Here is a 72,089-nt window from a genome sequence, read left to right on the forward strand (position 1 = left end):
ATAAATAAGAATTCTTTCTCCAGAGTAGTTATTTTGGAAAGTGGTAGAGGAAAGACACAGGACAGTCTATCTGTTAGAGTGATCCTGCTGGGAGAGCTTGTCCCTTAAATAGACCTTGTTTTTTGGATGTAGGAGAGGAAGGTAGATTTCATAAGAGAGAGACTACCAAAAAATGGGCTTCTGAGCTGAACCCTAACCAGGAGCAGGGTAGAACAGTCCAGGTCCAACCATAAAGCAACACACCAGAGATAGCAGTTCTCACAGGCTGAAGTTCTCCCTGATCCTTGTTTACCTGGAACATCAGTTTCTTGTCCTTCAAACAGTCAGTGTAAAAGCCTTTATTAAACATTTACCATGTGCCAGACATTGTTGAATATATAAATAAAGGTTAAAAAAGCAGTCCCTTCCTTACATATAGTATAGATATAGCATATAGTATAGTGTACATACATATGCTACATATATATAACTAAGTATACAAGTATACTTGTTGGAAAGGAATCTGGAAGACAAGGCATTAGCAGCTAGAAGAGGGAAAGGGGTAGCTAGAACTCAGGGTCAAGCATCAGGATCCAGCAAAACCTTTAAGTCCAGTCTCCAAGACTACTGGCCAGAAGTGCTGTCTTTCCAGTTAAAAAAAAAAGGGGGGGCAGTAATAACTGCATTCATTCCTATAGTAATACCAACTTTGGGAAAATGGGAACATTTATTGTGAGAGACATTGGGCCTATTCTTACCTAAACTGACCCAGTTAGCATATTACTCTATCCAGTTGCAGGGTAGATACCATCCACACCCATGTACCTCCCTCTATCTACCTCCCTCTATCTGACCACCTTCATGTGCCTAGAAGAATTTAGCAAGTAACCTTATAATACTGTATAAAATTATGTCAATCTCTTGAACTTTGCTGAACTTGTCTTACAATATAACCTTAAAAAGGTTAAAACACTGCCACCTGGCTGGTCTGGTATAGGGGCTCCTCATCAAAGAGCAATCTCCATATAGCAATGACCAAAGCCACTGTTTCTACACAGAACTGTATCCAGTACTGAGTATGCTACAATCCAACAGAATTTGGAGGATGATTCACCACCACAGCTAACACTGCACACCTATCTTCACTAAAGTTTTTTTTAACCAAATCAGGGGAAAATCATCTTTCAGTTTTCAGCCAGCCATTGACCATGGGCTATCTCAACCCAACAGCACAGAGCTCTGTGTGACATTCCTGACAGCACCAACTGTCAGCAACACAAATTAATAAGGTACTGCCTCCATAGAATGGCTCCAGATGAAGACATGTGTCCCCAAAGGTTAAACTTAGATTGAAATGACTGCTATGATGTTGAAGTCTTCTGACAATTCAAGTCTGATCATTTGGTTAATAGAGAATACAGTTTGCAAATTATGCTATTTTGACCTTTTGATGGTCTGTACATGAGAAGGAGAAGGAGAAGAAGGAGAAAGAGAAGGAGGAGAAGAAGAAGGAGAAGGAGGATGAGGAGAAGGAAAAGGAAGAAGGAAGAAGGAGAGGAGATGGAGGAGAAGGAGAAGGAGATGGAGGAAAAGGAGAAAAAGAAGAAGGAGGAGAAGAAAGAGAAGAAAGAGGAAGAGAGGAGGAAGAAGAGGAGGAAGAGAAGTAGTCTCTGAGCAATTAGATGTTGCATGTGATAGAGGTCCAGGAGAAAAAGTCATCTTTTGAGTTGAAATCTGGTCTCAGACACTAACTATGTAAATCTGGGCAAAACATTTAACCTTGTTTACTTTAGTTTCCTCATCTGTAAAATCATCTGGAGAAGAAAACAGCAAACCATTCCAATATCTTAGCCAAATTGGTGTCAGAAAAGAATCAAACACAACTGAAGTGACTAAATAAGAAAAAGTCTCTTCTTTGAAGGAGTCTGTATTCCAAGGGGGACAACAACATATAAAGGGAAGCTAAAAAGTATTAGCATGAGGTAGAAGAAGAAAGCGTCTCCCCCCAACTTTACAGATGAGGAAATTGGAGATGACATGATTGCTAAAAATAACTTTCCACCCATACTTTCATCACATTCTATATAGACCATAAAAGGTATCATGTCTTCATGCTCTCTCCTAAAATAAGAGATAACATGTATATAAATGGCAGCAAAAGATAATAACATGTGATAGGTAAATACTCTTTAAGCACTATGAACAAAAGCTATAAGAGTTCAGTTAGCTCTGGCTGTAGTGAGAAAGCACTTCTGGATAGGATGATCATGGAGTGTTTTGAGAAGCAAAGATTAGAGCTAGGCCTTGAAAAACAGAAAGGTTTTCCCTAGACAGGAGGGGAAACAAGAGAGCATTTCAGATGGGAAAAACATTATGATCAAAACCTTAAAAATGGGGAAACACACAAGGTATGTTGTGGGAAGTGAACATATGAGTTTGGCAAGATCAAACTAAGGAAAATACAGAAATTAAAGGTGGAAAGTTAGTTGATTCCCTGACTGTGGAGGGCCTTATATATTAGAAGTTTGGATTTCATTTTATAGGCAAAGTGAGGGGGGGAGAGACTGAAAGCTTTAGAAGAAAGTATTAACATCACTCTCCATTATTTTCAGAACTATTTTCACATCCCTTTGATATGGAGGCTACTTATATATGGCTGCTGATGATTGGAATTCTGGCAGTTGTCCACTGTCAGGCTCTTCCTGACTGGGAGGAAAATAATGAGACAGAAATCTATTTACAGGATGAAACACACTCAGAAACATCCCTGCCATGCCATAAAATCTCCACTAGCAATACCATTTTTGCCCTACGTTTATACAAGGAATTAACTTTGGCATCTCCCAATGAGAACATTTTCTTCTCCCCAGTAAGCATCTCCATTGCCTTAGCCATGTTGTCCCTTGGGACCCAAGCTACAGTTCAGACCCAAATCCTAGAGGGATTGGGCTTTAACCTCACAGAGCTACCAGAATCTGAGATCTACAAGAGTTTCCAGCATCTCATCTATAAGCTAAACCTGAGCAGCAAAAAACATGAACTGAAGATAGGAAGTTTCATGATCCTGGATAAGCAACTTAAATCACTTCATGAATGGCATACCACCAAGGAGTGGTATGAAGCCACAACTTTTACCTTCAACTTCACTAACTTTTTCTCATCTAGGAGACAGATTAACAAATACATAGAGAATGAAACCTATGGGAAAATTAGAGAATTTCTTCAAGACTTCAATCAGGACACTGTAATGGTGCTTGTGAATTATATATTTTTTAAAGGTGAGTACACTTATTTATATAAATCTCTGTTCTGTAGATTCGGGGAACTCAGCTTTGGAAAAAACTAAAAAATCATTCATTGAAATCACGGTGTGATAAGTGAATATGTTTCTGTTTCCTCCCATGTGATGCCCATTTTGTCTTGTTACTCATGCATCTCATTTTCATCAAGTGAGGCAGGTAAAATAGCTTATATAAATAGGCAGTTGTGATGTTGGGAGAGAAAGAGTGCTAGATTTGGAGTTGTGAAAACTGGGTGTCAATCTCATTTCCAGTATTTCCTCATATTTCAGTTTTTCATGTTCTCTAAAGGAAGCAATGATGCTCCTTTGGGCCAAAATTAATCCAACAGGAATTTGGAGCCACATACAAGGTTTTAGACTTTTCTCTAGGATTTAAAGACAATATCTCTTTCAAAACTTGCAAATGTCTTGAGCTCATTTCAGTTCACATAAAATAATGATGTTCCAAGTTGTTTAGGACCTCAGAGATTTAGGTCAACAAGATCAACCACGAGCGAACAAATCTGAAAAAGATTTCCCTTCATCCCTAATGGTTCCAGTACTAGGATTGCTTGAAAGGATTTATGCAGATAGGCAAAAATCTTAGCCATTCCTCCTATGTAACTCTGTAGAAGTATACTTGAAACAAGGATACTTACAACAAGGTGTTAACTCAGTGGAATTGATGATGGTTCTTTAGTTCACATATATACTTAGTACTTAGTATGGTGATGTAATGGTTCTCTAGTTTACACATACACAGTATGCTGTAATGATGTAATTGTAACAGAGTATTTAAGGGCTGAGAAGGACTGGAAATGAGACATTCCATTTTTGGCCATCCTGCTGGTGGCTGTCCTGCCTCCTGTACTCCTGCACTAAGATCAAGGCTGATCCTGAGGTCCTCCAGAAAGCTAGCCTGAACATAACACTCCTATAAGAAATAAACTGGGGGGGGGGGGGCAGAGTAGACACATGCTTCATTCTGAACTCCCCTTCTACCCTCACTACTGAGTACAAAATTCAGCCTTTGAAATAGTGATTGACTAGTAAAATCCATGAATATTGGGAGTACAACAAATTACCAGCAGAAGGTGATCTCGAAGATCGTCTGTCTTGATCGGGTGGGAGGAGGCCAGCACAGGCAGGGAGGTAGAACATGGAGGCCAGCACATGCTGAGTGGACTGGGGTCAGGGTGCAGTCTCCAAGGGTGGAGAATTTGCAGGGAGGATTTTATCATAGGTTGGCTGTTCTTCTTTGATTACAAAGCAGTAGATCAGCAGAGAAATTACACAAATGCAAAATGTAGAGTGTACCCCCAAATGCCAGAGTTTCACAAGACCTGGCCACACCCACACAACACCAGGAGTGACTCAGCATGATCACAGCTCAGTTGCATGATCACAGCACAGTTGCACAATTACAGCGCAGTCACACAACCACAGCACAGCCACACAACCACAGCATAGCCACATTCTGTAGCCTGGCCACTCTTCACAGGGCAATCATACTTCCACAGCCTTCACAGACTGTTTCACAGGACAGCCACTGTCCATCTGTCCCTATTCTGTAGAGTAAGCTGTGAACCTCCTTACCCTAAAGGCAGATCCAAAGGTTTTTTTTTTTTTCTAAATAAGTAAAAAAGCAAAGCAAGCTCTAACTATAGATAGCTTCTATACTGAAAGAGAACAGATTTCCAACCCTGAGGAGATTAATAGCAGACAGTCTCCAGACAAAACCCCAAAAGGAGATATAACCTGGTCCCCACCACACGAGGCTCTCCTAGAAGATATTAGAAAAGATCTTAAAAGAGAGCTAGAAGAAAAATGGGGAAAGGAAATAGAAGCTCTATAAGAGAGTATGGAAAAGGCCTATAACTCATTAAAAGAAAGATTTAATAAAGTGGAAAAAGAAAACAACTTCCTGAAATGTGAAATGGAATAGGTAAAGAACTCCCAGGAAAGTAGGATTTATGAATTGGAAAAAGAAAATAACTCATTAAAAAAAATTAGAGAAATGGAAAAAAAAATTCCATAGAGCAAAACAACTCATTTAAAAACTCAATTGGACATATACAAAAAGAAGTTAAAAATAAATAAATGAAGAAAATAACTCATAAAAATCTGAACTGAACAAAAGGAATTGAATGATTTGTTGAGACATCAAGAATCAGTCAAGCAAAACCAAAAGAAATGAAAAAATAGAAAAATGTCAAATATCTGCTTGGAAAAACAACAGACCTGGAAAATAGATCAAGGAGAGATAATCTAAGGATTATAGGGCTCTCTGAAAACTATGATGACAAAAAGAGCCAAGACACTATTTTTCAGGAAATCATCAAAGAGAACTGCCCAGATGTAATGGAAGCAGATGGTAAAATAAGCATTGAAAGAATTTATTGAACACCTTCTGAAAGAAACCCTAAAATAAAAATTCCAAGGAATATTGTGGCTACATTTCAGAACTATCAGACTAAGGAAAAAAATAGTACAAGAAGCCAGAAAAAAACAATAATTCAAATACCAAGGAGCCACAATAAGGATGACTCAGGAACTAGCAGCTTCCACATTAAAGAATCAAAGGGCCTGGAATCTGATATTCCAAAAGCAAAAGAACTTGGAATGCAGCCAAGAATAAGTTACCCAGCTAAGCTGAGCATTTTCTTCCAGGGAAGAAGATGGACATTCAATGAAGCAGGTGAATGCCATTTATTCCTAATGAAATAAACCAGAGCTAAACAAAAAATTTGACCTTCTAATGTAGCATTCAAGAGAAGCATAAAAAGATAAAAAAGAACTCTTGAGAACTGTATTTCTGAGGGAATGAAGGGAGGGGGATGAACATTGTGTGAATTTTACTCTCATCAGATTTGGCTCAAAGAGAAAATATTAGATATATTTGGTTTACAGAGAAACTTTTCTCACCTTATTAAAAAGTGGGAGAGGAAAAGGGAAGAGGAAAAGAGTAGGCTAAATAGAAGGGAATACAGAAATAATAAGGTAAAGATTTAAGAAAGAAGGAGGGACTCAAATGGGGTGGTAGGGATTCTAAAGAGGGAGAGCTCTGTGAGGCAAGTGGTGCCCATAAGTTTAATACTGTGGAGGGGAGTAAGGGGGAAAAGAAAGAGAAAAGTATAATCTGGGAATAATAAGATGGCAGAAAATACAGAATTAGTAGTTTTAAACATAAATGTGAATTGGATGAACTCTCCCATAAAGTGGAGGCAGATAGCAGACTGAATCAAAAGCCAGAATCCTACAATATGTTGTTTACAGTAAAGCAGGGTGAAAAATACAGAGTAAAGGTAAAAGGCTGGAACAGAATCTATTATACTTCAGGTGAGGTAGAAAAAAGCAGGTGTAGCCATCCTGATCTTAGATCAGGATCTTAGATCTTGATCTAATTAAAGGAAATAAGGAAGGAAACTATATCTTGCTAAAGGGTAGAATAGATAATGAAGCAATATCAGTACTAAACATATATGCACCAAGTGGTATAGCATCTAAATTCATAAAGGAGACGTTAAGAGAAATGCAAGGAGAAATAGACAGTGAAACTATAATAGTGGGAGATCTCAACCTTGTACTCTCAGAATTAGATAAATCAAACCACAAAACAAATAAGAAAGAAGTGAAAGAGGTAAATAAAATATTTTAAAAGTTAGGTATGGTAGATTTTTGGAGAAAATTGAATGGAGACAGAAAGAAGTACAATTTGTTCTCAGCAGTTCATGGAACCTATACAAAAATTGACCATATATTAGAACATAAAGACCTCAAAATTAAATGCAGCAAGGCAGAAATAGTAAATGCATTCTTTTCAGATCACAATGCAATAAAAACTACATTCAACAAAAAGCTAGGGGTAAATAGACCAAAAAGTAATTGGAAACTAAATAATCTCATTCTTAAGAATGAATGGGTGAAACAGCAAAGCATAATTTTACCTAAGAGAATGACAACAATGAGACAGCATACCAAAATTTGTGGGAATACAGTCAAAGTGATAATAAGGGGAAATGTTATATCTCTAAAGGCTTACTTGAATGAAATAGAGAAAGAGAAGATCAATGAATTGGGCTTGCAACTTAAAAAGCTAAAAAAAAGAGCAAATTAAAAACCCCCAATCAAATACTAAACTTGAAATTCAAAAATTAAAAAGAGAAATTAATAAAGTTGAAAGTAAAAAAACTATTGAATTAATAAATAAAACTAAGAGCTGGTTTTATGAAAAAAAACAAGAAAATAGATAAACCTTTGGTAAATCTGATTAGAAAAATGAAAGAAGAAAATGAAATTGTCTTAAAAATGAAAAGGGAGAACTTTCCACAAATGAAGAGGAAATTAGAGCAATTAAGAGTTACTTTGTCCAACTTTATGCCAATAAATTTGATAACCTAACTGAAATGCTGCCCAGATTAACAAAGGAAGAAGTAAATTGCTTAAATAGTCTCATTTTAGAAAAAGAAATAAAACAAGCTATTAATCGACTCCCTAAGAAAAAATCCCCAGGACCAGATGGATTTACATGTGAATTCTATCAAACATTTAAAGAACAATTAACTTCAATTTATAAGCTTTATAAACTGTTTGAAAAAATAGGGAATGAAGGACTCCTACCAACTTTCTTTTATGACACAGACATGATACTGATACCTAAACCAGGTAGGTTGAAAACAGAGAAAGAAATTTATAGAGCAATCTCCCTAATGAATATAGATGCAAAAATCTTAAATAAAATATTAGCAAAAAGATTACAGAAAATCATTCCCAGGATAATATACCATAACCAAGTTGGATTTATACCAGGAATGCAAGGCTGATTCAATATTAGGAAAACTATTAGCATAATTGACTGTATCAATAACCAAATTAACAAAAACATATGATCCTCTCAATAGATGCAGAAAAGGCATTTGATAAAATCCAATATCCATTCCTATTAAAAATACTTGAGAGTATAGGAATATATGGGCTTTTCTTTAAAATAGTAGCATCCCTTTAAAACCATCAGTAGGCATCATATGTAAAATGGGGATAAACTGGAACTATTCTCAATAAGATCAGGAGCCATTACTATTCAATATGGTATTAGAAATGCTGGCTTCAGCAATGAGTTGAGAAAGAGATTAAAGGAATTAGAGTAAGTAATGAAATCAAATTAGCCCTCTTTGCAGATGATATAATGGTATATTTAGAGAACTCCAGAGATTCTACCACTAAAAAGCTATTCGAAATAATCTGCAACTTCAGCAAAGTTTCAGGATACAAAATAAATCCACATAAATCATCAGCATTTTATATATATCACTAAGAAAATCCAACAGCTAGAGATACAAAGAGAAATTCCATTTAAAATAACTGTCAATAGTATAAAATATTTGGGAATCTATCTGCCAAGGGAAAGTCAAGAACTATATGAACAAAACTACAAAACATTTTCCACACAAATAAAGTCAGATTTAAACAATTGGAAAAATATTAAGTGCTCTTAGATAGGTCGAGCAAATATAATAAAGATGACAATACTCCCTAAAATAATCTATTTATTTAATGCTATACCAGTCAGACTCCCAAAAAACTATTTTAATAACTTAGAAAAAATAACAACAAAATTTATCTGGAAGAACAAAGGGTCAAGACTTTCAAGAAAACTAATGAAAAAAATCAAATGAAGGTGGCCTAGCTGTACCAGATCTAAAATTATATTATAAAGCAGTGGTCACCAAAACCATTTGGTACTAAGAAATAGAGAAGTTGATCAGTGGAATAGGTTAGGTTCACAGGGCAAAATAGTCAATAACTTTAATAATCTAGTGTTTGACAAACCCAAAGACTCCAGCTTTTGGGATAAAAACTCACTGTTTGACAAAAACTGCTGGAAAAATTGGAAATTAGTATGGCAGAAAGTAGACATAGACCCACACCTAACATTGTATACCAAAATAAGGTCAAAATGGGTTCATGATCTAGGCATAAAGAATGAGATTATAAATAAATTAGAAGAACATAGGATAGTTTACCTCTCAGACATGTGATGGAGGAAGGAATTTGTGGCCAAAGAAGAACTAGAGACTATTATTGATCATAAAATAGAAAACTTTGATTATATCAAGTTAAAAAGTTTTTGTACAACAAAACTAATGCAGACAAGATAAGAAGGGAAGCAATAAAGTGGGAAAACATTTTTACAATCAAAGGTTCTGATAAAGGCCTCATTTCCAAAATATATAGAGAATTGACTCTAACTTATAAGAAATCAAGCCATTCTCCAATTGATAAATGGCAAAAGGATATGAATAGACAATTTTCAGATGAAGAAATTGAAACTAGCCATATGAAAAGATGCTCCAAGTCATTATTGATCGGAGAAATGCAAATTAAGACAACTCTGAGATACCACTACACACCTCTCAGATCAGCTAGGATGACAGGAAAAGATAATGATGAATGTTGGAGGGTATGTTGGAAAACTGGGACACTGATATATTGTTGGTGGAATTGTGAGTGCATTCAGCCATTCTGGAGAGCAATTTGGAACTATGCTCAACAAATTATCAAACTGTGCATACCCTTTTATCCAGTAGTGTTACTACTGGGCTTATATCCCAAAGAGATCTTAAAGAAGGGAAACCTAAAGAAGGGCACCTGTATGTGCCAAAATGTTTGTGGCAGCCCTTTTTGTAATGACTAGAAACTGGAAATTGAATGGATGCCCATTAATTGGAGAATGGCTGAATAAGTTGTGGTATATGAATGTTATGGAATATTATTGTTCTGTAAGAAATGACCATCAGAATGATTTGAGAAAGGCCTGGAGAGACTTACATGAATTGATGCTGAGTGAAATGAGCAGAGCCAGGAGATCATTATACACTTCAGCAACAATATTATATGATGATCAACTCTGATGGACGGGGTTCTCTTCAACAATGAGATGAACCAAATCAGTTCCAATCGTTCAATAATGAAGAGAACCAGATACACCCAGTGAAAGAACTATGGGAAATGAGTGTGGACCACAACATAGCATTTCCACTACTGTTTTTGTCCGCTTGCATTTTTGTTTTCATCTCGGGTTATTTTTACTGTATTTCTAAGTCCGATTTTTCTTGTGTAGCAAAATAACTGTATGGCTATGTATACATATATTGTGTTTAACATATACTTTAACATATTTAACATGTATTGGTCTACCTGTCATCTGGGGAGGGGGTGAGGGAAGGAGGAGAAAAATTGGAACAGAAGATTTTGCAAGGATCAATGCTGAAAAATTACCCATGCATATATCTTGTAATAATAATTTTTTAAAAAGAAAGAAAGAAACCATAATTATGGGATTTTTAAAAACCATATGGTTTAGAATTAAAAGGGACTTTAGAAATAATCAAGTACAAGTTTCTTATCATTCATAGGGAGAAACTGTGAGCTGGACCATAGCAGGAAGAAAAGGGCCTGGATTTTGAGCCAGAGGGGTATGGTTTTTAATTCATTCTTTGCTAATTACTGGCTGAGTGACTACAGCCTAATCATTTAACTTCTTTGGACTTAATTTCCTTATCTACAAAATAAGGAGATTGAATGAGTTATTACTAAAGTTTCTAAACTCAATGATCATTATGATGGTTTTCTAATGAGTTCTTGAAAGTAAAGTAGCTACCAATTTGTAAAATGGAATAAATTCAAATTTCTGAAAACCACTGAGAAAGTAGAAAAAGAACAAGTTATAAAAGGCTTTGAAAGCTAAACAAGATTTTATGCTTGATTTTAGAGGAAATAGGAAAGTTTACTGAGGAGAAAAGACTTTTTCTGGTCAGATGGGAACTTTAGGAAAATCACTTTGGCAAGTTGAGTGAAGGTTGGATTGGAGACTTGAGATAAGACAACCAACCAAAGTCTTTGCAATAGAGTAAGTGTGAGGTAAAGAACCAAAGAAGGGTGGCCACTGTGTGAATGGTAATAAAGAGATATATTGAGAGCTGTTATGAAGATAGGGAACTGGAGAGATGCCAGTCCATCCTAGAAAGGTTCCCTGACCTGGCATCATCCCTCTTGCAGAGGTCAGAGATACTCCATTCCATTGGATACCAATCTCTTCCTATTCACCTCCCACTTGCAAGGGACCCCACTTTCTTTTTAATCATTTCTTCCTGCAAACAGATCAAAGAAAGATCATTCTTTCCTTTTTCCTCCTCCTATCTCCAAGCTTGGTCTGTCTGCAGATATAGAAGAGAAACTATCCATCAGCTCTTCCCACTGGTCTCACCTGAGCTGCCCATTGTCTTAGCAGACAGGACAACAATGTTTACGAGACTCTTAGGCCAAACCTCTAGTGATTCTGATAATACTGAACACATTCCTCAATGATTACTTCCACCTTGTCATGCATTGTCCATTCCAGTGACCCTAACCCTTCATCTGTCATTATATAAACTCCATTCTCCATTTTATACTGCTTGCTCTTCAACCCAAACCTCACAATGTCCCACTACAAATCTATCTATCTCTTCCATTGTGCTCTGTGAAATACATGCCCAATAGCCAACATGTTTGTTTCTTCTTAGATCTTTTTTCTTTTCCCAGTCCTTTAATTTTCTGGCTATCCCTAAGACCTAGTTTCTCCTGGATGACACAATTTCCCTGGTCACCTTTCCAACACTGGTTGCATCTTCATTCATTTCCTTGTCTCATTGGTCAAGAAAGGTGAGGTCACTTTACCCCCAGACATTCCTTACTCACCATTTTCACTTCCAGGCTCTCCTTCTAGCCCCTGTAAGAATAACTTAGTAATCACTCCTCTTTTGAAAATGACTCAATTCACCAATTACACCCAGAGAAAGAACTTGGGAGATGACTATGAACCACTACATAGAATTCCCAATCCTTCTATTTTTGTCCTCCTGCATTTTTTTTATTTCCTTCACAGGCTAATTGTACACTATTTCAAAGTCTGATTCTTTTTGTACAAAAAAATAACTGTATGGACATGTATACATATATTGTATTTAAGTTATACTTTAACATATTTAACATGTATTGGTCCACCTGCCATCTGAGGGAAGGGGTGAGGGGAAGGAGGGGAAAAGTTGGAACAAAAGGTTTTACAATTGCCAATGCTGAAAAATTACCCATACGTATATCTCGTAAATAAAAAGCCATAATAAAAAAAAAAGAAAGAAAATGACTCTATTTACATCCCCCATTCAATAAAAAAATCTGGTAGCTGTTTATAGGCTTCCAAAACATTTTGCTTCTTTCTTTAATGAGTTCAGTATCTAGCTCACATTCATATCTTACTCTCCTTCTTAAATTCTAACCTTCTACTAGGGGATTTCAACATACATATTAATGCCCTAAACTCTCACTTCCTCAACTTGATCATTTCTCATGACCTACTCTTATAGCCCACCGCAACTACCCACAAAGATGGTCATAGCCTTGATCTTGCCATCATCCAAAAGTGTTCCACTTCCATGTTGATAAACTCTAAAATTCTTTTGTATAATCACAGTCTTTTGTCACTCCACTTTTCTCTCTGTCATAAAACCACAAGCCATGTTCTTCATCTTCATTGTGACCTCCAATCATTCAACTCCTCAGTTCTCTCCCAGGCAATCACTCCTGCATTAGCTACAGTCTACTCCTTTCCCATTTGTTTCTTTAATAAAAACAATTCTACTGTCTTCTCTCAAATCCCATGCCCCTTTCCCTATCACCAATCTTGCCCTGTCAACTCTCAGCTCTGCATTGCCCCAATCATTAGTAGCCTTCATTACTCTTCCAGTTTCTGACCTCATCAATAAACCCAATTTCTCTCTCCAAAGATACCAATGATCTCTTCATTGTTCAATTTAATGGTCATTTCCCAATCCTCATTTTTCTTGACCTCTTCAGTTTCTGGCATTATCGCCCTCCTCCTTGATAATCTCTCCTGTCTCATTTTTCATGACATTATTCTGGTTCTCCTCCAAATTATCTGAGCCCTTATTCTCAAACTTCTTTGCTGAATTTTTGTCCATCTCATACCTATTAACCATGAGTGCTCCACAATGGGCTCTCTCTCTCTCTCTCTCTCTCTCTCTCTCTCTCTCTCTCTCTCTCTCTCTTTCTCTCTCTTTCCACCCCCCCTTTTTCTCTTGATCTCTCTCTCTGATTCTCAAATCTACTCTTCTGCCTCTAACCTCTCTACTGACTCCCAAACTCACATCTTCAACCACATGATGAATATCTCAAATTGGATAAGTCCTATAAGTATCCTAAGTTCAACATGTTTAAAACTGAATCCATTTTTCACCAGAACTCTTGCTTCTCTTAAACTTTTCTATTACTTCAAAGTTACTACCATCCCCCCTGTCACCCAATCTCATAACCTAGATATCATCCTTGACTCCTCACTATATCTCTCCCCTCTCCATATCTACTTTGTTGCCAAACCCTGTCAAATATATCTCTTATATGTGCTACCTTTTCTCTTCTAAAACTGCGACCTCCCTGGTTCAGACCCTCATAACCTCACAAGTGAAATTTTGCAGTGACTCTCTAATCGGTCCAATTCATCCACCACTCAGCTGTCAAAGGGACCTTTCAAAAGCACAGGTTTAACCATGTCACTCTTCTGCTCAGTAAAGTTAGGTGACTCCATATCATTCCCAATATCAAATATATAATCCTCTGTCTGGCATTCAAAGCCTTTCATAAACTGCCTGCCTCCTACCTTTCCAGTTTTCTTACAGTTCATTCACCTATAGGTACTTTTTGATGCAGTTATACTGACTTCCTTGCGATTCCACAAACAAAACATCCCATCTTGCAACTATGGATATTTTCTCTGTTCCTCTTGCACTTGCATGTTGTATTTTTTCCTATTTTCCTTCTGGATCCTCTTTATAAAGACAAAAGTTGACAAGGGGGTGGGAGAGAAGGAAAGTAATAACAATCTCTATAATCCCTTTATAATCAGTTCCTCTAAAGTTGCTTGTGACTTCGCTTCCAAGTGTTTTCTCTCTTTTATCCCCCTCCCCTTTCCATTTCCTACCTGTTTTTCTATTAATAGATTTCTTTTTTTTTTTTTGGCATCCATTTTTTAATTAAGGCTTTTTTTTTTTTTTACAAAGCATATGCATGGGTAATTTTTTCCAACCTTGACCCTTGAAAAACTTTTTGTTCTAAATTTTCCCCTTCTTCCTCCCATCCCCTCCTCTAGGTGGCAGGTAGTCCAATACATGTTAAATATGCTGAAATACATGTTAAATCCAATATATGTGTACATATTTATACAGTTATCTTGCTGCACAAGAAAAATCAGATCAAAAGGAAGAAAAAGAAAAACTGAGAAAGAAAACAAAAAGCAAGCAAATAACAGAGAGAGTAAGAATGCTATGTTGTGTTCCACACTCTGTTCCCATGGTTCTCTCTCTGGGTGTAGATAGCTCTCTTCATCACTGCATAAGTGGAACTGGTTTGAATCATCTCAATGGTTGAAGAGAGCCACATCCATCAGAATTGATCATTGTATAGTCTTGTTGTTGCCATGTATAATGATCTGGTTCTGCTCATTTCACTTAGCATCAGTTCATGTAGGTCTCTCCAAGCCTCTCTGAAATCATCCTGCTGGTCGTTTCTTATAGAATAATAATATTTCACAACATTCATATGCCATAATTTATTCAGCCATTCACTAATTGATGGGCATTCACTCAGTTTCCAATTTCTTGCCAATACAAAAAGGACTGTCACAAACATTTTTGCTCATGTGGGTCCCTTTCCCTCCTTTAAGATCTCTTTGGAGTATAATCCTAGTAGAAACACTTCTGGATCAAAGGGTATGAAGAGTTTGATAACTTTTTGAGTATAGTTCCAAACTACTCTCCAAAATGGTTGGATTTGTTCACAGTTCCACCAACAATATATTAGTATCCCAATTTTCCCACAACCCCAGCAACATTTGTTGTTATCTTTTCCTGGCATCTTAACCAATCTGACAGATGTGTAATGGTATCTCAGAGTTGTCTTAATTTGCATTTCTCTGATCAATAGTGATTTGGAGCACCTTTTCATGTGACTACAAATAGTTTCAAAGGGTATGGCACAGTTTGATAAATTTTTGAGCATAGTTCCAAATCACTCCCCAGAATGGCTGGATATATTCACAATTCCACCAACAATATATCAGTGTCCCAGTTTTCCCACATCCTCTCCAACATTCCGCATTATCTTTCTCTGTCATTCTAGCCAATCTGACAGGTGTGTAGTAGTATCTCAGAGTTGTCTTTATTTCTCTGGTTAATAATGACTTGGAGCATCTTTTCATATAGCTAGAAATAGTTTCAATTTCTTTGAGAATTGTCTGTTCATATCCTTTGACCATTTATCAATTAAAGAATAGATTGAACTATTATAAATTTGAGTCAATTCTCTATATATTTTAGAAATGAGGCCTTTATCAGATCCTTTGGATACAAAAATATTTTCCCAGTTTATTGCTTCCCTTTTAATCTTGTCTGCATTAGTTTTGTTTGTACAAAAACTTTTTAACTTAATATAATCAAAATTATCTATTTTTTGATGAATAATGATCTCTAGTTCTTCTTTAGTCATAAATTCTTTTTTCCTCCACAAATATGAGAGGTATAATTTGTTCTTTATGTCTAGATCATGAACCCATTTTGACCTTATCTTGATATATGGTGTTAGGTGTGGGTCTATGCCTACTTTCTGCCATTCTAGCTTCGAATTTTCCTAGCAGTTTTTGTCAAATAGTGAATTCTTATCCCAAAAGCTGGGACCTTTGGGTTTGTCAAATACTAGATTGCTATAGTCATTGACTATTTTGTTCTCTGAACCTAACCTATTCCACTGATCAACTTCTCTATTTCTTAGCCAGTACCAAATTGTTTTGATGACCACTGCTTTATAATATAGTTTTAGATCTGGAACAGCTAGGCCACTTTCATTTGTTTTTCTCTTCATTAATTCCTTCGAAATTCTTGACCTTTTGTTCTTCCAGATGAATTTTGTTGTTATTTTTTCTAGGTCAGTAAAATAGTTTCTTGGGAGTTTGATTGGTATAGCATTAAATAAATAGATTAGTTTAGGGAGTATTGTCTTCTTTATTATATTCACTCGACCTATCCATAAGCACTTGATATTTTTCCAATTGCTTAGATCTGACTTTATTTGTGTGAAAAGTGTTTTGTATTTTTGCTTATATAGTTCTTGACTTTCCCTTGGCAGATAGATTCCCAAATATTTTGTACAATTGACAGTTATTTTAAATGGAATTTCTCTTTGTATCTCTTGCTGTTGGATTTTGTTTAGTGATGTATAAAAATGTGGATTATACATGTGGATGTATAAATGTGGGTTAATTCCATTAATAGATTTCTATGCCAAACCTTCCTTGTGTGTGTGTATATATGTGTATGTATATGCCTGTGTGTGTTCATTCCTTTTCTATGTTGTTCAGATAAAAGTAAAAGTCATGTAATGACCACTCCTATGTCTTCCTCTATATTTATATACTCTTTTTCTCTCATCTCATTTATTCATTTAGAATAAGAATACTTTATTCATCATTTTTTCCATAGAATATTCCTTTTACCCCTTTTCCCTCCTTTCTTATAACCAACAATATAGAGTAAATCTACACAAATGTCTAATGTTTAATTTATGTTTCTCCCTGCCCCCCTACTAGAATACAAACACTTTATTTAGTCCCCTTCAATTGCTCAAATTTCTATATTTCTCTTGCATTCTTAGTTGTACTTTCATCAGGAATGCTTAAAATTTTTTGGAAAATCCATTTCCTACTGTTGAATTATACTTAGTTTTTCACAATAAATTGTTCTTGGGTATAAGTTTTTGTTTTTTGGAATATCATATTCCAAGATCTATTCTCCTCCATCTTAATAGCTGAAAGGTCTTGTACAATACCAGCTATGGTTCCTTTTCACTTGAATTAATTCTTTCTCACTTCCTATAATACTTTTTCTTTGATATGGAAATACCATATTTGGGCTATAACATTATTAAGAATTTGCATTTGATAGTGTCTTTCAAGAGCCATGTTATTGAATTATTTCTACTTTCACATTGCCTTTTAGGTTTAATATTCCTGGTCAATTTCTTTTTATGATTTCTTGAAATATGATACTCTTTTTTCCACCATTGTATTTAGGGATTCTAATGATTCTTAAATTATATCTTCTCAATATCTTTTCTAAATCAGTTTTGGCTTTTTGTTTTTTGGATTTTTGCTAATAGATTTTTTTTACAATCTTATGATTTTGTTCTAAAATTTCTTATTGTCTTGTGGAATTACTGAGTTCTGTTTTATTCAGTCTTTAAGGAGTCCACTCTTCTGTCAATGTTATACTTTCAGTTTCATTCTTCTAGGTTGGTTTTTTTCTCTAAAGTTCTAATTTCATGAATAATTTCCTTTTAGTCTCATTTTATTTCTTCATGTCATTTTTGTAGTCTTTTTGGACAAACTTTTTCCTCTGAGCTCCTGCTTATAGTTGTTATGGAGTTATTTTCTTCTTCTGAATTTACATATTGGGTCTCTGTTAGCTCATATGCATTGTTTTTAGATTCTTCTTCTCAAGCACAAATGTTATTCATTTTCAGGGCCATTTAGATTGGGATTTTATATCCTGCCAACCCCCTCTGATACTGTTGGAAAAGTCTGTTTTAATCATATTCTCTCTATGATCTGAATGTAACTGCCAGTTATACTACTAATTTAGATGGTATCAACTCCCATTTTCTACCTCAATCCTTAACTTCTGTCAGAATTTCCTACAGTTAAGACCTCATTTGTTCTCTTTCTTCTCTTTTCATAATCCTCAATCCAAATATGTTAATGTATCTTGCCAAAGCACTGATATGTCCCAGTATGATATTGGAGATTATATTGATCTCGGTCTTCTGCATAATTCTTTTCATAATGGTACCCAGATGCTGATTTGGTCCTGTCTTCTAAAGTAGCTCCTAAGAATTATATGACTGAGTCCTGTTTCAGTTCCCCATGATCTATCCAGAACCAGCATTTAGTTAAGGCATACAATTATTGGAACTGATACTAGCTAAAAACATCACTATTCCAAGCACTGGTAGGGTTCAAGGCTATTTGCTGGAATTCATTCTAGTTCCTTTCTTTGACCTACTTCCATTGAAAGCTAGTATTTTGCTGGCATTTTAATGTCCCAACCTTCCATAAGCATTTGTCATTTCCACTTACTTGAATTAATTTCCCTAGTCCAACCCTTCAATAACTCTCGATTCTCTTCTGGTTATTGTTTTATGCATTTCTCTATTGTATAAAGAAGCTAACTTTTGAGTCATTTTAGATTTTTCTATTATTAGTCTGACTGGAGACATTTTATGATATTTTCTGGGGTTTCTGTAGGAAAGTTAGGTAATCTTTCATGTTGCCATTTTAAGCAAAAATCCTATTGCTTTCTCTTTTATTGTCATCTGAAACTTTTTTACTTTCTATTTTTCAGTCGAGTTTGAATAATGAGTTTCCTACTCATCCCCAAATTTGTTTTTAATAAATGACTCAAATCATTTTTCCTTTTATTTAATGTCCAAATATTTCACTGATGCTTTGTAGTTATCAACCAATCTTTGGGAAGGAAGGGAAGATAGCATGATTCAAATTTTTCTTTGCTTTTAAACAAGTAATTATTCTTTGATATTCTGATTGAAATTACTTGCAAGGTCAAAGAAACTTGGGGTATTTTGTTTTGTTTTGTGCCTGAAAAATATATTTCTTATTGTCATAATTTTAAAAATTAACTATGATGTTTCTTTTTTAATTAAACTTTGAAATTCTTTCTGTTAGTACTCTTTGAATTCTTTTAATAAGTCATCTGTCATATACTTCCAATATTTCTGAACTATGTTCTTTTGTAAATTATTAAAATATGATATTCAGTTTTCATTTTTTTTAAATTTTCTAGAAGACTTATAGATTATCTCTTCATATCTTCTCTTCAAACTTAATGTTGCATAATCTAGGTTTGTCTGGACATGCTTACTTCACCTGACATGGAGGCCTCTGTGTACCCTATCAAACTGATGGATACAGCTTCCTTTGATTGGTTATCTGTATCTTTAAAATTGGCAAAATTAAGCCAGCCACTCTTTTTTTGACTGTTTTCCTTTTCTGCTATGTCTACCCAGTTCACCCATATGGTAGGTGGTAGGAAGGCTTTCTTTCCTGCTTCCTTTTTTACTCCAACTCCAAGAAATGAGTCTGGAGATGTTTGTTTCTCTTTTGTGTTACTTGTTCTTAGTTTCAGGTGCTAGAGGTGATCCTCATGAGATCCAGGACTTTAAGCCATGGTGACCCTTGGATCCTGGCTTCTCAGGGTACCTAGGATTAAAGTTTGAGTAATCTTTTAGGATTTAAAACTGGAAATGGGCTCTTTAGAACTGAGCTAAATTATAAATTTAATCCCTCTCCCTTCCCAGAGACTGAGATGGTACAAAGGGAGAAAGCAAGTTTTATTATACCTTTTGAAATAAATATTTCTATGTAAAAGCTAAGATATCAATGGTGAAATGAAATTGGGATGCAAGAGACCTACACTCCTATATTTGGAAGGAATACCATTAACGAGAAATGAAGCAATTTGTACAGAGCCTTAGACACTCTCTGCTATCTTAAGAATACCAAAAAACCCCATAGGAAAAGTAAAGTCTAATCTGCCTGATCCTCCAAGAAACATAGGCAATGTCACATGTTGGGGCTGGAATCAGTCTTAGTTCCAAGTCCAGATCCCTACTTCAGTTCTACTCCCAAGCACCCTGGCTTCTCAGAGCTTCCATTCTGAGCTGGTTGACTGGCTGTACCATTCTTCCTGCAGTTTTGACTTATTGATTATTTCTTCACATTTTCTTTTCAAACTTAAGGTGTGTATAACATAGGCTTCAAGATTATTTTTTCACAATCTTGGATTCAAGGATACCAACTCCTATAAGGATCACTTCCATCACTTGAAGCCAAGTAAGACAAACAGCATAGAACAGAAATAAGCATCCTCTGAGCCCATTTCTCAGATCTAGGATAAAAGAGGGAACAAGAAAAGAAAGTCATTCCCTTCTTACCTATTCAGTTCATGACACCCAGTTTGTGGGTGAACTGGGATCTTCACCTTCATACACAACAAATAAGACTAGACAAAAAGAGATTCAGTCTCAAGTTTTAAAAATACAAGCCATCAAAATCAAAGGAGTCTACTCATACCATTTTCTGGTAGGAAATCTGTTAGACAATTTAGATATGCTCCAAAAGCCCCTCAAAGAAATCTCCATGTTAAGTCACCTGAGAATCCCCAAACAAGCCTAGGTTACAGTTATTTCACAGAACTCTCATGTCCTTACTGTTTTATTAACTTTTTGTTTTCTTTAATTAATTTTCCTTCTACATCTACATTTTTTGTTCTCCCATTCTGTCTACCTCTGTGTTAGAAAATCTACTAAGTGTTTGTCTTTTACTCTAAATTCTCTATCTTCTTGTTAGATTTACTGATTTCTTCTTAAGAGCCTCTTTTATATTTTCACTTAATTCTTCGTTGTAAATATTCTGGAGTTTTTCCTGTGTCATTTCCAGGTGCTTTGTAGAAGTAATATAGTATCTTTACCTTTCTCAAGTAATGTTAAGTCAATTTCCTTTATTGTGAAATATTTGAGAAGTCTCTTAGAAAGGTTTGTTCATTTCTCTTTGTTACATAAGAGTTATCTGTCTTTAACAGTCATTCTTCTGATTTTTTAATGCTGGGGCTTCTAAAACTTTTTGGTCTCAGAATCCCTTTATACTCTTGAAAAAAATTGCTGAGGACTCTCCTAAAGAGATTTTATTTATATGGGTCATATCTATCATTATTTATTGTATTAGAAATGTAATTAAATATAACAAAATTAAGTTAAATTTCTTAGTAGTATTATTAAAAAAAAGTTTTGACTTCTAGGACCCCTTGAAAGTGTCTCAGGGATTCATAGGAAAGTAGATTATACTTTAAGAAAGACTACTTAATGCTATCTTAAAGGTAAATGTTTTTCTTATCTTCAATCCTTTTATTTCTATAGATCTATTGCTATTACTTTTCTCCCCAAGCTCACACTGTCTGACTGCTAAAGGGATACGAGATGCTACTGTAGTTGTATTTATTCTCTACCTTTCTCATTTCCACCTTACTCTAGCTTTCATTTGGAAGTTGGTGAATAAAAAGTGGGGGATGGCCTGGGACCATCTGGGACTCTTCTAAGAGGAAACTCTGAAAAGTCTTTGCAAACAAGTCTCTTTGTCTTTCTTTCATTCCTCCTGCTGACTACATGCTTCCTTCTATATAGTATTAAATAATTATGATCAGAGCTACATTTCAGATCTGTTTGTCCTTCTGACCCTTCCTACCAGGATCCATATTTCTCTATACAAGACTCTTTACTTTCCTCTTAATCATTAAGGCTGCTGTGAATAAGAGGCTTCAAACAATCTAAGGAGCACAATCTCTAGGAATACTTTGAAGAGATTAGCTGCAAATATCTAACTAAAATCAAAGCTCTCAATGATGACTTTGGGCTATCCTGGATGGGTGCCAACATGAGGCAAGGGGGTAAAGAAGGAAGAGTGCCAAGAGCAATGGTAATTTTCTTTCTGTAAGAATTACCTTGCATAGTGTTCTTTCAATTTTCTCTCATTCTCACTATGAAATTTGCTCCAATTTGGTGCTAGGGTGGTGCCATTATAGTTTCCTTAAGAAAAGGAAAGAACTTCACCTTAAGTTTCTGTTCACCTTTCCATGTTCCCAAAAACCTCTGATACTTCAATTAAAAGAAACTAGCTTACAGTTTTTAAGAATCACATTCTATTGTCTTAAAGTATATTTCATTCATATGGTACTTCCTATCTTCTTTAGGCAAAAGATAAAATTGTCTTCTGCATCTTGAAAGATTAAATTAAAGAAAGGAACAGATGGAAAAAAACTACATGATGCCTAACAGAAATAGAAACTTTCATAGAAGTTGATGATGAAGGGGACCTTGGAGATCATCTAATCCCAACCTTCTCAGTTCACAGATAAGAAAACCAAGGCTGATCAAGAAGGGAATTAGTCTCAGGTTAGAAAGTAATTTTAAAAAGCCAAGATTCAAATTGAGATCCTTCTCCAAATCCAGTGCTCTTCCATTATGCTACCAGGATTTATAATGTAAAACATTACAACAAGTTGCTATAGAAACTATTTATCAGGACCAGATGATACAATTAAGGAAGGTAAGAAAGGAATAAGCATTTACTAATCTACTATATTCCAGGCACTGTGTAAAGTGCTTTTCAAATACTATTCATTTGATCTTCACAGCAATTCTAGGAGGTAGATCTTCTATTGTTTTCTCTATTTTGTAGTTGAGTAAACTGAGCCAAATAGATATGAACTGATTTATCCCATAGCTAGTAAAATATAAACAAAGTGTTTAGAAAGGAAAAATGATTTTCAAGATCCAGATGCTGTCCTAGTTGTCCAAGTGAACAGTCTAGGCATAGAGCATTGTCTTTTCTTGTCTGGAAGCTAAATGGTTCCCCCAGAATCATAGATTTTAGAAATGGAAGGGAAATTATAGTTCATTTATTTGACCTTTATCATTTTTACAGAGAAGGAAATTGAAACTCATTTAAGTTAGATCTCAAAGGTTGTAAATGGTGGAGCTAAGATTCAAGCACAGCTATTTTGACCTTGATGCTTCTAACTATACAGAAGATGAATGGAATACATGAATGGCAGATAAAAAGCTATCTTTGAATATGTCAGCTTTAGTTTTACTCATTTATGATTTCTTTATTTCTGTCTCATAAGCCAAATGGATACACCCTTTCAAACACTATTGGATTAAGAACCATCTAAGTTCTTCTGTGGATAAGAAGATTAGATCTTCAATGATGCACCAAAAGGCACAGCACCGGTTTTTGTATGATAAGGAGCTGGCTTGCATTGTACTCCAGATGGAATACATTGAAAATGTCCTCATCCTTCTCATTCTGCCAGATGAAGGGAAAATGAGACAAGTGGAAGATTCTCTGAAGCCAGAAACCCTGAAGAAATGGAACAAATTACTATTGCCCAGGTAACTGGAGGAATCTGGATTTCTAAGGGCCTAGGGAGGTATCTTAGCTGGTAGAGGATACAAGGTTTGTGGGGAAGAGTAATATATTTTGTTTCCCCATTAATTCTAATTTCCCCCAGATACATAGTTTATTGATAGAGGAAACAGCAAATGTGTTTTGTTCTTGTTCAGTTATGTCTGACTCTTTATGACCCTGTGAACCATCTCATCCATTGGGTTTTCTTGGCAAAGATAATTGCCATTTCCTTCTCCAATGGAATGAGCCAAATAGGTTAAATGACTTACTCAGTAAATGTGTGAGGTCAGATTTGAATTCACATCTTTCTGATTCCTGATCCAGTACTATATCCACTGAATCATCTAGTTATATATCCATTAACCAGTCATTATCTCTAGTAAATCAGTTTCACAAATGGAAACCCAACCACCACTAAGTTCCTTTCCGAAATTATGAAATAAAAGACTAATAATAAATAAATTATGAAATAAAAGCAGAGGACAATATTTTAAATAAAAATACAGTAAGATAAGTACTCTCATCTATTCTCTTCTTTCTTTCTGTCTGGGAACTAAAGAAACAACTTCAGCCTTCCCTTTCAATCTTATGCAAAAACTGGTCAGACCAATTTAGTTCCTCTCCTCTCAGCTTAGTACCTATAATTCACAAAACTACAGAATTTTAAAATGGAAAACTACCTCAGAGATCTGGTATTTTATAGAGCTCTTGGAGGTTTGCAAAATGGTTTCCATAAAGTTATTTCACATGATTCCTCTAAAAGCCTAAAAGAAGGCAGCTGTCTAGAATAGAGCGTGGTAAAGCATAGAGAGACATATAGAAGGAATATGATTAAATATGTTTTTAAAAAAATAAATATGAACGTTGAATTGTCAGGAAAATCTCATTCTATAGTAGTTAGTTGTTATAACCAGCACAATGCAAATGGGCTAGTGGCAGTTGAAAATAAAGAGATGGGATTGCTGATAGTTCATCAGAGTTGTTTATTAAAAGAATTCATGATGCTTATATACCTTAAAACCATAGGCTATCATGAAAAGCATTGTTCTGTGACCAACCCTGGTTCCTGTTTTCTATGATCCGATTCCCTGAAGCATATTATTAGTTTCTGGAGACTTAGCCTTGTGCAAAATTCACAGTACCCCAAGAAATGTGCCAGGATCTTATGTTTTTTCATGATTTCAAACTTAAATGCACTCTTGATTTATCTTAGGAGGAGAGAATCATCCCAGTTAGTGATGTCTTAGCTTCCTGCGAGCTCTCTACATCTCCCCCTTTTTTGTTTATTGAGGTGCTCTGAATCCTGAAGTCTAAGATCCTGCCTGCCAATATTCTCTGCAATTTTTTTAAACAATGGTCATAAAACAATCTACTATAGTAGGTCCACAGATACAGATACAAATAAGTAAATACAGCAAATGCTACAAGTATAATTTCATGCCCAATAACACTGAATGTCCCTTGTGCTCTCTTAATCCAATCAGCAATTGCTTGGGCAGTCTGATCGGGCTCTAAATTTTCATGTGATTCTTTATCTAACATATCAGTAATCTTTTGAAAATCTTCAATGTTCAGTGTAACATTTGAATTTCCCCAAAATCCATTAAGGTTATTTCTAATTTTATTCCAAATTACATTAACATTGTATTTCTTGTTAATCATACAGAAACTAGTAAACCTGTAATCACACATCAATCTTTGTCTAATCCTCAATATTTCTACTTCTTGTTTTATTTCAAGGACATCATCCCTTATTTATAGCTTCATACAACTCCTTAATAATCTTATTCTGTATAGCAAACCCTTTAGAGATACTCAGATTAAGGTCATGCAAATAGCCAGCTTGAACCATTTGATTTTGAACAGTGGTTACAGACATATCAAGAGAGGCACTGGACACTAAAATAGAAATAATTCAATTATACCAAAAACAATACATGAAATACATCATTTCTTTCCACTTTTGCTAAACAAATGTTCAATGTTCTCCAAAGAACGATCTGCTTGTGTGTGATACCAATTATCACTCTTTATAGGTAACATATTTAATGAAGACTTCATAAAAACAAACACAATATTGGCAATAACCTTACTTCCTATGCATTCAGAAACTTTGCATTTCCTGAAAATAACATTATAAACTCTTTCTACCTTTGCTATTATCATCTGGCCAATTTTTCCCCATATGAAAGCATAATCATTCCCCAAATATGCCTGCACTAAAGCATTATATGATACATTCTTATTTCTATTCTGATAATATCCCTCTATAGGGGCAAATAGTAAAGTGATTTTACAAACCTGATCATTCCACTTTTGATTATTTCTCCACCAATTTGGTTTGGAGTATCCTCCAGGCATATGGTTATTATGAGAGTCATTATGCCAGGATACATAAGTCTGATTCTGAATTGTGTGACAAAGTCTCTGCTGGATTCTCCAGTCCAGAAAAGGAGGATCAGCTTCTCTGGATTGCCATAGGTTACAATCCAAACAGGGCTGTATATTAGATTGAAGAAATGTTTGACAAAAAACTGCTGGGATAACTGGAAATTAGTATGGCAGAAATTAGGCATGGACCCACACTTAACACCATATACCAAGATAAGATCAAAATGGGTCTATGATTTAGGCATAAATAATGAGATTATAAATAAATTAGAGGAACATAGGATAGTTTATCTCTTAGACATGTGGAAGAAGAAGAAATTTGTGACCAAAGATGAACCAGAGGTCATTATTGATCACAAAATTGAAAATTTGGATTACATCAAATTAAAAAGCCTTTGTACAAACAAAACTAATGCAAATAAGATTAGAAGGGAAGCAACAAACTGGGAAAACATTTTCACAATTAAAGGTTCTGATAAAGGCCTCATTTCCAAAATATATAAAGAATTGACTCGAATTTATAAGAAATCAAGCCATTCTCCGATTGATAAATGGTCAAAGGTTATGAACAGACAATTTTCAAATGATGAAATTGAAACTATTTCCAGCCATATGAAAAGATGCTCCAAGTCATTATTAATCAGAGAAATGCAAATTAAGACAACTCTGAGATACCACTACACACCTGTCAGTTTGGCTAAGATGACAGGAAAATATAATGATGAATGTTGGAGGGGATACAGGAAAACTGGGACACTGATGCATTGTTGGTGGAGTTGTGAACGAATCCAACCATTCTGGAGAGCAATCTAGAATCATGCCCAAAAAGTTATCAAACTGTGCATACCCTTTGATCCAGCAGTGCTACTACTGGGCTTATACCCCAAAGAGATACTAAAGAAGGGAAAGGGACCTGTATGTGCCAAAATGTTTGTGGCAGCCCTGTTTGTAGTAGCTAGAAACTGGAAAATGAATGGATGCCCATCAATTGGAGAATGGTTGGATAAATTGTGGTGTATGAATGTTATGGAATATTATTGTTCTGTAAGAAATGACCAGCAGGATGACCACAGAGAGGCTTGGAGAGCCTCATTACATGAACTGATGGAGGCTTGGAGAGTTCATTACATGAACTGACGCTAAGTGAAATGAGCAGAACCAGGAGATCATTATATACCTTAACAATGATATTATATGAGGATGTATTCTGATGGAAGTGGATTTCTTTGACAAAGAGAAGATCTAACTCAGTTTCAATTGATCAACGAGGGACAGAAGCAGCAATACCCAAAGAAAGAATACTGGGAAATGAATGTAAACTGTTTGCATTTTGGTTCTTCTTCCCGGGTTATTTTTACCTTCTGAATCCAATTCTTCCTGTGCAACAAGAGAACTGTTCAGTTTTGCACACATATATTGTATCTAGGATATACTGTGACATATTTAACATGTATAGGACCGTTTGCCATCTGGGGGAGAGGATGGAGGGAGGGAGGAGAAAAGTCGGAACAGAAGTGAGTGCAAGGGATAATGTTGTAAAAAATTACCCAGGCATGGGTTCTGTCAATAAAAAGTTATAATTATTAAAAAAAAAAAAGATTGAAGAAATGTATGTTTTATGAGACTATGGACATAAAGCCTTTTTTACACAATTGGAGGATTGCAACATCAATTACTAATTAAATTGGCTAATGAAAAGTTTGTGAAAAGAGTCATATTTATAATGAAAATAAATAGGTTATATCAGGCTACAGCTGTCAAAGTTAGCATTTGTAGTAACACATAAAGGAGGATCTTTAGTAAGTGTTAGGATTCTTATAAGGTACTAAGTCAATGGAATTGATAGAGACAATAATTATCTAATTTAGCATGGTTCAGTATGATTGATCTGATCCTACAAGGAGATGTTATGGGCCAGAACTTGAAACAAGGTACTAAGTAGAATTGAGGAGACAGTGGTTAAATCTAGTTTAGGATTGATTTAATCCTACAACAAATAATGGTATCCTAGTGATATAATATTGGTGTATACTTAGTTTGGGATATATAAGGAAGAGGTCCTCAAGGGAGTTTTAAAAGGAGGGTTTTACTTTGCAAAGGATAAATCCTGACTATCCTGAAGGAAATTCTAAAGGACAACAAGTTACTTCTAAGGGAGAGGCAGTGCAAGGAGGGTATCAGTTGCCTTTCCTTGGACTGGGAGAAGTGAAAGAGTGTGTCCTGGGATAGATAGACCCCTATGGTTTGTTTGGAGCCCAAGGTTAAGCCCCTTGCTCCTTTTCCCTACAGGTTAGATCAATATCTGAGGCCCAATGATAACCTTTCTGACATTTAGGACATTTTTGCTTTGGTCTGGATCTAGCCTGGTCTCCATTTCTATATTCCTTTTTGAAATGTTCTGTATTTCCACATTTAAAACAAGTGACCTTATTGCCCTTATTCTTAACTGCTTGTTAAGTTTCTGCCATGAGATGTGCTTGATATGTCATAGATTTAACTTCCATACTCTTCCTAATCATCTGTACCAAAATAGCATCAGAGCAATAAAAATACTTTCTTATAATTAGTACCACAATTTTCTTTTCCTATTTGTCTAATAATTTCTTGTAAATCCCCTAAGTTACCTAAGGTTCTTTTTTGCTTTCTGCTTTATTCTGGCCACATAATCTGAATTTTTTTTTCCTTCTTACTATTCCACTTTTGTAAAACCTACAGTAGATTGTCTAATGGTCACTATCTCTTTCCAGGCCTGCAATGCACATCTTTGGATAACACATAAACCTCCAAAGCATACCCTATTTGAGTTCCTAGTAACATATTATGACATATTATAACCTATACCTAATAGCATGTCTAAATTAGGTACAGCAGCATCTTGTGTCCTCATCAAATCAAAATATACATTAGCACATTTCTCTGTGTTATTAGCTTTCCACTGAAAAAAAGTGTCCAGGTGACAAACATACTTTAGTGACCTGAAGCCAATCATAAGGGATTAACACATCTCCAGACAAGTTTTCTAATAATGTGACAATATAAGAGCCATGGGATCATAATTCATTACAGTTGATTTTAATTCTTTCAATTGGTTTAACTCCAGCTTTTGCTAAGTCCTGTTTCCTTGTGCATCCTCTATGACAAGGCAAATCATAAGATCCTTTGAATATATAGCTAAGTCTTTCAGGTCCTCTTTATTCTCAATAGCCATTTTGGGGGATGGGGTATGCAGTTCTATCTACTACAAAGGATTGTATGAAGGGCAGCATAAAGGAGTACTAGATAGAGCACCAGATGGGCTGCTCATTGCCTTTTCCCCTATTTCCTCCTCTTTTGAACCCTCATTTTGTTCTCTCATTATGTCTACATTTTCCTTTACCTCTCCTGGTTTTTGATAAGCAAATTTTTATAATGTTATACAAAGAGAGGGTATCAGAAGAAAAGGCTGGGGGGGAGGAGGGGGTCTTTCTCTTGGCATGCTTTGTATAACATTTCTCTGACCACTTCCCATTCACTAGGAGCAATTTGGAGGCTAGTCGAGAACAAGGGCACATTGTTGTAAACATCCTGCAGAAATGCTCTTAACTTAATTTTCTTAGCCCTTACTTCCTTTTTAATTTAACTAACTGTAAAAGTTTAATTCCCTTCATTTTTCAGTCCTTTGACTATCAGTGCTTGACATGATCAGGTTCCCACATTGGGTGCCATTTGTTGTGACCATCACAATACAAATGGACTAGTAGCAATTGAAAATAAGGAGATGGGGTTGCTGATAGTACAATAAAGCCATTTATTAAAAGAATTCATGCTGCTTATATACCTTAAAACCATAGGCTATTAAGAAAAGCATTGTTCTGTGACCAACCCTGGTTCCTGTTTTCTATCATATGATTCCCTGAAACATATTGTTATTTTCTGGAGATTCAATCTTGGGTAAAGTTCACAGGGCCCCAGGAAATGTGCCAGGGCCTTCGGTATTCTCATGATTTCAAGCTTAAATGCACCCTGATTTGTCTTAGGAGGAGGTTAAGTCCCAGTAATTGAAGTCTCTAGCTTCCTGGGAGTTCTCTATATTTTTGTTTTCAAGTGTTAAATCACAACTTTTCCATTGAAGTCCATCCCCTACAGACATTAAGAGAATCATTTTCAAACCTTTTCAATGGATCACAAAAGCATTAATAGAGGTCTATCCTCAGGTTTTTTGTTTTTTTTTTGGGGGGGAGGGGTCCATTTTCACTAGGTAGAGACTATTTAAGCATAAGTATTGGGTTCACATATATACTATGATGAGGCAGGAAAGGAAACTTTTCTGAAGAGAAGGGATAAGGAATAAATCTCTACTGGTTTCATCTGGAGCAGCAAGGTGGCACAATAGATAGAGCTCTGGATCTAGGGTCAGGAAGACTTGAGTTTAAATTTGACTTCAGACACTTATTAGCTGTGAGATCCTGTCTTTTTTTATGTTAAAATATATATAAAGTCCAATGTATTGTATACATATTTATACAATTATCTTGCTATACAAGAAAAATCAGATCAAGAAGAAAGAAAAAAGCTGAGAAAGAAAACAAAATGCAAGCAAACAACAACAGAGAGAGTGAGGATGCTATGTTGTGGTCCACACTCAGTTCCCACGGTTCTCTCTTTGGGTGTAGATGGCTCTCTTCATCACTGAACAAGTGGCACTGGTTTGAATCATCTCATTGTTGAAGAGAGCCACATCCATTAGAATTGATCTTTGTATATTCTTGTTGTTGCCATGAATAATGATCTCTTGGTTCTGCTCATTTCACTTAGTGTCAGTTAATGTAAGTCTCTCCAGGCCTCTCTGAAATCATTCTGGTGGTCATTTCTAAGAGAACAATAATATTCAATAACATTCATTTCATATACCATAATTTATTCAGCCATTCTCCAATTGATGGGCATCCATTCAGTTTCCAGTATCTTGCCACTACAAAAAGGGCTGCCACAAACATTTTGGCACATACACGTCCCTTTCCCTCATTTAAGATCTCTTTGGGATATAAGCCCAATAGAAACAGTGCTGGATCAAAGGGTATGCACAGTTTGATAACTTTTTGAGCATAGTTCCAAATTGCTCTCCAGAATGGTTGGATCCATTCACAATTCCACCAACAATGTATCAGTAACCCAGTTTTCCCCCATCCCCTCCAACATTGGTCATTATTGTTCTGGTCATCTTAGCCAATCTGACAAGTGTGTAGTGGTATCTCAGAGTTCTCTTAATTGCATTTCTCTGATCAATTGTGCAAATCATTTAATTTCTTTTTGCCTCAGTTTCCTGAGCTGTAAAATGGGGATAATAATACCACCTAACTTATAGTGTTGTTGTAAGGATCGAATGAGATAATATTTGTGAAAAGTACTCTAAATACAGTGCCTGACATCTAGTAGAAATCATAGTTACTACCTTCCCTTCCTTATCCTTATTTTAGTGGCTCAATTATAGAACTCTAAGAAAGGCTTATGTTATTTCAAGAAGTGGTATGTAGGTCATAGAAGTTGTCTGGCTAGTTACTTCCTTTTGGCTGTACTCCACCTTCAAGTGGCTGATACCACTCTCTCCCCACTCTTCACTGAAGTGTCATTTTCAAAATCTCATTCCTTACTCAAGTGGGGAAGGAAGAAGGGAGAGAAGAATAGTACTAGAACAATATGACTAATCAAACAGGACTTGTTTCTCTGTCTTTCTCCTTTTTTTACTTATGAAGTCTGCTAAATTTACATTTGCCAAAGTTTTCAATTTCTGGGATATATAACCTAGAAGAAATCCTTCCCAGAATGGGTTTTTCCAGCATATTCACTCCAAAGGTCAATCTATCCAACTTTACTGGACTACCACATCAAGCAGTCTCAAAGGTAAGGTGATAAATGTGAATAGTGTCTTCTTTCCTTTAACCTTTCAAAAGATTAGCTTTCATCTATCATATTTCCCTACTTGGACTCTATGCCCTCATACAACAGTCAACATGATTCCCTACTTCTCTGATTTTCTCAACAGCACTACATAAAATACTATATTCACAGCCATCAGTGCTAGATAACATGAAAACTCTGTCACACGAGCGATATTTGTGTCTTGACTTTTTTTCCTCTTGTGGGATTCCAAAGCCTATTGTTGTTGTAATTGTAATATCCTGGAAAAGGCCATCAGGGATTTCCAATCTACACTTTAGATTCTTGTTCAGCTGTTTTCTGCTCATGTGAATTTAGGAAAATGACTTCTGTTCTTTGACCCTCAGTTTCCCCAACTGTAAAATAAAGGGATAATATTTTTAAGGTCTCTTTCAGCTCTAAATTATATGACCTATTCCATTAATTTAGCTATTCTTTAGTTCCTACTCACTCATAAAATCATAATCCTTTTTGCATGGAAAGTAGCCTTAGAAATCATGATAATCCAACACCTGCATTTTATGGTGAAGAAATTAAGATTAAGAACATTTGCCAATTCACATTGTTATTAAGTGTCAGAAGTGAGATTTGGCCTCATAATTTCAATCTCCAAGTCTAGTCCTTTTTCTGCCATGCCATGGATATCTCATTTATTTTTGTTTTATTTATATATATCTGACCATATATTATCTGACTTTATATCATCACCCAGACCAAGAATTAAATTTTTTTTCCTATATACTATCTCCCCCAACCTGTAGGTACTACACCGAGTTGCTGTGGACATGAATGAGAAAGGCATCAAGGCAGCAGCCACCTCCACCTTTCTATCTCAGCCTGGGACTTTGAGTCAAGACTCTCCATTGACTGTTCATTTTGATAGGCCCTTCCTTCTGCTGATTTGGGAAGTGTCTGCCCAGAGTTTGCTTTTCCTTGGAAAAATTATAACCCCAATTGCAAAATGACTTTGGTAAGAAATAGGAGAATGGGAATCATTTCCAGTAAAGTCATTGGTTTTTTTAATCTCTGATTTTTCTTGCATAAAGTATGTATGGTACTCACAGGTATGAAATATTTCAATGATATCAACAACAGTAATAATAAAAATCATTTAGAAATTTTGTGGACATACAATATAACTTTTTGTGGTCTGATGCCCATGGACACTGTTTGTGGCCCTTTCTCTTCCCCATCCCATTACCACACTTTATAATTTTTCATTCATTCATCCATGCTCCTGGAATAGTGATTGAATTGTAGTAGGAGCTGAATAAATTCTTATTGATTGATTTGGTCATTCATTTATTATAAAATCATAAAAATAAAACTAAAGATATCTTAAAGACCACCTAGTCCCAGAATCACAGAATTTGAGTCAGAAGGAACTTCCATGATCATCTATTCTAATCCATGCCTAAAGTGCCCATTATAAAATATGCCATAAATTGTCATCCTGTTTCTGCTTGAAATTCTCTCACACATCACCTCTCAAGGCAATCATTTTTGATTAGTTATAATTGTTTTAGGAAGCTTTTTCTGATACCAACTTGAAATCTTCCTCTTTGTAACATTGTTTTCTAATTCTGCCCTATGAGGTCAAACAAAACTCACCATGACAATCACTGAATTACCTGGAGACAGTAATCATATCCTTCATCCTAATCTCCTCTTTTACAGACTATACATGGTCCTTTTCTACAACAAGCAACAAACAAAAACAGATTATATACATGCCCAAATCCTTTTACATAATCAGCCAGCCAATCAAAAAATATTTATTAAGCTTTCGTCAGCATTGCTCTGGGGATACAAAGAAAGGCAAAAAAAAACAAAAACAAAAACAAAGGCTTTTGATGGGTTTACATGCAAATAACTATAGATAGATTGGAGATAATCAAGAGAAAAAAGGCATTAATATTAAGGAAGATCAGGAATTGTGTATAATTATGTATAAGATATGGATTTTTTCCTGGAACTGAAAGGAAGCCAGGGAAACCAAAAGGTAGAGATGGAGGAGAAAATTCCAGGAATGGGGAGAGAAGTACTCACATGATACTCACAGGTATGAAATGTGCATGAAAATGCACAGAGTTTAAAGATGTACTGTTTTGTTCAAGGAACAGTAAGGAGAGTAGTGTCCTTGGATTGCAGAGTATATGTATGAGTATATTGCAGGGTAAAAGTCATGTGTAAGATTTAAAAGAGTGGGGGGAGAGGGTAAGTTGTGAATGGTTTTCAGTACCAGATAGAGGATTTTATATTTGATCCTAAGGCCGATAGGAAGCACCTACAATTTATTAATGAGGGAGGGGAGTCACATGGTCACATCTCACACTCAAAAGATAATTGCATTCTATCAGGAGATAGCACATGCATATTTAAGTATATGTAGAATAAATACAAACAATCAGTACAAAATAAATTGTTGTTCAATCATGTCTGGCTCTTTATGACTCTGTTTCAGGTTTTCTTGACAAAGGTACTTGCCATTTCCTCTTCCTACTCATTTTACAGAAGAGGAAACCAAGGCAAATAGGGTTAAATGATTTATCTAGGGTCATACAATTAGTGAGTATGTAAGGCCAGATTTGAAAATCAGACCTTTCTGACTCCAGGCCTGGCACTATCCCCTGAATCACCTATCTTCACAAAGTAAAGACAAATAGTTAAATATGAGATTATTCAGTAAAGAAGGAATCAGAGGCTAGAAGATGATAAAAGGCTTCATGCTGAAGATGATGCTGAAGAGAGACAGGGACTATGAAGTTTAAGTGAAGTAGAATTGTAGAAGTAGGGAATAAGCAATAAAAAGGTGTAGAGGAAAGAGATAGAGAACCCTATAGGAGGACAAGATAAACTTGGCAGGATTATAAAGTGGGGGAAAGTATTTTTTTCTTTTTGGTGATTCCAGAAAAAAATAAGTCAGGGCCAGGTTGTGAAAGGTTTTTAAAGCTAAGCAGAGGAGTTTCTTGTAGTCCAGTAACAAGAGAAGTACATGAAATTGGACTCTATTCATTGTTTTTTAGTCATGTTGGACTCTTATTAAAGTGGTCTGAAGTGATGAAAGAGCCCTGGGGGAAGAGGGTGGAGGGATTGAAAGAGAAGATCTTTATCTACATTGATTCCTGAGAAGTCTTTCCTGGGTCTTTACTCAGCAATTTAAACCATGGAGAAAAGGGGGCAATCAAAGTCTCTCCCTTTGGGGTCAACAAATGGAAGAATTTTTCCAGTGCCTCCCACCAAAACACAATTATTTATGGAGTATATCAGTGCCCACCAGAGTTATGATGCACCCTTGACCAAATTTAATAATTAAACTGATGGCCTTACAATAATAATTGGATATAAGGGCCATGATTCCATTTGGCAGTGAATGAACATACATATGATCTCCTTAAACACAAGTTAGGATACAGTGTTCCTCATACTAGTCAGAGCACTGACCTCCAAAGGACTAGTGAAATACAATTGCATATTATTCCTAACTTATCTCTGAGAAATTTATTATACTGGTCTTTTCCCTTATCTCGAGGCAGTTGATACCTATATGGGAATGACATTTCTGCATTAGTCAAATCTACCTACCACCATGTTAACCACTATTAAAGCTCTTAATCCATCTTTTCTAAGGGATCATTTTTCATTATTGCCCTTGGTCAGATCACCTTGACTACATTATAAGAAAGGTATGAGATTGTATTTACCACCATCCAGTTTTGGGGTTTTTTTTTGCACTACATACACATACTCTGACAGCTAGCCTTGTTAAATACTTTAATAGGGTTCCCAAAACATTAGCTTTGTCATCATGGTTGGTTGTCTCACCTCCTAAAAACTATGTCTTCAACAAATTAATAACTAGTGACAGAAAAGGTTCTCCATTCCAAAGATTTCTCAGTTGCAGCTTACAGAAAGACCTATCTAATGAAGTGTTTGAGATTCATGGTTCATAGATTGAAAGAATTCGAGGAGATTCTCTTATAGTCAGAAAACACTTTATTATGCCAAACCTGACAAACTAATCTCTAAAGGAGTCAAGCAATTAGAAAGAGTTTGGGACAGTTTTTCTATACTGAAATTTGGGTCTTCCACCAATATAGCCGACAAGGGGAGAACAAGGTCCATATAAGGAAGAATCCAGGATGTCTTTTAGCAAGGAATTATCAATCAGACAGGATGAGGTTTTTGTAGGAGATGAATAAGGAGCAACTGGTAAGAGGTTTTATTGTTTCACATTCCTTAGCTAGATATAGTTGTGGGAATCCCTTCTTGTCAGCACAGATCCTTTGTAAAAGAATTTACGAACCTGAAAAGTTAGACTAGCAAAAAGAAGTTTATTGTTGGAACTGAGAAGTCAGCCTTTGCTAGGAAGACTTTGCTAGAAGAACTTCCTCAGTTGCAAGGTGAAGTTCAGAGAAATCCTGACAGAGGTAAAGAGGGGTGTGGTCCTATTAGGGAAACAGGTGAGAGAGATAAAGAGGGGTTAATGCTGAAAAGAGAATATCTTCTTAGCAGGCAGAGGGTCCTTGCAGGCAGCTATGCCAACAAGAGAGAGAGAGAGGTTCTTTGGCATGGCATGTTCCTATTTTGGGGCCTCTGCGAGGAATGAGCCCCAAGTTGCCCATTTTGTAATTTGAAACTTTGTCTAGGACCTGGGGGCAGTTTGAGTTGAAATCAGAAGGAGATCTTCAAATTGAATAGAAGTTTCAGTTAAATGAGATTACTGCCCCCAGGCCTAGATTTCCAGTAGAATGGGGCAGCTTACTGGGATCCAATTTTCAACTCAATAGAGGTAGATAGAAATCTAGATCTCCAGCTTGGGTTAAGTAGGAGTGGCCTGGACTCAACTAGCCCCACCAAGATAACAGAATGAAACCACTTTATCTTGATTCTCTGAGGCTGAGTTTTTCCCCTTCAAGGAGTTTCTCAAGAATTTACCTCATGGTCCCCCCCCAAGTCAGGACAGTGTCGGGGTTCCCCCATCAAAGCCAAACCCTACAATTTCTAGTCTTCATTGTCTTTCATTTTGGGCCACTCCTTCAAGGAGGCATTAAATATTTTGCTTTTCTTTTATTTTTGTTATATCTGTAGTTCATGGTTTTTTTCCTCCAGTATTTGTCTATGCCAGAATCTTGTATCTCCAATATTAGGATTATGCAGTAACAATCCTTTGGCCATTTAAATAATAGAAGGTCTTCAAGAACAAGGGAATCAAACTCAAGTAGAAACAAATCCCTGTGGTTTACTTAAAAAAATCAAATTAACATTATGGTGAATTTGTGTTTGTTTGTTTTTTAAACACTTTCCCCTTAAGAATATAAACTCCCTGAGAGCAGGGACTGGCTATGTCTATTGAGAGGCAGAAATTCTTCTATAACATCCAATTAATAGATAATCAGGGGAGGTGCTTGCGCTTCAGGAAAGGAAATAAAACACTGTCTTTGTTGTTCCAAAAGTGTATTTGCTAACCTATGCATATATTCTTGCAAGAATATAAAACAAATATTTCCTGCATTCATCAGAGAGTCAGTGGACTTCTTGTAAGATGTTTTGTTTTTTACATACCTGAACTCAGATTTTCTGGCTCTAAATATATTCCACTTTCTGCTAGAATAAGCATCATACCTTTAAACTGGCACAATTTTAAGAAACTGATGAGTCATTGGAGGTACCACAGAGAGAATGAAGATAACTCTTACTGGACATAATTGCTTATATCCATATCCATATCCAGGGCACCATAAAGCATGATTGCTTTATTGGATGTTTCACACAAACTTTAAGAGGAAGCTTCATCATTTCAGCTTCAGTCAGCTAACCATTTTTAGATAAGAAAGGGAAATATTGATAAAAGCTAACATTTACAAACAGCATTTTAAGGTTGCAAAGCATTTCACAACTATTATCTCATTTGATCTTCATAACAATCTTGAGAGGTGTATTTGACCTCAGATTTCCTGATTTCAGAAAGATCTCACCTAGATGCATATAGAAAGAAAACTTGCATTTTCTGGCTACTTTCCTGGACTTCATCATCTTCAGAGATTCATCATTCTTTAAGATGAAATTAACTTGGAAACTCAAATCTCCTTGGATTATTTCCAGTTCCACCAAGTAACTTACCCCTACCTTTACCTCCCCACACACACACCCCTTTCTGAACTTTATAATGTATCCTTTTTTCAGATTTTGGGTCTTGAAAATAAGGACCATTTTATGTCTTTCCTCTATATCCCTTAGTATAATGCCCGGCACATAATGCTTAATAAATGTTTGTTGACTTTGACTCTGGCTTTAATACATACTCAAGGATAAAACAATTCATTTCACCAGATTTACTAAAATACTTACTCTGTGCAGAATCACTGCCCTTGTTACTCAACAAATGAATCAGCCAAATTAGAATGATAGTGGTACACAGAATGTCCTCCAAGTACAAGATCAATACTGGCCTTTGGGCAATGGACAGCCCTAATCTTTCTGTTCTGTTTGCAGAAGTTCAAGTTCAAGGGTCTACTTACTCTTCCCACACAAGAGACATCAACTTATGCATAGGGACACATATACCCACTAACAAACAATACCCATTTGTCATTAATTATGCTCAAATCCATACTCTGAGTCTATTGGCTCCTTCACAAGCATTGTCCTTTTTCTTACAATTTTCTAGGGACTCAACACTATATCAAGATATCTTAATCTACATCTTCTGATCGCTCTCCAAATACCAGTATCACTATGGAGCAGGGCACCAGAAACCTATAGTTTCAGAGCCCCAAGAATCAGCAGAATAGGCTCACTAATGCTAGCACAAGTTAGCACTCTGTACTCTTCAAAATCCTAGCAGATCCACAAGCAACTCAAACTCAATGAGTCTAAAATGGTCCTTGTCATCTTTCCCCTAAACTCACCCCTCTTCAAAACTTCATTATTTCTATTGAGGCTCCTGTCATTCAGGTTCAGAATTCCAGCCTCATGGTAGACCCTTCTTTTGCTTTTATACTCCATGTTCACCCAGCAGTCAAATGTTGGTATTCCTATATTTTTCCACATGTGTTTCACATTCATGTCCTTTCTACTCACATGGCTATCACTTTAGTGTGATGTAATTATTCTTGGACTTTTGTCATAACCTTCTAATAACTATCCCTGGCTAAATTTTAAAATAATCTTCATAAATATGACTACTTTATATTTCCTTTAAGTCAAGGGTTCTTAGTCATTATTGTTTTGTGGATCTCTGATAATGTGGGGAAGGCAATAAACCTCCCCTCAGAATGATGATTTTAAATGTATAAAATAAAATATATAAAATTACAAATGAAATGAAATATTTTGAAATGTGTATATGTACACACTCATGTAAAATATATACATATATGTGTGTGTATGTGTGTATATGAGTTCATAGGCTCCATGTTAATAATACCTCCCTAGATATCTCTGACTGCTCCTTTTCACTGATTCATCATTCATATCATACCCCCTAATTGTAAGTGTACCCAAAACTCTATCCTAAAGTCCCTTTATGTTCATTCTTTCCTTTCTTCTCTTCCCTAGGAAGATTCCGAGAGACCCTTACTACTTCTCTGGACTTATCCTATCAAAGTATCCTCAATGTTTGAATGACATTTCAGACGTAAGAGATAGCTAGTACAATAACATGGAGATGGAGGTGAAAATAGAGATGGGATCAAAGCCAGCACTGAGTTTGGGCCAGTTCAAACTCCTTATCCAAGGCCAGAGTTACCAGAGAGGACAAGAGGAGGGACCAGGACCTAGTCACCCCATTCAGAATTGTGTCAGGATCACAGCAGCAATGTACAGCCTGCAAAGGGGAAAGAACCAAGATCTAGTTGTACCATCCAGTATGATGGAATTAGAGAATAAACTAATGCAACAGATTAGATAAACAAAATCCTGAAGCAATCAAATAGTAGTAAAGTACTCAAAAAATTCTAGACTATTGGGATAAAGAGTATTCAACAAAAACTGCTGAAAAATGGAAAAAACTAACAGAAATTATGTTCAGACTAACTTTGCACATTTTATAAGTTCCAAATTAATTCATGACAAAACATCATGTCATAATAACTTAGAGAAGAAATGAGTGAGATACCTTTTACATCTGTAGACACGGAGAGTTCTTGACCAAAAAGGGAATCAAAATGATCAAAATATATAAAATGAGCAATTTTAATAGCATTAAATTAAACAACATTTTCATAAATACATTAGAAACAGAATTAGAAAATAGATAGTTAACTGGGAAACATAATAAGAGAAATAATATGAAATAAAAATAAAAAATACAACAAAATAAATAAAAGTTTAAAAATAAAATAAATATTACAAATAAGAGAAATATAAAAAATATATAATAACTATAAGGTTCTACCTCACACCTCTTAAATTGACAAGTATGACAAAAGATGAAAATTTCAATTGTTAGAGGACAGGCACATAAATATGATGTTGGTAAAACTATGAAGTGGTCTACCAAGCATTCTGGGGAGAAATGGAACCATGACCCAAAACACCAAAGCTTAATCTTCATAAATATGACTACTTTATATTTCCTTTAAGTCAAGGGTTCTTAGTCATTATTGTTTTGTGGATGTCTGATAATGTGGGGAAGGCAATAAACCTCCCCTCAGAATGATGATTTTAAATGTATAAAATAAAATATATAAAATTACAAATGAAATGAAATATTTCATTTCACTAAATGAATTCCCTCAAAAAAAGTTAAGGAAAAGGAGAAAGGATGCATGTATACATAAGATTTCATAGCAGCACTTTTTGTTATAGAAAAAACTGGAACCAAAGTAATGTCCATCATTTGGGGCATAGCTAAACAAATAATGGCATATAAATATAATAAAATAATATTGCACCAAAAGATTGTAAACTCCTTGAGATCAGAGATTATATTTTGCCTATGTTTTAATCTCTACTGTTTAGCTCTGTGCCCAACACATGCCAGAAGCTTAATAAAATCTACTTAATTAATTGAGTAACAAAAGAGCTACATTCAAAGAAATCTAAGAAGACTTATATGAATTTATGCAGAGTGAAATGAATAGAACCCAGAAAAAATTCACATAATATGACTACAGTAATTTAAGTGAAATTACTTTAAAAGATTAAAAAAGTCTGTAAAAGTGAAAATGGTTTCAGAAGACTCAATTGTTGGAGTTCTTGTTCTTCTTTATAAATAATAATATAAGAAGGTTCTCTCTGGGGAAGAAAGGTAGGTTTCTTGGGGAGGTTTTCTGGAGGCAGCCTTAGTTTCAGTTGAAAGTAATAATCACCCAAAATGCAGCTAGGTGATAAAAGTTCAGATCTTTTATTGTCTCTAATATAGCCCGGTTAGCTTAGAGACCTATCTCTCTGCTTGGTTCCAAGAACTCCCTCTGAATGTCTCCAAATCCAAAGGTTTGTCCTTCAGCCTCTGCCTCTGCTTTCTTCAGCCTCCAGCCAGCACAAAGATGGAATGAATCTCTGGTCTCCTTCACTTGGGGCTCGGCTAGCTTTCTGGCGAGTCTTTCAGACCAGCTTGGTCTCAGTGGAGGAAGTGCAGGAGCCCAGCCACCACAAAGAGCCTTCTGAATCTCCCGCTCAACTCCCAACTCGTAGCTTCTTCCTCTGAAAACTCTTCTTCTGTGGAAAATATTCTCCTGAATCACTCTTCACTGGCTTATATATGACTCTTCTGAGAGAATGGGATTATGGGTTTTCTCCCATAGTGCTCTCTGACCCTAAGAGCTTCAAGGGAGATGTGAATTCAGATATCTCATACTAAACCCTGAAATTTCCCAAAGCGTGAACTCCAAAGAGTAAAGGTGCAAACACAAGCATTGTATTAATTAGTTCTACTTAGTACCTTGTTTCAGGTTCTGGTCCAAAACATCTTCTTGTAAGATCAGACGAATAATCTATCAACTCTAATGAGTTAGCAGTTTGTAAAAATTCCAACATTCAATGATCAGTACTTTTTCCAACACCTAATGGATAGTTTTGCAAAGTGTAGTGGCAAAATGAGACATATATTTTCAGATGCAGTGTTTGCTTTTGCCTGATTATAATTATCTATTACAAGGGAAAGTTCTGTAGGTAAAAGATTGGGGATTGGGGCAAGGAAATTTGATGGATAATGACATTGACACCAAAAAAAAAAAAAAAAGAAGAAAAAAGAAAAAACATCAATGAAACTTTAAAAATTGGTGATACAAACAGAAGAACTTTGTTGTTCTACTAGGTTAAATTATATACAATTTTACTTTTGTTGTAAGAAAAAACTATATGTAATAGGAATTTACAGTTTAATATATAATTATTTTATTCTTTGTATACTGAAATATTTGTGTTTGCTGATATTTGTTATATTCATAATAAAAAGAAAGATATAAAATTTATCTTCATTCACAAAAATAAATTGAAGGAAAATTGTTTCTATATTTATCAGTTCTAGTAAATTCCATAATGACTTAGTGGAAGCTGTTAAAAAACCTCCTCTTTACTTTCTCTAGAAATATTGAGAAAATGGGGCAACTAGGTGGCGCAGTGGATAGAGCACCAGCCCTGAAGTCAGGATGACTAGGGTTTAAATCTGGCCTCAGACACTTAACATTTCCTAGCTGTGAGACCCTGGGCAAGTCACTTAATCTCAATTACCTCAGCAGAAAGAAAGGAAGAATAAGGCAAGAATATTGAGAAAAAAAATACTTTTTTCTCTAATATCTTTTTCATATTTCTTGGGTAAAGCCCTTTGGAAAGGTAGCCTATAGAAATGATTAAAAGGCAATTTCTGAATCCCACCGGAAGAGCCGAGACAATGGGGACCCGTGCTGATCAGTGACTCTGGGATAGATAGAGAAGAGCAATCTCCTTTTGCGATTCACTCGAAACAAATTCAGTTTGGAGAGTAAGAGTGCCATCGATGTGGAATTTGCTACCAGGAGCATCCAGGTGGAGAGGAAGATTATAAAAGCCCAGAATTGGGACACAGCTGGTCAGGAGCGGTATCGGCAATGAGGGACTGGGGGAGCCCCGTTGGTCTATGACATTGCCAAGCACCTGACGTGCTTCCAATGTGGAACACTGGCTGAAAGAACTCCGTGACCATGCTGACAACAACACTGTCATCACGCTGGTGGGGAACAAGAGTGACCTGCACCATCTCCATGCTGTGCCCACGGATGAGGTCTGGGCATTCACAGAGAAAAACAACTTGTTTTTTATTTAGACGTCAGCCTTGGATTCAACCAATGTGGAAGAAGCCTTTAAGAACATTCTCACAGAGATTTACTGCATGGTATCCCAGAAGCAGATTGCTGCCTGCTCTGCACATGATGAATCTCCTGACAACAATGTGGTAGACATCAGTGTCCCCCTTTCCCCCAACTGATGGACAGAAATCCAACAAACCCCAGTGCTGCCAGAATCGGTGACCACCCACGCCCAGAGGGGCCTTCCCTGCCTACCCTTACCTCACTGTGCTTCAGTTAGAAATGTGTGTGCACATCTTGCAGTTATTGCCTATGATTCAGTGACTCTTTGTCATCCTCCATTCTTCCCCCATTCCCACCACCCATTTCTGAACATTAATTGTAGGCCTAACTCCCCTTTCAGGCTCCCAGGGAAGTGGGCTGACTTTGGGCCTGGTCGCGCAGGCTCTGCCCCCAGAGGATCATTTTGTTGTTTAGTGATTAGTGAGAGGAGGAGGAATCAAGACCTCATGTATCAAGGCTAAAGACATACCTACACTGATTTGCTTTTGCATTTAGCCCAACTTTTTCATAAATCCTTAGATCTCTGGGGAACATGGGGAGCAGGGAAGGGAGGAGGTTGCTGAACTTAAAGAGGGAAAAAATCTTTTCTTCAGATGACCTGTTGTGTCCAATTAGGATCCTGTGATGAGCACTGGGGTTCTCATTTGGTGGCTGAAGACTCATGGTGAGGTGGCCATTGACATGCTTCCCAGAGTTTCTACCTCATTTGGGGTTAGTCTTTGGGTCTGGTGCTAGGGAGAGTGATTGTTGGGAATCTCTTGGCTCAAGGAGGAAGTCCAGAAGGCCAAAGGCAGGCTGAAATGATGGAATGGTATGTCAGCTACCAGAGAGAATCCTCTTCCTCAACCTTAGCATCTAGCAAGTGCTGGCCCTTCCTTTGTGGCCCCTCCTATCCCAGAATCCTAACCAGCTTCAGCCTGTGCAGACCCTTGTTAACCTCCTTTTTGCCCACAGCTCCCTCTCCAACTCACCATCTTGAAAACCATTTGCAAGGGAAGCAATATTCTCATATTTTGAATATAACTGCACTTAGAGTTTTGGGGTTTTGTTATTGCAGAAAAACATAGATTCTGCATACATTTCGTAAGATTTATGCCAAATCATAGCATCTCTACCCTTTCCCTCACCCTTTTATTTTTTGACAATTGACTCTCGGCTATAATTTTTCTTGACCTATTTACTAAAATGTATACTATTTCCTGTATGCGACAGTGTTCCTTTGCCCTTGTTTCATTTCCTCAGTGCCAGGATACTATTTGCAACAGTTATACTTTCCTGATGTCCACTAGCCTCAACAAGCAATCTTGACCACTACTCACCCCCGTCTGATACAACAAGAGAAACCTGGTTACACTCCCACTTTCTAGCAGGTCAGATGGTGCAGTCAGGCTGTGAGCTTGCTCCAGCCGCCAACGGAAGAGGGAGGACTGCTTGGCTGTGTCTCTGAGCACATTGGCTGTAGGGTTCTTTCTGGAGTATGGTGCCTTACCCAAGCCCCTTTGCTAGTTAGGATCTTGGTGGGCTTCTGAGTGGTGCACTAGCCACTAGCAGAAGTGGTGCAACTTATACCTTCTGAATGGGTGACCAGGGATAAATAGAGCTAACATTTCAGGCATTGTTTGAAAGCTAGCTAGCTTTTGTAATAAGTTGGAGGATTTTTTCCTCCAATTGTGCATGTAAAAGACAAAGACATTTTCCCACGGTTGTTTGATAACCTGTTGGAGTTGTCCTAGGATCCTTGCCAAATGAAAACTAGCTGTTCTGGAATATTTAGCTTTCAAGGAGTGTGTCCTATAGACTCAGGAAGGTATTCAGAGAACTGGTTTTGTTCCTCTCCTTCAGGGAAGAGTTTCGTTAATGAGTCTCCCAGGCTTGAATTTCAGTTAGCTGCCAGCTTTGGAGCACCAGTTGCTCCATGACTAGAGAGGAAGTCTCTTCCTCTCATGAAGTGCAAGGTACCAGAGGTCACCAGTGTTGCTGCTCTTTGGAAGTGACTGGAATAGAATAGATAAGAGTCCATTGGGGTTTGGGAGTCTGTCCTACAGTGAATCTGTGCTTTCACTGCCCTTAAAGGTGAGATAGAGCCTTAGTCTCTGTCCTGTTGGCTAAGTTGTATTGGCTTAAAAGTAGGCACTGCATTTGCCCTTTAATGTAGTTTCTTTGCTTTGTCATCCCTGGGCTACTTTTAATGTACTGGTCTTGTAAATTTATAGGGAGTTTGCTCTTCATGGAGGAAAGCAAATGATCTCTGCTCAGCTGCCCAAGAATCGTTCATGTTGTTGGAGTCACAAACTGCCCCTCCTTTGAGAAGAAGTCAGGCTCTGAGATGCTGTTTCTTTTCTTTGAAATACCCTGTTCCAGGTCTGCATGAAAGTTCAAGTCGAGGCATTATATTCCATACCCCTTGTTCAATGTCCCTTGACTTGCTTCTCAGCTTTATAACAGGCAATTATTCCAGCTCTCAACAATTTTTCCATCTGGCCCAAGGCTTGAGCTGAGACTGGAGCTTGTTAGTATGGGTTGGTAGAAATTTTAACTTGATGACATTCCAGGACCCCTGCAAGGCTCTAGGAATCAACTTCTTCTGCTGGCCCTGGGTAGGAACAACTGTTGAAACTCAGGCTTAGTTTCAACCTGCCTTTCTGTAATTTCTAAGAAGATGATAGAGATGGAGTTATGGCTATGGCAGGGGTAGAGTTCTGGGAGGAACACAGCAAATTAGTTATTCAGGATTCAGGCCTCTCAAGACACCATCAGGTTCCTGACAGGTTATTTCTTTCAAACCAGGATCAGAGTCAATGAAAGGAACGACAGACTCTGGAACACCCTTCTTGGTTATGACTTCCTTGACTAAATTACTCAAGTTTCACCAGCTTAAGAGGCCTTCATACAAAGCCATTCACCAGGGCAGTGTGAAATAACTTAGCTATGCTGTCCTGGGTAGCTGTCTTTCAGGGCCCTGCTGCTACTATCTGATTTCTTACATAGGGATGAAGATTAAGGTCTTTTATTTTTTTGGCCTCTTCTTTCATTATCCCTTTGGATGATCCAGGTTAGGAGTAGGGCCTTGGCCATGAGACAAGCAGACCTAGGGCCATCTGGTGCCTTTTGCTTAAGGTTTGGGGTTGGCCTTTCCCCACCTCTTCCTTGGCATTATTGATCCCCAATTCCACTTTGGTAGCATACTTCAATCTGCTACCTACTGACTTTCTTTGGCAGCTAACTTGTAAATAGGTATTGGAAAAGTTACTGCCTGGGAAAAGAGACTTTTGACACATGTGTCATAAGGCAGAAAAAGTGAGCCATGTGGCTTGAGAAATACCCCTAAATTATGAGGGATTTAGTATCCTAGCTCATGGACTGTCCTGGAAGAGGCTTTTCTTTGGAGTGACAGTGTGGCAAGCCGTCAGAGGCCTGAGCCAATTAACAACAGCTAAGAGGAAGTATACCTGGTGGGGGGGGGGGGGGGTGAACTGACCAGAACCCCTCACTCCCCACCCCACCAAGACCCATCCTCTAGAAGTACAGGGAGGGTGTCTAAGTTAGCTATAGGGAATTTTCCTGACACAGGCCAAATTTCTGGATGTGGTTAGATTGGTCAATAGTGGACATTGCTGAGTAATTGCTCTGCCACCAACAGGCTTAGTCTGCATGGGAAAGCCAGGGCTAGTGCAGACCTTTCTGCTCGTTCATATATCTGTTTCTTCTGCTTCACACCACTTGTGTTCAGTTCAGTGCAAACCATAAGACTTTGAACATCTCTCTTACAAGCTCAAAATGACTGGGATATAGATCAACATCAAATTAAGTAAAAATGTTTTTGACAGATTAGTACTTTAAAACAAAGTACACTAGTAGCATTCATATTTTTTTCTTCTACAAATTATATCATCTTGCTATAAATCCTTTGTAGTTCTATCATGTGTACATGATGCCAATAAATATATTGAAAGATTCATTTTTGTGCATATCTATTGTTATATCTATAATCTATTATATTAAAGATTTTATAAGGAGATTTGCTATATTTTTAAATAGAAATCAGAAATGCTCTTTTAGAACTGAAACATGGTAATAGAAATATCCATCTTGTAAAATATGACAATTCAAAAATTGAATTTTGAATCTAATTTCAAATTTTAATTAAAGAGCTACATGGACCTTATAAATTTAAATTAAAATCTCCCTAAATAATTTCCCTGCCTATAGCAAGGCTAAGATAGCTGAACCCTCTCCCTCCTCACAAGAATGGACCATTAGTGATTTAGAAACCATCTTGAAAACCACAACTCACAAAAACTAAGAATATTTAGAATATACTTTAAATTGTTTGAAGGTTGCTTATGAATGATACAAGAGATTTGCCTGGTGCTTGCTTCTTAATATCATAATTCTAAATCCTATGTTGATTTTAAAAACCACCCCACTGACAAACTCTTGTTTCCTTATGGATCCCCATCAGAGAAATAATGTTGGATCATTCTGGGCAGGTCATCTTTCACATTCAAAATGGTAACTTTGTACTTACTCAGATAATGTTACTGTTGATTGTTATTATGCATTCAGAACTGCACAGACATCCGAGAGAACAGAAAAGTCACTTCATTTTAAGAGAAGTCCAAATTCAGACTAGCCTTGATATAGCTTTAATATTTTATGCTTTGTGGATGGATGCTTTCTAAAATTGCTTTTGTGTGTGTAATTCCTTTTTAAATTATTTTTTCATTAATTTATTATTTTAACATACATTGCTTTGTGAATCATATTGGAAGGGAAAAATTAGAACAAAAGGAGAAAACAATGGGAGAGAAAAAATAGAAAAAAAGAAGTGAAAATGCCATGCATCAATTTACATTCAATCTCCATAGTTCTTTTTCTGAATGCAGATGGCATTTTCTGTCCAAAATCTATTGGGATTGCTTTAAATCAGTGAACCACCCAACTATTTCATAGTTGATCATTATATATTCTAGTCATTAGAAGATTTCCTTTTTCTCTGTTTTATTTATATGGCTATTTAGACATATAAAATTTCCCCTAAGAACTGCTTTGGCTACTTCCCATAGGTTTTGGTATGTTGTCTCATTATTGTCATTTTCTTAGATGAAATTATGGATTGTTTCTGTGATTTGTTGTTTGACTCATTTTTTAGAATTAGATTATTTAATTTCCAATTGGGTTTTAGTCTATCTTTCCCTGGCCCTTTATTAAATAGAATTTGTATTGCATTGTGGTCTTATAATGAAGCATTTACTATTTCTGCCTTTCTGCATTTGATTTTGAGATCTTTGTGTCCTAATGCATAGTCAATGCATGTGCTGCTGAGAAAAAGGTGTATTCCTTTCTGTCTATATTAAAATTTCTCCAGAGGTCTATCATATCTAGGTTTTTCTGGGATCCTATTAACCTTCCTAGTTTTTTTCTTATTTATTTTGTGATTAGATTTGTCTGATTCTGAGAGGGGAAGGTAGAGGTTTCTCACTAATAAATTTTGTTGTTTTTTCCTATAACTGGCTTAATATATTTTCTAGGAATTTGTAGGGTCTACCACTTAGTGCATATGCATTTAATATCATTACAACTTCATTGTTTAAAGTGTCCTTTATGGAGATGTGCTTTCCTTCCTTATCCATTTTAATTAGATATATTTTTACTTTTGCTTTATCTGAGATCAGAATTGTTACTTCTGCTTTTTTTACATTAGCTGAAGCATAATAAATTTTGTTCCAGCTTTTTACCTTTACTCTCTATGTGTCTCTCTGTGTCAAATGTGTTTCTTGAAAAGAGCATATTGTAGGATTCTGTTTTTAATGTATTCTGCTATTCACTTCTATTTTATGGGAGAGTTCATCTAATTTCCACTCACAGTTATGATTACCAGTTCTGTATTTCTCTCCATCCTATTTTTGCCCCTGTGTATATTTTTGTTCTCTTTCCACTCTGTGCTTAGTTGTACTATTCTTCTCTAAAATGTAATCTTCTATTATTGAGATTTTCTTGGGGTCTCTGGAGGCATCCTTAGTTTCAGTTCAGTAATCACTCCACATGCAGCCAGGAATTAAAGTCCAAATCCTTTAGTCTCCTTCAAAGTCTTGTCTCCTTCACTTGGGGCTCAGCTAGTTTTTCTGGAGGCTTATCTCTCTCCTTGGTTCCAAGAGCTTCTGCTCCCACCTGCCTTCTCTGGCTTCTGAATCTCCCCAACTTCCAAGGATTTCTGCTTCAGCCTCCAGCCACAACAAAAGTGGAAAATGAAATGAATCTGTCTCAGCCTCCAAGAGCTAGCTTCTAGTGTACTTATCCTTTATGGCCCTAAGAGTTTCTCCTTATATGCCCCACACTGAGTACACACCAATCATTATATCACTAGGAAACCATTATTTGTTGTAGGATTAAATCAATGCTAAACTAGATTTAACCATTGTTTCCTCAATTCCACTTAGTACCTTATTTCAAGTTCTGGCCCATAACATCTCCTTGTAGGATTAAATCAATCATATTGAACCATGTTAAATTAGATATCTATTGTCTCTATCGATTCCACTGACTTAGTACCTTGTAAGAATCCTTTGTTTCAATTTCAGAGTTCTGGCCCATAACACTTAGTAGTGCTTTTTTTTTTTTAACCAACTCTACTCATTACCTTATTTTCTATCACCCTCCCCCTTTTACCTTTTTTTTCCTAATATTTCTGCCCTCACTTCTATCCAACCCTCCCTTTTCTTTCCTCTTTCTGCTACTCTATACTCAACTGAATGATTAAATTATTCCCATTTAGAGCCAAAACTAATGAGGTCAAGTTTCAAACAATGCTCATCCTCCTCTCTTCTTTCCCTTGATTATAATAGGTCTGTTATACCTCTTTGTGTGATCTAATGTGTCCCATTACATTTCCCCTTTCTCTTCTTCTAGTACAGACCTTTTACCATCCCTTAATGTCTTTTTCTTTGATGTCATCACATCAGAGTTCATTCACAACCACATTCTCTGTCCATGTGATGCCCCCTTCTATCTGTTCCAGTAACAGATACAGTTCTCAAGAATTACAGATATCATTTTCCCACCTAGGGATGTAAATAATTTAACCTTTATTTTCCCTCTGTTTACCTTTCCCTGCTTCTCTTGAGTCCTGTGTTTGTAGATAAATTTTTTTGTTTAGTTCTGATTTTTTTTTCAATAGAAGTGATTAAAAGTCTCATTGAAGATTCATTGCCTCTCCTGAAAAATGATACTCAGTTTCATTGGATAATTAATTCTTGGTTATAACTTCAAGTCCTTTGCCTTCTGGAATATATTATTCCAGGCCTTTATTGTAGAAGCTGTCAGATCCTGGATAATTCTGACTATTGTGCCTTGATATTTCAATTGTTTTTGTCTGGCAGCTTGCAGTATTTTTTCCTTGAGATTGTAGTTTTGGAGTTTTGCAACAATGTTCCTTGGGTTTTTCCATGTGAGCTCTCTTTCCAAAGGTGATCAATGGATTCTTTCAATGAGTATTTTCCCCTCTATTTCTAGAATATCAGGGCAGTTTTCTTTGATTATCTCTTGAAGAATGCTATCCAGGCTTTTTTGAGTCATGGCCTTCAGGTAAACCAATAATTTTTAAATTGTCTCTTCTGCATCTATTTTCCCAATTGGTTGATTTTTTAATGAGGTATTTCAGATTTTCTTCCATTTTTCATTCTTTTTAGTTTGACTGATTCTTCATGTCTCAGAGAGTCATTAGCTTCCATTTACCCCGTTCTAATTTTTAATGTGTAATTTTCTTCGTTAGATTTGGTATTTCTTTTTCCATTTAGTTAATTCTACTTTTGAAGGTATTGCTTTCACCAGTGGTTTTTTTTTTTTTTTTTTTTTTTTGCATTTGGTCAGTTATATTTTTTAAGGAATTACCTTCCTTTTCCAGCTGTTAATTCTCTCATATAACTTTCATTTCTTTTCTCATTTTTTCTTCTATCTCTCTTATTTGCCTTTTAAAGTCATTTTTATTAACACTTCCAAGAATCCTCTTTGAATTTGAGTCCAATTCATATCACTCTTTCAGATTCCATCTGTAGACTTTTTGCCCTCATCGGAGTTGGTGTTTTAGTCTTCTCAGTCAACATAGTAGCTTTCTAAGGTCAAGGTTCTTTTCTATTTCTTGCTTATTTTCTTTCCTTTTCTTTTGGTATTTTCTATTTTTTTTTTTTTTACTTTTACGTTCAAACTCTGCTCCTGGGGCAAAGAGGACATTGTTCCAAACTTCCTATGCAGATCTGAGCCTTGGCTTTGAAAACAGGGGCTTTTTATGTTTGTAGGGGATAACTTTGCCTATTCTTTTCAGAAACACTCTGGCTTTCCAGAATTCACCTTCTGACCTAGGCCTGGAGGCTGCTCCACTGATTTGCTTCTCTACTGAAGCAGGACCAAGGGTCTCAATTGTTTATTTGCTGTGATTAAGATCTTCTTGATGATTTTCCCAGAGTCTGTCTGAGCTGGACTGAACACCTTTTTCACCTCAGTGAGACTGACCTTTCTTGAAGTTTTTCCAATCTGTCTTGAACTGAAGAGTGGTTTCATTCCATCAGAGTCTGTTTAGAGGCTTGATTTCATATGGTTTTTGAGGGAAACTGGGAGAGTTTGAGCAGTTTCCTGGCTGCACTTTGCTATTTTGACTCCACTCTCTAAAACTGCTTTTATTCATATCCATGAAACAAATGCATATACAAACACACACACACACACACACACACACACACACACACACACACACTTTATTCCCTCTTTAACCCATGCCCAATGCTAGTAGGTTTTCAGAACTACCATCCCTCCTCCTCTATCTAATCCCTCTGTGTCGGTTCTTTCTACATATAAAACATAAATAATTTTTCCCTATTGAATTCCTTGAAATTAGTCTTTCATGTTGGTTCTTAAATGTTAAATTTTGCATTGAGTTCAGTTTTGTTTGAAACAAAATTCTTAATATCTGATTATTTGTTGAATGTCCTCTTTTCCCATTCAATATTATAATTAATTTTGCAAGATATAATATTTTCAACCATAATTCTAGTTCTCTTGATTGCTTTATATAATGTTCAGAATCTATGGTCTTTTATTGCTAGGTGCTAATAAATCCCATGCTATTCTTATTGTAGCTCTAGTATATTTGATTTTATTGTTGTTGTTTGGGGGTTTTTTGTCATTATTGTTGTTTATAATTTTTTTTAACATGGGACATACTTCAAAATTAGCAATAATATTTCCATATATTTTCCTTGTAGGATCTCTTTGAGATAATAATCAGTGGATTTTTCCTATTTCTACTTTCCCCTCTTGATCCATCACTTCAGGATAATTTTCTTTAATTATTTCTTATATTATTGTGTATTCATTTTTTTGCTATAATTTTCAGGTAGTCCAATTATTCTTATGTTTCTCTTCTTGACAGTTCTCCAGATCTGTTGTTTTTCTTATGAAATGTTTACATTCTCTTCTATTTTTTCATGCTTTATATTTTGTTTTATTATTTCTTGGTTTCGTATAACTTCACTGGCTTCCCTTTGCCTGATTCAAATTGTCAAAAAGTCATTTTCTTATCACCAGCTCTGAAGTCAGGAGGACTTGAGGTCAAATCTGGCCTCAGACACCTAACACTTCCTAGCTGTGTGACCCTGGGCAAGTCACTTTTTATGTTAGTTAGCTAATTAGTCCTACTCCTCCCTTCAGGATCCTGATTGGTCAAGATTCTTCTAGGTTACAATTCTTTCTTATAAAGTAATAATACACCCAAATCTAAGCAAAATGTAACCAAAGAAGCTCTTTCTTTTGTTCTTTGAGCTCCTACTGTTGGTCACACCTCCACTTTCCCAATCTTTTCTTTTCCTTGGGGCAATCTGCCCCTCCCCCTCCTCAACTGCAACCCTTGCACATTCTCTGGGGTATTTATCCTTTCTCAAGGATATCTGTGAAAGCAAAACACTTAAAATTGCAAAACCCTATTTCTCACAATTCCTCCCTTTTCTTCTTGATAAGTGTTTTGACTCTCAAATTTTCTTAATATCAATCCACATTCATCATCACTACTGACACAATTATTATCCTTGACAATTAACATTTTAACATTTAATTTTGTTAAATTAATATTTAAATTAAATTAATGTTGTTAAATTAACAATTTAACATTGCACCCAGATATATGAATGTTCCCCATACTCTGGACAGTGCTTTGAACCACTCTCATAATCAATAAGGCATGGTATACATAATGATGGGAACATGAGGCCACCAGAATAGTAATGATCCAAATACAAAAATGACTTGATTTTTAGCCTTAAATTAATCCAGCATTCCACTCGACTTACTTTTTCCTGATACAGTCTTACTAGAATCTTTGAATGGCAGTGTAAAAGGAAAAGCCAAATTGGATCAGCGCCAGGTGCCTTCTCAGTTCCCAGACAAAGTAGGTCTGAAAGTGCTGCTTCTACAGTATCACCCAAGGCTTGGGATGTGTTCATCCCTGAGAAATTGCTAGAGCTATTCTCAATTACATTCCAGACTTGGGTACAAGCTGCTGCAATCCTTATTTTGGGGAATTTTTCATCCTGCCATAAGAGGCTAGCTGAGAATTTCCATAGCTGGGATAAAAGGCTGGTACAGCCTGATTTATTCCCTCACAGAAAGGAATAGGTAGAACAAAATACTGCAATTCTCCCCTGGCTTCACCCCCTCCTTGTCAAGGGAAACTCCCCATTTTCTTCTCCCTCTATTATCCTATAGCTAGAACACCTCAAGCACCCACGAAGACTTTGTCTGGGTCATCAAGAGCTCACCATTCTGCAAACTTTCCTTGACTGGGGATGCCTATACTTGGATTTCTTGCCATTTCTTGTCAAAGTTCCTTTTTGACTAAGGAAACTTTGCCATCTTTTCACCTTCCCTGGGACACCAGAGAAGGCAAAGCAATAAGAATAGAAATTTTGTGACTTTTGGCAAAAGTGGGACAGTCCTCTTCCATGTCATTTTTATCTATCTGTATCTCTGTGCAGAATGTCATATTTCTTCTGTGAGCTGGATTTTGTTGCCTAGAAAGATTTAAAATACAGCCAGCAAGAAAAAAATTCCATGCTGTAGTTAGAACACTGGGGAAAAAAATTCTCAACATCACTGACTTCCACCTTAAAAAATGGAAAAAACTGACTTTTTTCCTGTGGACTCCAGTTCTAACCAAGGTGGAGGCTACAGAAATAAAGTTAGCTAATTAAAATTATGGAATGGCTAAAATAACATCTTGGCAGATTTTCAAAGTTTGAGAACGCTTCCTTGACTCCTATCTTGTCCAGAATTCCCTTCTACTCCTTTGGGAAAGCACCCCAAAGCTCAGAGTCCTGAGTGTATCTCAGTTGTGAGGATTGCTAAATCAATGGTCCCTCTCATCTCAGATCAGATTAAGAAAAGACAATCCTGAAGAAGTGTAAGGAAACTCAAATTCTGCCCCACCTGTAGAAATGGGGGAAGCAGCAACAGCAATGGGAATCCCACATTCCCTTGCCCAAGTGTTATGGGCCAGAACTCTGAACTTGAAACAAAGGAGTCTTACAAGATACTAAGTCAGTGGAATTGATAGAGACAATATAGTTATCTAATTTAGCATGGTGCTTAACAGTTCTCTAGTTCAGTATGTATTTAGTACATACTATAGTTCTACAAGAGTCACATCTTTGATAAGAGACCATATATAAGCTAGGAGCCTTAGCCAGGATTCAGTCGTGGAGATTCAGAAGCCATAGAAAGCAGGTAGGAACTCAAGCTCTTGGAACCAAGGCTAGACTGAAAGGCTCTCCAGAAAGCTGCTCAGCCTCAGGAAGGAGATAATAAAGGATCTGGACTATAACAAAGCTAATCGGGCCCCAAGAAAGGAGACAAGACTTGGAAAGAGACAATAAAGGATTTGGACTTTAACCCCTGGCTACTCATGTGATTATTACTGAACTGAAACAAAGGCTGCCTCCAGAGAGCCCAAGAAAACCTCAACAGAGAGCATTACATTTTAGGGAGAATATTACATTTTGGCACCAGAACGTAGGACCATGAATCTTCATCTGTGACCCAGAAATTAGGGTGAGTACAAAAATAGACAAGGAAACTTTGTTAATGGGCTAAAGTATTATTTCAGCTACAATGAGACAGATATTTAGAAAATAGCCTTTTTTTCCAATTCAAGGAAAATGTATAGAGAGCATTGTCAGACTTATGAAAAACAAAGGTTTGCTTGTAATTTGGGAACAGATCATTGAACTTTTAGAAGCTGTACAGTACACATCTCCTTGGTTCTCTATGGAAAAAGGATTGGATCTAGAGGAGTGGAAATTAGTAGGACAGCAACTATGTCAATACTACAGTGATTATGGACCTGATTCAATTTCCAAAGATACACTTTATACATATAATTTAATACAACTGGCTTTAAGAAATTATATAAGTATTAGAATAAGAAAAAAGAAGAAAGAGCAGGAGGGGGATGATGCAAATAAACTAGGTAAAAAGGATGAAGAATCAGATAAGAATGGAATTAAGTACAACTTTGAGTGTAGTACTTCACAGCAGAAGCCATTCCCCATCCCCTAACCTACTTTCCTCAATTAACCCTTCATGGGTGGAGGGAGAAGGAGGAGGGGGAGAGGCAGTAACACAATCAGCACCACCTATGAAGCAGCCTATGACAAGATTACAAAAAAGACTGGTTAAGGCAAAAAATAAAGAACAGGATGTATCTGATTTAATAAATGCATATTCTGTGATTGAAGAGCTTGACTCTTCAGGTCAACAAAGGAGAAGATACACTCCTTTTGATCTGGAAAAAATTAAGGATTCGAAAAGGGGTTGCACTCTTTATGGGGCTACATCATTTTATGTTAAGATGTTACTAGATAATTTGGCTTATTAAATTTTAACCCCCAGTGACTGGAAATCCATAGCAAAGACATGTTTAGAACCTGGACAAAACTTGTTGTGGCTTTCAGAGTATAATGAATTATGTAGGATTCAAGCCCAATGCAATAAGCAAACCAGAGTTAACATACAAATCACTTTTGACCAACTAGCAAGTGAAGGTCAGCATGCAGAGAATTCAGCACAGATTAATTACCCCATAGGAGCATAAAAACAAATTGCTACTGCTGCTATAGAAGCTTGGGGTACCCTCCCAGGGAAAGATGGAGGTAAAGCCTTCACAAAAATAGAGCAAGGTCCCAATGAACCCTTTGCGGATTTTGTGGGACATTTGCAAACAACTGTCACAAGAACCATTGGAGAAAATGCAGCTACAGGAATAATAATAAGACAATTGGATTAGGAAAATGCTAATGGGTTTGCAGAAGAATTATATGGGGAATACACAAAGATGCTCCTTTAGAGGAGATCATAAAATGCTGTGGCACAGTGGGTGCAAATGCTTATTATACCCAGACTATGATGAACATGGTAAGACAGGGTCTTCCCTTGGCAAGGGACTTCTAGAGAGAGTGATCGACATTTTCAGTGTGGAAAAACAGGACATCTCAGAGCTCAATGTAGACAAAGAGAGACTGAGATGACAAGGTGAGAGAAGACCCCAAACCCTATGTCCAAAATGCAACTAAGGCTTCCATTGAGCCTCAGAATATAGACTGACCCAGGGAAATGAGAGGCAGGGCTCAGCTCCAAGATTTCATACAAAAGACAGATGGGGCATGATGACAGCTGAGGTCACCTCCTTTAATGGTGTTTTTACCCCTTTTTTGAGCAATCAGGGAAAGTGTGATTACTTCCTTTTTGAGTGTTCTCACCTCCTTGAGAAGTCAGGGAGATCATGACCACCTATGTTCTAAAACAAAAGAAAGTGAGAGATGACCACCTAAGCACTTCCCCAACTCAGCTTGTGGGTACAGTGGAGATAATCCCTATAGAAAGCATTCCCTGAGCCCTGGCACCTCAACCTGCCATCAAAAGGAAATCTTGTCAATAGTCACTCCATGCTTCAGCAGTTTCTGTCCAACAATTGTCTAGGAAGAATCTAAATGCCTCTTGCATTATCAAGCATGGCAGTGTGAGGCAGAAAAGTCAGTCAGCCTCTGCATTTGGTAAGCCTCCCATTCTCTGTTTCAGTTGCAGAAATGTATTAGTTATATAATTTTTGGCAAAATTAGTTTATCTGTTGTTATGAAGATCACATGATTGCAAAAGTGCTTAGCATAAAGCAAATGCTATAAGAATGCTATCTGTTTTGTTAGATATAATTGTTTCATATTTGATAATTTTCCAATGTTGAGATACATGATTTTTTTTTTTTTGGTATTTTTGTGTAAAAGTAACTTGGAAGCAATTTCAACTAAATTAAGGTTAGCATGCCTGGGCCTTCAAGACTAGGAGGATAGTGCATAGTAGAAAGAGTCTCTTTCTCTTTCTTACCCTTTCTCTCCTTCCTTGACTGCAACAGGGATACATGGATGAAGGAGAGAGAGAGAGAGAGAGAGAGAGAGAGAGAGAGAGAGAGAGAAAGAATATACTCAGTTCAATGAAATTTGTTATTTGAGATATGATAGTAAAAGGCATTTTAAAAGAGCTTTAATCAAAACCTACTAAAGGTATCTATTTGCACTGACAGTGTTAACAGAAGATTTAAGAGTTCAAGAATTTTAGGAAAACAGAGAAGCAGTTAGATGCTACTTTAAAAACTCTGGCAACAAATAGCCTGCTTTTGTGGGCCCTATCAGTTAAAAACTGGGTGAATTGGAAAATAACAAAATCGTAATTCAGTTTGACTAGAACATCTAATTAGAATTTAAGGAATCTTATAAATTAAACTTAAGTCAATTTTAAAATAACTGTTTAAAGTGATGTGTATGTTAAAATTGGAAACTTGACTGCAAATTATAAGACTTCTCACTCTGGACTCAGCTAGGCCAGCTCTACACCCTTTATCAGCCCGACACAGTTCCAAAAGTTGAAATCTGGATCCCTTTGCTCCAAATGAATTTGAGTTTTGATTGCTTGAGGAGGGAATGATAGGTATATCTCCTAGGGAGAATGTAGCAATTTCTGAGAAATCCTAAGGCTACCTAGTCTTGAAAGTGCTACAAACCATGCTAGTTGTTAGAGAGTTGTTGTCAGATTGTCAAATCTATTGGTCAGTAAACCATACAATTCAATGATGCCATATTTGCTCCCTCCTCTTGCACCCATAATTGCTCCACCTCTATTCAAAACTCTTCAAGAAGCAATAGAATTCAATAATGGGTGCAACTCTACTACTATCATTCTTCAATTGTATCTCAAAACACAAAAATTTGCATATAATGACTTGAGCTTGATCTTTGTTTTTCTTTCCTATACAACTGTCTTCTTATCAAACCCCTGTCATATGCCCCAGGACTAGATAGTCCACTCTCTTGCTCTTGGTCTGTACATAGAGTTGCCTGGTTACCATTGTACCTACTTTCTTTTTTTTTTTTTAATAACTTTTTGTTGATAGAACGCATGCCAGGGTAATTTTTTACAGCATTATCCCTTGCATTCACTTCTGTTCCGATTTTTCCCCTCCCTCCCTCCACCCCTTCCCCCAGATGGCAAGCAGTCCTTTACATGTTGAATGGGTTGCAGTATATCCTAGATACAATATATGTGTGCAGAACCGAACAGTTTTCTTATTGCACAGGGAGAATTGAATTCAGAAGGTATAGATAACTCGGGAAGAAAAACAAAAATGCAAGCAGTTTATATTCATTTCCCAGTGTTCTTTCTCTGGGTGTAGCTGCTTCTGTCCATCTTTGATCAGTTAAGGCTCTCTTTATTGAAGAGATCCACTTCCATCAGAATACATCCTCAAACAGTATCGTTGTTGAGGTATATAATGATCTCCTGGTTCTGCTCATTTCACTTAGCATCAGTTCATGTAAGTCTCGCCAGTCCTCTCTGTATTCATCCCACTGTGTACCTACTTTCTTTTTCCCTTCCTGATTTTCTGGATTCATAAATTCTCATCAGCGTGGTCCTAGAATCTCAAACAGTCCATGAGTAGAGACACCCAAAGCCAATCTAGAGATCATTGAAATTAACAGGACATATCTTTCTCTCCTTTGACAGGAGCTGTCTCCCTGCCCACCACCCCCAAGGATGTCTGGATCCTGTACAAACCTCCAATCTGCAAGAAACAAAATATCTTATAAAAAATTTCACTGACTCATTGATGAATGCTGGAAAGATTTTATTTTATATTCTTGCAAGAATGGATGTTTCCAATTCTGGAGAGTGGTAACACATTTTACAGAGTCCAGATCAAGCCTTTTTATGTTAGTCTTTTAATAGTCTTCTTGTTTTTCTTGGATTTTTAAAAAAAGTTTTTCCTCAATATCATTTGATTTTTTAAAAAGTTTTTTTTTTTTAGTTCTTCTATAAATTCTTTTTTGGTCAGGTAAACCATTTATTCTTTGGGATAAGAAAGAGTTTGTTTGTTTGTTTGTTTTATTTCAGTATCCTCCTCTGAAGATGAATCTCAGTCTTCCCTATCCTCATAGTAACTTCTCTGGTTAGGTTCTTTCTTCTTTGCCTGTTCATATTTTTTTAAATAAGAATAAAATAGTGTACACCTCTAATCTTGGGGCTAGGGGATGGTGTCTTCTGTCATTCCTCTCCTCTGACCTTGAACCCAAAAACAAGAACTCTACCCTCTTGTTAGTGCCTACATTTAGAAGCTACTTTGCCTCCCTGCTTCTGTACTCAACAGGTGTGTGCTGTTTCCTTCTTTCCCAGGACTGTATCTCAGCAGCACAACTGGGTCTGTTGCTCCTTATCAGATGAGGTTCCTTCAATCTTGCCAGACTCAGACTCTGACTCCACATGGTCTGAGAGGTGAAAATTCCTGTGGTTTAGACTGAGGCTATCTCTGAACACAGCTAGCCCCAGAAGTTCCCCCCAGAGCTAGCCTGAATGTATTTACACTTCACAATAGTTAACTCTCCCTCTTAGGATCTCTCTTCCTGGTTTCTCTAAGAGGACCCCTGTTCTGTCCAAAATTTTATTTTTTTTCCCACTAGTCTGTTTGCCCTGAGGAGAAAATTTTGTTTTGTTTGTGGGGAAAATCTGTAGAGCTTGGAATTTTCTGACCTATTCCACCATTTTCCCATAATGCTCCCCAAATATGCTTCTTAAATTGAAAAGGAGGCTATAGACTGAATATTGAGCAGAAAATATATGAACATCTGATGGCTTTTTTAAATTTGTGGCATAAAACAAGAATGTCCATATTATAATACAACAAAAAAGAAATCACAAATTCATTATGTACAACTTATTCCTTTTAAATACACATTTATCTTATAAATTTCCTTTTTATTTTTCATCTATTTTTTCTTCCTTCCTTTTTCACCCCAGAAATGGCTAGCATCAGACACAAATAGGTGTGTGTGTGTGTGTGTGTGTGTGTGTGTGTGTGTGTATACATACATATATATGTAAAGTATCAGACTTGTGGATTTATTTCAATAGTCTTGTGATAAAGAAAGCCATCTGCACCCAGAGAGAACTCTGTGGGAACAGAGTGGGGATCACAACATAGTATTTTCACTCTGTTACTTTCTTACATTTTGTTTTCTTTCTCATTTTTTTTTCCTTTTTGATCTGATTTTTCTTGTGCAGCATGATAGAAGAATTGCACATATTTAACATGTATTTGGGGGGAAAGGAGGGAAAAAATTTAGAACATAAGATTTTGTAAAGATAAATGCTGAAAATTATCCATGCATATATTTTGAAAATAAAATGCTTTAATTAAAAAATAATCAAGATATAGAGAGAAAAGTTAGGTGTAAAATGAATACTATCAATTGTATTAAATTTAAAAGATTTTGCACAAATAAAACAAATGTAGTCAAGATTAGAAAGGAAAGCAGAAAATTGGGGGAAATTTTTTATAGACAGTTTCTTTCAGTATGTCTTTATATGAAGCAAAAGGCACAATAGAATGGAGGAAAATTTTTTAAAAAGTTAATAAGTAAAGAGCTGATTGTTCTTAGATAATAACTTAAGGTGAAAGCAAGTCAGCAACAGGTATTTCATTTGGAGGTTTCTCAGAAAACATGCTTTTTCATCTGGTAGTCATAAGATTAATCCATTTGTAAACAGTCTTATTGTTTTATATTTAAAAAAACATAAAAAGGATATTTGAATTTGGGGACTTTTTTCCTGAGGGATATTTCAGCATTTTCACAAAATTTGTTGTTGAATGTAACCCAGAATTCTCTTTTCCAAATCCATTTACTGAAAGCACTGAGAAACAAAATCCAGAAATTTACTGTTCTTGTTTGTGTAAATCGTAGTAAAAGTGTTTTAGTAAATGCAAAAATATATGATGAGAGAGACTTCTGGGGGGTGGAGCCAAGATGGTGGAGATGACACACATTTCTCTCTGACCTTCTTTACAACCCTCACAATAATTATGAAATCCAGCCTCTGAATTAGCTCTGGATAAGCAGAACCCACAAATATTGGGAGTGCAACAAATTATCAACAGAAGATAATTTCAAAGATTGCCAAAAAAGGTCTGTTTCAATTGGAAAAGGGGGTAGGCAGCCAGGACAACAAGTAGAAATGTCAGCATAGACAGTTCAGAGTCCTGGGACAGAGAATTTACCAGAGGAAACAGACCAGAAAAGATGTTTCGATCAGAAACAGGCAAGAGGCAGCAAAGCACAAACCGCTGACTACAAACATCAGTGCAGACAGAGCAGAGCCCCGAGGTAGAGCAGTCTCAGTGTGGTGATGCAGAGAGTTTGCAGTCCAGAGAGTTTGTGGGAAGAAGTGGACCACAGAAGGTCTTTTTCAATTGGAAGCAGGAGAGAAACAGTGAGTCATGGGTAGCTGACCACAAATGCCAATGCAGACAGTGCAGAGTCCTATGGCATTGCTGACTCCACTTGGGAGACGCAGCAGCAGGAGTGAATCAGCACTGACCCAACACAGCTGCAGTGGCTTGAAAAATCTCTCCCGCCCTAAAGGCAGACCTTAACTTAAAAAAAAATAATAATAAGTAAAAAAGTAAAGAGGACTCTAACAATTGGCAGCTTTTATGGGGAAAGAGAATAGATTTCAAACCCTGAGGAGACTAAAGGCAGATTGTCTCCAGATGAAGCTCCAAAAAGTGATGTAACCTGGTCCCCATCACAAAAAGTTCTCCTTTAAAAATATCTTAAAAGTGAAATAAAAGAAAAATGGGGAAAGGAAATAAAAGCTTTGCAAGAGAATTTGGAGTAAATAGACAGGGAAATGGAAAAAGCATACAACTCATTAAAAGATAGGTTTGACATTATTAATCAGAGAAATGCAAATTAAGACAACTCTGAGATACCACTACACACCTGTCAGATTAGCTAGAATGACAGGGAAAGATAATGTGGAATGTTGGAGGGGATGTGGGAAAACAGGGACACTGATACATTGTTGGTGGAATTGTGAACACATCCAGCCATTCTGGAGAGCAATTTGGAACTATGCTCAAAAAGTTATCAAACTGTGCATACCCTTTGATCCAGCAGTGTTTCTACTGGGCTTATACCCCAAAGAGATACTAAAGAAGGGAAAGGGACCTGTATGTGCCAAAATGTTTGTGGCAGCCCTGTTTGTAGTGGCTAGAAGCTGGAAAATGAAAGGATGCCCATCAATTGGAGAATGGTTGAGTAAATTGTGGTATATGAATGTTATGGAATATTATTGTTCTGTAAGGAATGACCAGCAGGATGAATACAGAGAGGACTGGCGAGACTTACATGAACTGATGCTAAGTGAAACGAGCAGAACCAGGAGATCATTATATATCTCAACAATGATACTGTTTGAGGATGTATTCTGATGGAAGTGGATCTCTTTGATAAAGAGAGCTTTAATTGATCAAAGATGGACAGAAGCAGCTACACCCAAAGAAAGAACACTGGGAAATGAATATAAACTGCTTGCATTTTTGTTTTTCTTCCCGGGTTATTTATACCTTCTGAATTCAATTCTCCCTGTGCAACAAGAAAACTGTTTGGTTCTGCACACATATATTGTATCTATGTTATACTGTAACCTATTCAACATGTAAAGGACTGCTTGCCATCTAGGGGAGGGGGTGGAGGAAGGGAGAGGAAAAATTGGAACAGAAGTGAATGTAAGGGATAATGCTGTAAAAAATTACCCTGGCATGGGTTCTATCAATAAAAAGTTATTTAAAAAAAAAAAAAGATAGATTTGACAAACTAAAAAAGGAAAGCAACTCCCAGAAAAAAACAAAATTTGTGAAACAGAAAAAGAAAATAAGTTCTTTTAAAAAAAGAATTTGTGAAATGGGAAAAAATTCCATAGAACAAAATAACTCATTCAAAAATTCAATTGGACAAATACAAAAAGAAGTTTAAAAAAAGTAAATGAAGAAAATAACACAAAAAAATTCAGAATTGAACAAATGAAAATGAATGGCTCAATAAGACAACAAAAATCAGTCAAGTAAAACCAAAAAAAAAAAAAAAAAGAAGAAAAAAATGTAAAATACCTAATGGGGAAAATAACTGACCTGGAAAATAGATCTAAGAGAGACAATGTAAGAATTATTGGACTCCCTGAAATACATGATGAAAAAAAGAGCCTAGACACTATCTTTCAGGAAATCATCAAAGAGAACTGCCCCAATATCATAGAAATAGAAGGTAAAATGACCATTGAAAGAATTCATTGAACACCTCCTGAAAGAGACCCCAAAATCAAAACCCCAAGGAATATCGTGGCTAAATTTGAGAACTATCAAACCAAGGAAAAAATATTACAAGCAGCCAGAAAGAAATAATTCAAATACTGAAGAGCCACAATAAGGATTACTCAGAACCTAGCAATTCCACTGTAAAGGATCAAAAGGCCTGGAATCTGGTGTTCCAAAAGGCAAAGGACCTTGGAATGCAGCCAAGAATAACTTATCCTGCTAAACTTAGTATTTTCTTTCAGGGAAGAAGACAGATATTCAATGAAACTGATGAATTCCATGTATTTTTGATGAAAAGACCAGAGCTAAAAAAAAAAAAAAACTCTTGAGAACTATATTTCTGTTATGGGTATACATTGAGAATACTTCTATAATCTGATTTACAATATACAATATAAAAAATATTACAATATAAATATAAATTACAATATAATTTTTACAATATAAAAAAGAAACTAGAGATGGAAAGGGGATTGTAACAAAAAGGGGGGGAGTGGAGGGAAAATGAGGGAAATTACATCTCAAGAAGAAGCAAAGCAAACATAATTGAGGGAAAGAAGGGAAGATGATGAATATTGTGTGAATCTTACTCTCATGAGATTTGGCCCAAAGAAAGAATATTAGATTTATTTGGTTTCACCAAGAAACTTCTCTCATCTTATAGAAAAGTGGGAGGGCAAAGGGGAAAAGAGAAGGGGTAGGCTAAAAAGAAGGGCAAAGAGAAATAGTAGGGGAAAGATATAAGAAAGGGAGAGTCTCTAAAGGGGCAGGACTACGTGAGGCATATACTGCTCATAAGTAAAATACTGGGGAAGAGGGAAAGGGGAAAAAGAAAGAGAAAAATATAATTTGGATTAATAAGATGACAGGAAATACAGAATTAGTAGTTTTAATTGTAAATGAGAATGGGGTGAACTCTCCCATAAAATGTAAGCAGATAGTAGACTGGATTAAAAGCCAGAATCCTACAACATTTTACAAGAAACACATTTAAAGCAGAGTGATACATACAGAGTAAAGCTAAAAGGCTGGTGTCGAATCTATTATGCTTCAGGTGAAGTAAAAAAAGCAGATCAAGCAAAAGCAAAAATTGATTTGATTAAAAGAGATAAGGAAGGAAATTATATTTTGCTAAATACTAATGCTAAATAACATACCATAGATACCATAGGTACCATAGATAATGAAGAAATATCAATATTAAACATATATGCACCAATTAGAACCAAGTGGAGTAGCATCTAAATTCCTAAAGAAGAACTTAAGAGAGTTGCAAAAAGAAATAGACTATTATAAACTATAACAGTGGGAGAGCTCAACCTTGCTCTCTCAGAACTAGATAAATCAAACCATAAAATAAATAAGAAGTTAAAAAGGTAAATAGTATACTAGAAAAACTAGATATGATGCTCTTTGGAGAAAAGTGAATGGAGACAAAAAGGAGTACATTTTCTACTCAGCAGTTCATGGAAACTATACAAAAATTGACCATATATTAGGACATAAAGACTCAAAATCAAATGCAGAAAGGCAGAAATGGTAAATGCATTTTTTTCAGATCACAATGCAATAAAAATTACATTCAATAAAGGGCCAGGGGAAAACAGACCAAAAAAACTGTAAACTAAATAATCTCATCCTAAAAATAGGTGAAACAACAAATCATAGACACAATAATTTCATCCAAGAGAATGACAATAATGAGACAACATACCAAAATTTGTGGGATGCAGCCAAAGTGGTAATAAGGGGAAATTTTATATCTCTAGAGGCTTACTTGCATAAAATAAAGAGAAGATCAATAAATTGGGCTTGCAAAAGAAAAACCTAGAAAAAGAACAAATTAAAAACCCCCAATCAAATATCAAACTTGAAATTCTAAAAACAAAAGGAGAGATCAATAAAACTGAAACTAAAAATAACTATTGAATTAATAAAACTAAGAGTTTTATGAAAAAAACTGACAAAATAAATAAATCTTTAGTTAATCTGATAAGAAAAAGGAAAGAGGAAAACCAAATTATTAGTCACAAAAATGAAAAGGGAGAGCTATCCACCAATGAAGAGGAAATTAGAGCAATAAGTAAGAGTTATTTTGCCCAACTTTATGCCAATAAATTTGATAATCTAAGTGAAATGGAGGAATACCTACAAATATATAGATTGCCCAGATTAACAGAAGAGGAAATAAATTACTTAAATAGTCCCATTTTATAAATTGAACCAGCTACACCCAGCAAAAGAACTCTGGGAAATGAATATGAACCACTACATAGAATTCCCAATCCCTCTATTCTTATCTGACTGCATTTTTTATTTCCCTCACAGCTTAATTGTAAATTATTTCAAAGTCTGGTTCTTCTTGTGCAGCAAAATAACTGTATGAACGTGTGTGTGTGTGTGTGTGTGTGTGTGTGTGTGTAGTATTTAACATATACTTTAATTTATTTAACATGTATTAGTCTACCTGCCATCTGGGGGAATGGGTGAGGGGAAGGAGGGGAAAAAGTAGAGCAAAAGGTTTTGCAATTGTCAATGCTGAAAAATTACCCATGCATATATCTTGTAAATAAAAAGTTTTTTTTTTTTAAATAGTCCCATTTTTGAAAAAGAAATAGAATAAGCTATTAATCAACTCCCTAAGAAAAAATCCCTAGGACCAGATAGACTTACATGTGAATTCTATTCACATTTACAGAACAATTAGTTCCAATATTATATAAACTATTTGAAAAAATAGGGAATGAAGAACTCCTACCAAACTTCTTTTATGATACAGACATAGTACTGATACCTAAACCAGGTAAGTTGAAAATAGAGAAAGAAAATTATAGAACAATTACCTTAATGAATATTGATGCAAAAATCTTAAACAAAATATTAGCAAAGAGATTACAGATAATCATTCCCAGGATAATACACCACAACCAAGTAGAATTTATATCAGGAATGCAGGGCTGGTTCAATATTAGGAAAACTATTAACATATTTGACTATATCAATAACCAAATTAACAAAAACCTTATGATTATCTCAATAGCTGCAGAAAAAGCATTTGATAAAGTCCAACATTCATTCCTATTATAAACACAAGAAAGTATAGGAATAAATAGACTTTTCCTTAAAATAGTCAATAGTATCCATTTAAAACCATCAGCAAGCATCATATGTAATGGAGATAAACTAGAACCATTCTCAGTAAGATCAGGGGTGAAACAAGGTTGTCCACTATTACCATTCAATATTGTATTAGAAATGCTAGCCTTGGCAATAAGAGAAGAAAAGGAGATTAAAGGAATTAGAGCAGGTAATGAAGAAACCAAATTATCCCTCTTTTCAGATGATATGATGGTATACATAGAGAACCCCAGAGAATCAACTAAAAAGCTATTAGAAATAATTCACAACTTTAGCAAAATTGAAGAATACAAAATAGATCCACATAAATCATCATCATTCTTATACATCACTAACAAAATCCAACAGCAAGAGATACAAAGAGAAATTCCATTTAAAATAACTGTTGAGAATATGAACTATTTGGAAATCTACCTACCAAGGCAAAGTCAGGAACTATATAAGCAAAACTACAAAACACTTTCCACACAAATAAAGTCAGATCTAAGCAATTGGAAAAATATCAAGTGCTCGTGGATGGGTCAAGTGAATATAATAAAGATGACAATACTTGCTAAACTAATCTATTTATTTACTGCTATACCAATCAAACTCCCAAGAAACTATTTTACTGAACTAGAAAAAATAACAACAAAATTCATCTGGAAGAACAAAAGGTCAAGAACTTCAAAGGAATTAATGAAGAGAAAAGCAAATGAAGGTGGCCTAGCTGTACCAGATCTAAAACTAGATTATAAAGGGAAGTGGTCATCAAAACCATTTGGTACTGGCTAAGAAATAGAGAAGTTGATCAGTGAAATAGGTTAGATTCACAGAACAAAATAGCTAATAACTATAACATCACAGAAGATGCATTCTACCACTGCATCTCTATATATATGGAGGGTACCTCAGTAAGTTAAGCTGTGGTAACTCATAAAAACATGAGAAAACTATTAAATCTGAAGGGTACTGACCATACATACATCCTATATTTTAGTGTTTGCTGATAAGTGTTTAAGAACTAGCTTGATGGAAGAGATAAGGAGGAGGGGAGAAAGTATACAAAACCAAATGATGGAATAAGGCAGGGTATATTGCTTTTAATATACTACAAATCTCTTTTCATTACCCTAAACTTCCCTACTATACAAAACACAATCTTTTTAATGCCATGATCCTACCAATGATATTATATAACTGTGAGATATGGAACATAATAGCCCCTGGAAAATAGAAGTAAAGAATATCATGAAGAAAATAAATAATAGGAAAAGAAAGTAATGGTAAAAAGATAAGTAAAGACAGGTAAATAGATTGAGTGTTCCATGGCTCTCCTCACAATGAGAAACAGCTTCAGTTGGATTTAACTCTTGTGGAAAACATGAACGTCATTGGAATTCATGTGCTTTTTTCAAAGAAGTTGTGTTTTGCTTCTGTCATATCAGATTTTTTTGTACTTCTATTTTATTTTTATCTAAAATTCCAAATCTATCAGTCGCTTTTTCAGAGCCTGTATTACTCTGGAGAGTCTTTACTGTGTTTTTTTTTTTTTTATGTCAATTCTGGTTTTTTTCTCTTGTTTATTTCTTTTTTGAGGTTTCATGTGAAATTTTCTAAATAATCTGTAAGCTTGAAATGTTTTTTTCATTTCATAGATTGAAGTTTCCAACTTCTTTTTATGTCAGCCTCTTCTGTTTATCCTTATAATAAAAGCATAGAGGCACATTTTGTCTTGATTTAAAAGATCTTGTCAATGTCAATAAAATTTCTTTTTCTCTTCATCATCTGCAAGACATGCTGGCACAAAAGTTGCAATAATCTTCATGATAGTCTTTTTGTTTTTATTCATCTTAAACAGTGCAAGAATGGTACCAAATGAAATGATGTATCTTATTGCATTTAAGTGCAGGATAAAATTAACTCTGCCAATTCTTTTACTGCTCCAGGACAGCCACTTTCTCATTCACTACAACTGATTTTCATTTTCTCATTTCATTATCACAGGTACAATGTATTCTTCTTATGTTAATTGTCAAGTATCTCATAGTATAAAAAGTACCAACAATTAAGTTTATATTTATAGTTGGTACAAAAATTATGTGATACTTATCACCTTTTGTATTCTTTTCATCTCTTTCTACTACAATCACTATAAAAGTAAAATTGGTTTATTTAGGACCGAGGAATATTCTTCAAATTTCCTTTGTTTTATGGTTTTGTATGACCAGAAAAAAAATGCACTACTTAGTGTTCAATTATTCCACTAGTTAATGAGATTGGTCCTTCATCTGAAGAGTTAGTCATCACTAAGACCACACTCAAAGCTTTCCAGCATAGGAAATTTGTTAGAATTACTGTTCCCCTGGCATGTTCACTACTATACCAGATGTCAGAGTTTAATGAAATACTTTGCTCACAACAATATTTTGACAAAATTAATGTAAATAGTATTATTCTTATTTTGGGAATAAGAAATCTGAGATTCAAAGAATACAAGCAACTTGCCCAGGTTTACACAGGGAAACTAAGTGGTACAATGATAGAGTGCTAGGTTTTGAGTTAGGAAGACTCAACTTCCTGAGTTCAAATCTGGCCTCAGACATATTCTAGCTAATGACCCTAGAAAGTCACTTAACTTTGTTTGCCTCAGTTTACTCATCTATAAAATGAGTTGGAGAAGAAAATAGCAAACCACTACAGTCTCTCTGCCAAGAAAATCTCAAACAGGTGAAAAAGAGTCAGATACAACTGAACAACAACACAGAGCTAATTGTGTAATCCTGAGTTAAGTCAAATTCATATCCTGAATATCAGTTTTCTTCTCTGTAAAATGAAAGAGCTGAATTAGAATTATGTTCTAAATTTTATATTTCAGAAAAACATTTGATAAAATCTTTAAGGATTTCCCATTTATGTGGTAAATACAGACTAGTCAAGTAAGCTTAGAACTGACTGACTAAACAAACCCAAAAAGTATTAAATAATGAAAAAATGATTTCCTGGAGGGATGTGCCTAGTAAATATCCACATATCTGGACCCTTAACCTTATTCTATTCAGCATTTTTATCAATAACTTGGATTAAGTTATAGATATACAAACCTTAGCTCTAAGGACCGGTAGTATGAAATGTTCTCTTTATTGGTGAAGATTGATTACTCATTGCCCCATGCTGGAAGAAGAGAAGGGCAGAGTTAATGAGAATGGAAAAGAAAGAGCCTAGATCCTTATGGTTTCCAGTTTTGAGAGAGAACATGAATTATGTCCTTCTGAAGGAAAAGTCATTTAATTTATATGGTTTGGTAAATTTGCATATTTTCTCTTATTTCTGTTTTGCTGTCAACTTGGATAAATGGTTTCCTTTCTATTTGCAAAATATGTTCATAGTGGAATTTCTGATAGGAAGGAATTCAAGTCTTGGGCCTTGAGCTTAGAGCCCTCCTTACAAAATAGCAACCAAGAGTTTTGTTTGTATATAAAAATTACTTCCATTAAACTAATACTATTTGAAGGAACAAATAAATATAATTTATATATATATATATATACATATATATATATATAATTCTATAATACAGTAATAAATATGATTCTCTGAAGAGAACAAAATAACCAAACACTGGCCCTAACCTCCTGCTTTCTATGACAGGAATTAATGTTTTGCTTGGAAAAAGGTAAGGGAGGACACACAAAATAGACATAGCTATATCTATAGGTGCATATTAAATATTACATATCATATATGTAATTCTTCCCTCTCTTTGATTTACCTCTAAACAGAGTCTTATGGACATACATTATTTACATGGCAAAACATGTAGAGCTATGTCCCACACCCTTATCGATGGTATATTTATCAAATTTAAGGATGATATATAACTAGAAGAGAAAACAAATATATTGGATGACAGAATCAGGATTCAAAAATATTTCCACTTACTAGAATCTTCAAGCTCTCATCGTCTCTTGCCTAGGCTGCTACAATAACCTCACTGCTTCTAGTTTTTCACTTCTCTAATCAGTCTTCTAAAAAGCTACCAAAAATAACCTAAGGTATGTAACTTACTTTATCATTCAATTACTCAAAAAACTTTACTGATTCCTTATTGTCTTTTGGATAAGATCTAAGTTCCTCAGACTGACATTTAAGACACTCTAAAAAGAAATCTCTAGCTTACCTTTTAGTCTAATTTCATGTAATTATCCTTCACGTATTCTAGATTCAAGCCAAAGTAGTCAGGTAGCCCTTGCCCAAACTTGATTTTCCAGTTCCTTTCACAATGTATTCCAAAAAGTCAATCTTTTTGACTAGAACTTACTCCTTCCTCAGATAGGGGAATTTCTGAAATCTCTTCCTTCAAGATTCAAATGCCATTTTTTCAGTAAATCCTACCCTGACATCCCTAATTGTTAGTGCCATCTTCATAACCGTCCATTCAAATTTCCTACATATTTGTATTTCCCCAGAAGTTCCTTATTTTTTGTTTTTTTTTTTTCATCTTTTTTTAACCAAAGTCTAGCACCTAGTTTGTGGTTTTAAAATGTTTCCTGAATTAATTCAAATTGAATAGAATACTGGGCTAAAACTTGTATGACAAAAGATGTTAGATATAAATGAGAATTCCTATATTGGGGTTTAAGAAAATTACTACGCAAAAACAGAATGGGAGAGACATGGATAGAAACAGTTCATGTGAAAAACTACCTGGGTGTTCTAGGGAATTGCAAGATCAATGTGAGTAAGTGGTATAGTTACCAAAAGTAGATATCAAACAGGAAAAGGATCTACAAGCAACTACAACAACCTATTCTAGTCAGAGATGGCTTGAAAATTGTGTTCAGTCCAGGGACTAGTTTTCTGGAAGAATACTGATAAGTGAGAATTTATCCACAAAAAAGAGCAACTAGTATGGGGGAATAGGAATCAAAATCATGTCAGAAAGAGGAACTAGGGAGAGTTAGCTTTAAAAGAAAGAAAGAAAAGAACAGAAAACTTATGAGATACAGGAGAACTGTCTCTATTTTTAGAAATTTTAAATACAAGAAAGATATGAGATTTGTTCCATTTGGTTCTTTAAAAAAATTAGAATCATGAAAAAAGTTATTAGGGGACAGTTTTGTGTTTAATATAAGGAAAGTTGCCATAATATTTAGTTATTAAATATTAAAATATTAAATAATTAGTTATTAAAATGGAAATGATTATTACATAATGTAGTGACTTCCGTGT

At 35.8% G+C, this 72,089-nt stretch overlaps 1 protein-coding gene and 1 pseudogene across 1 annotated transcript; both read left to right on the plus strand.

Annotated features, from left to right (window-relative positions):
- Positions 1-2,614: 2,614 nt before the first annotated feature.
- On the plus strand, positions 2,615-33,730 carry LOC127549946 (serpin A11-like). The gene is made up of 4 exons (XM_051978444.1): positions 2,615-3,257; positions 23,119-23,386; positions 31,526-31,673; positions 32,471-33,730. The coding sequence occupies exons 1-4, from the start codon at positions 2,615-2,617 to the stop codon at positions 32,672-32,674; spliced, it is 1,263 nt and encodes a 420-aa protein (XP_051834404.1). The 3' UTR covers positions 32,675-33,730.
- Positions 33,731-35,903: 2,173 nt separating this feature from the next.
- LOC127546720 (ras-related protein Rab-11B-like) lies at positions 35,904-43,162 on the plus strand (annotated as a pseudogene).
- Positions 43,163-72,089: the final 28,927 nt, after the last annotated feature.

The sequence above is a fragment of the Antechinus flavipes genome, chromosome 2, assembly GCF_016432865.1.
Source record: "Antechinus flavipes isolate AdamAnt ecotype Samford, QLD, Australia chromosome 2, AdamAnt_v2, whole genome shotgun sequence".
In the NCBI taxonomy this organism is placed as follows: Eukaryota; Metazoa; Chordata; class Mammalia; order Dasyuromorphia; family Dasyuridae; genus Antechinus; species Antechinus flavipes.

Coding starts and splice junctions, on each gene's coding strand:
- LOC127549946 (XM_051978444.1), top strand. CDS start 2,615: ATGGAGGCTACTTATATATGGCTGCTGATGATTGGAATTCTGGCAGTT. Junction 3,258..23,118: donor GAATTATATATTTTTTAAAG/GTGAGTACACTT, acceptor CTGTCTCATAAG/CCAAATGGATACACCCTTTC. Junction 31,674..32,470: donor CACATCAAGCAGTCTCAAAG/GTAAGGTGATAA, acceptor CCCAACCTGTAG/GTACTACACCGAGTTGCTGT.